Source organism: Hevea brasiliensis, chromosome 10, assembly GCF_030052815.1.
Source record: "Hevea brasiliensis isolate MT/VB/25A 57/8 chromosome 10, ASM3005281v1, whole genome shotgun sequence".
NCBI classification, from domain to species: domain Eukaryota; kingdom Viridiplantae; phylum Streptophyta; class Magnoliopsida; order Malpighiales; family Euphorbiaceae; genus Hevea; species Hevea brasiliensis.
In genome coordinates this window covers 387072-459160 of record NC_079502.1, presented here as the reverse complement: position 1 = coordinate 459160, position 72089 = coordinate 387072, and the positions used below count along the sequence as shown (strand labels likewise).

At 34.1% G+C, this 72089-nt stretch overlaps 1 protein-coding gene and 2 non-coding genes across 3 annotated transcripts; all 3 read right to left on the bottom strand.

Annotated features, from left to right (window-relative positions):
• Positions 1-16128: 16128 nt before the first annotated feature.
• LOC131169921 (small nucleolar RNA R71) lies at positions 16129-16235 on the bottom strand. The gene has a single exon (XR_009140867.1). It is a non-coding gene; the product is annotated as a small nucleolar RNA R71 (small nucleolar RNA).
• A 23401-nt stretch (positions 16236-39636) lies between these two features.
• On the bottom strand, positions 39637-39744 carry LOC131169960 (small nucleolar RNA R71). The gene has a single exon (XR_009140904.1). It is a non-coding gene; the product is annotated as a small nucleolar RNA R71 (small nucleolar RNA).
• Positions 39745-55933: 16189 nt separating this feature from the next.
• Positions 55934-59001, bottom strand: LOC131169621 (protein SIEVE ELEMENT OCCLUSION B-like). The gene is made up of 7 exons (XM_058128799.1): positions 58706-59001; positions 58569-58625; positions 57998-58440; positions 57813-57919; positions 57601-57722; positions 57031-57501; positions 55934-56824 (listed from the first exon to the last, which is right to left on the bottom strand). Exons 1-7 carry the CDS (start codon positions 58937-58939, stop codon positions 56189-56191), a joined length of 2070 nt encoding a protein of 689 aa, XP_057984782.1. The 5' UTR covers positions 58940-59001; the 3' UTR covers positions 55934-56188.
• Positions 59002-72089: the final 13088 nt, after the last annotated feature.

Below are 72089 nucleotides of genomic sequence, written 5' to 3'. Positions count from 1 at the left end.
GGGTTTAACTGTTATGAGTATGTCGCTATTTTTAGCCATGAATTATTCTTGGTTTGTTTCTATATTTTAGTGGTTTAGTTGAGTCTTGTTAGTGAAGTCATGGAGTTTGTTAGAGAAATCATGTTAACGTGTCTTTCTTTGTAAGCCTATATAAAATTTCATTCGATCAAATAAAGTAACTTCCTTTTGAAAATAAATTGAGTTGTGAGCTTTTCATTACTGAGTGCATTCTTATTCCTCTTGAGATTATTAAAAACTTGTGTTCTGTGTTCAACAATTCTGGTATCAGAGCCAGGTTGGTAGTGAGATAGTCAGTACCATCAATTGGTGGAAGTTGATCTATCTTGACAAGATGGTGATCTTTAAGTTGTTAGAGGGATTAAAAAGCGCAACAACGAATTACAATACATGGGCAACATGTATGATGTCCTACATGCAAGGCCAAGATGCGTGGGAGGTAGTTAGCGGAAATGAAGTTACACGGAGGCGAGAGGATGCAAGTGGTACCTTGTGAAAGTGGAAGATAAGCGGGCAAAGCTATGTTTGCTCTGAAGATTATAATAGAAGAAGACATATTGGAGCACATCAGATTCTAAAACACCAAAATAACCTTGGGACACGCTGGCTACACTTTTCTCAAAGAAGAATGACACGCATTTGCGCTATTAGAAAGTGATATGTTGTCGGTAGCACAATGTGATATGATAGTGGCCTGAAGTATTTTCACAAGGTGAAGTCGATATCTTAGTGAAATTTGATTGGATCCATGGCTCAATTGGAGAAACCAGGATGAAAAGAATAATCATTCATGGTTTTAGACTTGAATTTAGAGGCTTCATTCTTTGCGATCTGAGGATGGCCAAATCAACCACCACTTATTGAGTTTGAAAATTTGCTTCTGGTCAGAGGCCATGGCTAAGCAAATGGGAGGAGTCTCGTTGAAGGGTGAAGAGGAAGCACTCTACACGAAAAGCGAGAGGGACCTACAAGTAGCATGTCATTATTGGATCTAAAAGGAATGATGATAAGGTGAAAAATCATCAAGGAGAGGGGAGCTCTTGTCCAGGAGGAGCTTCAAAGAATCATGGCTTGATAAAAGGTTTGAAGGAAGTATTACAATTGTGGAAAGAAGGGTCACATGGCAAAGCTTATTGGTGCAAGAAAAGGTATGTGGAGAGCAACACTGCTACTTCCAATACAAAGGAGAAAAGCGAAGATGACTGGGATGCTAAAGCATTCTTTGCTGCTTATGACAATGACTGGATCATTGACTCAGGCTGCTCAAATCATATGATAGGCGACAAAGAAAAGCTGCAGGACTTATCAGAATACAAAGGAAGCAGTGTGGTGGTGACTGCCAACAATTCTAAGTTACCAATAGCTCACATTGGTAAGACGGTTGTTTCTACCCAATATAGTTCTAACTAGGTGTCACTTCAACATGTCTACCATGTCCCAGGAATGAAGAAAAATCTACTTTCGGTAGCACAATTAACATCATTAGGTCATTTTGTTTTGTTTGGCCCGCAAGATGTGAAGTTGTATCGTGATCTCAAGATTTCAGAAAAGCCAATGATGAAGGGACGAAGGTTAGAATCAGTCTATGTGATGTCGTGAGTGCGTATGTAGACAAGACCGGGAGGAATGAAACAACAGAATTATGGCACATGCGATTGAGTCACGTTAGCTACTCCAAGCTAAGTGTGATGATGAGCAAGTCGATGCTTAAGGGACTTCCCCAACTTGAAGTAAGAAAAGACAAAATTTGTGCAGGGTGTCAGTACGGTAAAGCACATCAATTGCCATATGAGGAGTCCAAGTTTAAAGCAAAGAAACCACTAGAGTTAATACACTATGATGTGTTTGGACCGGCTAAGCAGCCATCAATTGGTGGGATGAAGTATATGGTGATCTTTATTGATGACTTTTCTAGGTATGTGTGGGTTTTCTTTTTAAAAGAAAAATCTGAGACATTTTCAAAGTTTAAAGAGTTTAAAGAAATAGCTGAAGCAAAAGTTGATAAGGAAATTCTTTACTTGTGCACTGACAATGGGGGAGAGTATAGCTCAGACAAGTTTTCCCAGTATCTATGGGAATGTCAAATACGTCACCAATTCACATGTGCCAACACACCACAACAAAACGGTGTAGCGGAGAGAAAGAACAAACATCTTGCTGAAATTTGTTAAAGTATGCTCCATGCAAAGAACGTACCAGGACGTTTTTGGGCAGAAGCAATGAGGACTGCAATCTTTGTGATCAATAGACTTCCTCAACAAAGGTTATGCTTTCTTTCACCTTTTGAGAAATTGTGGAACATGAAACCTCTGATTAGTTATTTTCGAGTATTCGGATGTGTGTGCTATGTATTTGTACCTAATCATTTATGTGGCAAGATTGACAAGAAAGCTGTTAGATGTATTTTTGTGGGATATGATAGCCAAAGAAAAGGGTGGAAATGTTGTGATCCTACAACTACAAGGTGCTACACATCCCGAAATGTGGTGTTCGATGAACCATCTTCATGGTGGTCCTCAAAAAAAGGAGATATTACCAGACTCTGATAGTTTTAAAGATAAGTTAAAATCTACCCAAATCCAGTTGAGTTTAGATGAAATTAAAGATTCAAATGATAACAATGATGTTGAATAAGGTATGACTCAAAATTCATGGCAAACTGGTGTGTATCAACAACCAAGTGAAGAAGGTGAGACTGGTAAAGTAGAAGTACCAACTGAACAATCACAACCCAGAAGGTTAACAAGAATTCGAAAGCCAAATCTCAAATATGCTAATGCTGCCATAACAGAAGAAGTTGCAAAAGAACCTGAGACATTTGAGGAAACATCTCAGGATTCTATGTGGATTGAAGCTATGGAAGAAGAAATTGTTGCATTAGAACGAAATCGAACTTGGGAGCTTGTGCCAAAGCCAAAAGATGTGAAACTTATTTCTTGCAAATGGGTTTACAAAATAAAGCAACGCACAAATGGATCAATTGAAAGGTTTAAAGCTCGTTTGGTGGCTCGAGGGTTCAGTCAATAATATGGACTAGACTATGATGAAATGTTTAGTCTAGTTGCAAAGCTTACAACTGTGCGAATCTTACTTGCATTTGTAGCTAACAAAGACTGGAACCTATGGCAGATGGATGTGAAGAATGCGTTCCTGCATAGGGAATTGGATCGGGAGATCTACATGATTCAACCGATGGGTATTCAAGATCAAGGTCACCCTGAATATGTATGTAAGCTGTGAAAGGCACTGTATGGATTAAAACAAGCACCAAGGGCTTGGTATGGTAAGATTGCTGAATTTCTGACTCGAAGTGGCTATTCGTTGACACCTGCAGACTCTAGTTTGTTTGTTAAAATCAACAAAGGGAAGCTAGCTATTGTCTTTGGTGTATGTAGATGACTTAATCATGACAAGTGATTGGGAAGAAGAAATTCTCCAAACAAAGGAGAATTTATCATTTCGTTTTGGATGAAAGAACTTGGGCTGACTCAAGCACTTTCTTGGTCTAGAGGTTGATCGTACTCAAGAGGAATAATTCTTCATCGACAAAAGTATTCCAAAGATCATTAAAGAAGTTTGGAATGCTTGGGTTCAAGACAATTTCGACACCAATAGAACCAAATGCCAAAATATGTGCACATGAAGGAAAAGATTTGGAAGATGCAATGATGTACAGATAGTTGGTAGGTAGTTTAATCTATCTAACTTTAACTCGACCTGATATCTCTTATGCAGTTGGTGTGATGAGTCGGTATACTCAAAATCTAAAGAAACCTCATATGGATGCTATTAAATGAATGCTAAGATATGTAAAAACACGATTGACTATGGTATCTTGTACAAGAAAGGTGGAGATTGCAAGCTAGTTGGTTATTGTGAAGGCGATTATGCGGGAGATCACGATACTCATTGCTCAACTCTGGGTATGTATTTATGCTTGGAGCAGGAGCAATCTCTTGGTGCGATGAGGCAACCTCTTTGTGTCTTTGTTAACAGCAGTAAGTAGAAGCGTAGCAATGGCGGCTCAAGAGAGTACTTGGCTCATATGACTTATGAAGAATTTACATCATCCGTAAAATATGCAATTCCCTTGTCTTTGTGACAACCAATTAGTATCGTTTGGCGGAGAATCTAGTTTTCATGCAAGAACTAAACATGTGAAAGTGCATTATCATTTTCTCGGGGAAAAAGTTACGCAGGAGAAATTGAGTTGCGTGATTAAGACAGAGGACCAAGTAGCGAGCTGTTCACAAAGGCTTGAGCACCAATAAGTTTGAAAGCTTTTGTCATCGACTGGCATAGTGGAGAGAATGAGAGCTGGTATTGAGGGGGTGTTAAAGCTTGCAACACTAACGATAGTTTTTAGAAGGTTGATTTGACCAAGTTAGTCCAGAATTAGTTTTAATTGTTAATGCTATGTTAATGGGTTTAACTGTTATGAGTATGTTGCTATTTTTTAGCCATGAATTATTACTGGTTTGTTTCTATATTTTATTGGTTTAGTTGAGTCTTTTTAGTGAAGTCATGGACTTTGTTGGAGAAATCATGTTAACGTGTCTTTCTTTGTAAGCCTATATGAGGCTCTTGTTGGATCAAATAAAGTAACTTCCTTTTGAAAACAAATTGAGTTGTGAGCTTTTCATTACTGAGTGCATTCTTATTCCTCTTGAGATTATTAAAAGCTTGTGTTCTGTGTGCAATAGATGCCATAAACTCTCAACTAGATTAACCTCTTAGAAGCGGTTAGACAAGTTTCCCACGGCTTTGTGTCAGACAACCATTGATTTAATCAAGAGGGGTCTTCCATGAAGCTATCCATGATTTCTTTATTATCAAAGGTAAGAAACGCCAAGTTGCCACCCAAATGAGCGATATTAATAGAGAAAACTCCATCTGCCATAATGTAATCCTGAAGGTAGACAGTAGAATGATTATTGTTAAGGGAGGCCACTGCTGAACATTTAAGCCAAGCTTTGTTAGTCTCCATGACCTTAGTAGGAACAACATATTGACCACTTATTAACTATTATGAGAAAGGAAAGGAATGAGACCGTCCTAGACAGATATCAAAAACCAAAGGTGCAAGTGATGTCATTTTTTGTTCACTCATAGCCATATGAACACTTTTCCTTTTAGGTTCCTAGTGAACCTTCCTCCCTTTAGGATCATTAGAACCTTTTGAGACATTTCCTCTACCACCATGCCTCCCTCGAACGTCATTTTGATTGTCTCTCTAACTTGTAGACGATCATTTTCTATTGAACCTATACTGAAAAGCTCTAATCTTGTAAGTTCCAATCCGGCATGTATTAAGACCATGTAGAAGAGAACGAAGATGATACATAGATGAGACTCTTACAAACAATCCTGCTACCTCTGTGAGACAATTTATGAGGCACAAAGAGGTTTAAGATTTCTCCGTATTTGGAGAAGGCATTCCAAAGCAAATCCTTATCGCACCCAAAAGGGAAATTCTCAAAATAGATCCCAGGAAGGTTGTCTAGGAGATTTATTAGGTCGGAGATGGGTTTGGGTAAGGGGAAGATGGTGAGTGCAGGGTCTGTATATATTTATTTATTTATTTGGTTTTTGCCTTCTGCAGCTGATTACTATTCACTCTAGTGCTTACTGTTCCTTACACCCTCAACGTGGTGAAGTTAGGAAAAATTTTGAGATATTGACCGTATCAGGGCACTGCACCAAATTATTTACGGAAAAAGTTTTCTGTTTAAGTTAATTACCAAAATGGGTGAACATTGCTGAGTTGGTAAGAGGAGGAGCAAGCTGCACCAAAACGCTAGAATGACTAGCGTATCGACGTCAAGACGAGAGTCAAAATAGCATGCGAGTCAATATGCTAATATTACTAGCATCCCAAGTGCATAGCGCAGCCACTTGCCGTCCTTACAGTCGCAGCTCTTCAAGACACTAATATAATTAGTGTTTGTAGGTTTGGGAAAGCTATTCATAACAGCGTCCCGCTGATTTGAATTTTTTTTTAATGCTCATTTATTTTTTTAATACCCATATATTTGAATTTGTAAAAATATGTATTTGAATTTGAATTTGTAAAAATATGCATTTGAATTTTAATGTCTGTTTATTTTTTTTAATATTCATTTATTTTTTAAGTAGTAATATAATATTTGTGAAATGTAATTGTGTTTATGCATTGTAAAAAAAAAAAAGATTTACACATTTAAACAAAAACTTATGTTAAAAAGATTAATGGCTTATTAATGTATTGGAAAAAATACCATTTTTTTAAATGCACGTTTATTTTTTTTTAATACCCACATTTTTAAATTTGTAAAAATATGCATTTGAATTTGAATTTAATATATGTATACTATTTTTTTTTAATATCCATTTATTTTTTAAGTAGTAATATAATATTTGTAAAATGTAATTGTGTTTATGCATTGTTAAAAAAAATAGATTTACAAATTTAAAAAAAAATTATGTTAAAAAGATTACATTATAAAAAAATTGTGTTTATAATTTTTTTTTTTAAATCTGTAAATCTATTTTTTTACAATGTATAAATATAATTACATTTCATAAATATTATATTACTACTTAAAAAATAAATGAATATTAAAAAAAATAAATAGATATACATATATTAAAATTCAAATTAAAAAATGCATATTTTTACAAATTTAAATTCAAATACATATTTTTACAAATTCAAATATATAGGTGTTAAACAAAAAAATAAACGTGCATTAAAAAAAGGGTATTTTTTCCAATTCATTAATAAGCCATTAATCTTTTTAACATAATTTTTTTTAAATCTATAAATCTTTTTTTTACAATATATAAACACAATTATATTTCACAAATATTATATTACTACTTAAAAAATAAATAGATATTAAAAAAATAAACATATATTAAAATTCAAATTCAAATGTATATTTTTACAAATTCAAATTCAAATACATATTTTTGCAAATTCAATATATGGATATTTAAAAAAATAAACAAGCATTAAAAAAAAAATTTTAAATCAGCGGGACGCTATTATGATTAGCGTTCCAAACCTACGAATGCTAATTATATTAGCATCTTGAAGAGCCACGACGGCGAGGATGACGGGTGGCTGCATGGGACACTAGCAAAACTAGCGTCTTGACCCGCACACTATTTTGATCTACGTCTTGATGTTGGGACGCTAGTCATACTTGCATTTTGGTGCAGCTTGCTCCTTCTCCTTTCCACCTCAGCAATATTCACCCCATTTTGATAATTAACTCAAACAAAACACTTTTTCGATAAATAGCTTTGGTATAGTGCCCTGATATGGTCAATATCTCAAAAAATTTGGCATCATTCTACTTGTTTCAGCGTTAGGAATCCAACTATGGGTCAAAACAACGATACAAAGTTTTTTGCTCTCTCCAGGTGAGGCGATTTTCAGCGATGGGAAGGGATATTTATAAGTTCAAAGTGTGGTAGAAATGTTATGAAGTCAACTATGGGTTTGTCCAAATCCAGCTGAAAATATCGAAATTTATGGTCAAAAGTCGACCGAAATTATAAGAGTCACCGACAGAGCCGTGGCTCCAGAAGTTTTAATCACGTTTACACACTTAAATCTACAAGAACTTACAGTGAAGGTCAATATCGACGCTCCCCATTTTTCAATATATTTTCCTAAATTTTAAAATTTACAAAATATTTTACAAAACTTATCCTAAAAATTTTCAAAATTATTAATTTTATTTTTAAATAAAATTTTTAGTCTCTCAAATATGAACTAGAGACGGAAAATCATTTATTAGCAAAGGAAAATTCTAATGGTAAACTATAATTTTCTTGTAATGATATGTATAAGAGAATGTTTCAAAAATATTAAAATCCTTATAACATACAAGTTTTGTTTAATTTTGCATCCCAGTTATTTTAAGATAGAGATATTATTTGATAAGACAAAAAGGATACCTCCCTTATCTATAAAATTGAGTGCTAGATGTTAAAGAAGGTGCATATTTATGAAATTTATACATAATTTTGAAATGTGATAAATTGGAGTGGTGTAAGGACAGAAAAGGATATATGTGTGTGCAGTGTAAGAGAAAATTTATATAATGAAACTAATATATGTATAATTGTTTTATTATAATTGTTGATTGTGATGGATTTCATGTGAGTCCCATAATAATTAATAATTATAATTAAATAATTGTATGTACAACGACTGCAATAAATAAAAATTTAGTGCAAGGATAGAAAAGGATATATATGTGTGAGAGAGAAATCTAAAGAGTTACATTCATCAAGATCAATTGAAAGAGATGGTAAACTCCAGGTGTAAGCAAATTAATTAATGTACAGGACCATGAAAATGATATATTCATTGTTTGTGTTGGAAAGGGAAAGAGACAAGGAGAGAAAGTAAATAAAATATTATTCGCACATATATAAAGAAACTTGACACAGCCTTCAAGCTTTATTATAGCAGTTGCTTGAAAGCATATTTAAAATAAAATAGCAAAAAAATTCATATAAAGATTGGCTCAACTACCATTGAGGGAGATTAATTGTCTAGACATTAACATTTGATAATGTAGGATCGAGCGCTTACTACCATGCTAAAAGCTTAAGTTGTTAGCATAGGTGCAACTCCAACTCCTTATAGCATAGCAGCCAAAGCACCATGAGCTGAAGGAATCTTAGCAAGATGCTATCCCACTAGGTTATCCCCACCTAGTACCAACAATCCCCCCTAGCACTTGCCAGGGATTAGAACTCATGACCTTGGCTCTGATACCAATTTGTTGTCCTAAAGAAAGTGACCAAAAGGGAGGGGAGGAGGGGGTTGAATTGGACACTTTAGATAATTTTTTAGTTCTTACTCAAGACTTAGTGAAAAATTATGGCTAAGCACTTATAAATATGTGTATAACTCTGTTTTCAAAGTATAATCTAAGTGACCTAACAAGTTATGCACAAATAGTAGCTGAATCACAAGATAATAACTTAATATCAAGTATTTCATTTCACATATAGTTCAAAATATGCAAGTCTGATTGTTTAAGCTCAATATTAACTCAATAAAACCAATTCTCAACACATTCAATATATAATAGAGTAATAAAGTGCTAGAAATTAAAGAGTTAAGGGAAGAAGATTATCAAACATAATATTTATAGTGGTTCAGCTTTCTTGTTGCCATCATCTCCTTTCTCCTCTTCTTGACTAGAACCATTTATGCTTCCACTTTTTCCATTCGCATTGTTGCTGTTGCTTTTAGTATGAGATGAGGAAGTTTCATTTAATTTTTCCTTATCAGATTCTTTTTGTTCTTCTGATTTTTCTTCTGTAGTAACTCCATTCTCATCATTTTTCTCTTTTTCTTCAACCTCAGCTGGCTTACTTTTTTCCTTTCCCTTCTCATTAGTCTCTACATTCTCTCTCTTTCCTCTTTTATTTCAGAAATTTTTACTCCACTTGAACCAGCCTCCTTTGCATTACTAATACCAGTAGTACCATGTGGGTAGCTTCCAAAGTTTCCAAACTTTTGAAAAGATTCACCAAATAACTTTTGGGCAATTTTCTTCATGAACCATTCCTGCGTATCCATTCTATTAATCAACATATCCATCTTGGCATTTTGCTTAGCCATAATTACTTATTGTAATTCATGAGATTTGTCCAAAATAATCAAACTCAATCCACTGATTTCCTTGATTTCCTTCATCATATCCAGATTTGCCTTAGCCATTTTCATAAATTCTGACATTTTCAACTTCTTTTTCTTTTCCTTCTAGAACTCTTCCCTTCATTTATCTTAGAACCTCCTTCTTTCAACTTACTTACTAGAATATCAGATTCTGTTTCAGAGTTTGATTTTAATTTAGATTCAACTTCAATCTCAATTTTTTCATCTTACTTTTTCCCTCCTTTCTTCTTTTCCTACCATCATCAGCCTTAAAGATCTCCTTAATATGAATAGGGTTGCTATACTTCTTTTCTTTGCTTAAATCAACTACCATAGCTTGAAATACTAGAGTTAAAGGCATACCATATGGCAATCTTCGATACTGACTAGACTTGGCAATCACTTTGAAAATCAAATATGGCAAATTAAACTTGATTTTGCTAACCAAATGCCATATAATGCATAAATAAAGGCTATTTGCATTTGAATGGCTACCACTTCTAGGATTAAGCAAACATCTAATGAAGGATTGCAAAATCCTAAAATTTTGAGGGACTAGACTAATATTAGTCATGTCATTTTCAGGTGTACCCTTTGGAAATATAGACAATTAAAAGTTCCAATCCTATTTCCATCATTAGGAAGGTTTAAAGCGGAGGCTATAAAATCAACATCAATAACCTTACTCTTCTTCTTAACCTTCACACTAAAACTTTCTCTTTTAATAACTTCTTTCATACTTCCGTAAAATTCTTGAATCAAATAAGGGCCATAAAATTCATTCAACTAAGAAAATTCCATCTAGCCTTGAAAAGTAAATAGATCCTCAAATTCATAAGGTAAACCATAGAAAGAATCCCATTTGATATACCATGGTTTAAAAATGTTCTGTTGCAGAAAGGGTTTTGGAGTAGGGGCCTTCTCAACTTTCTTCTTTTTCTTGGAAGGTTCAAACCCAGTAATACCTTTCCTTTCCTCTTTCTCACTAGTTCTGCCATTGTCTCTGTTTCTTCATCACTATCCTCAACTTTAGTCTCTTCTTCTCTTTCTTTTTTGAATATGCCAGCAGCTTTCATAGCATCACCCAAGAATTTTTGAGGTTTATGAGCCACTTGCTTTTATGGGTGAGCATTCGGTTCAAACCGAACCGAACCAAATTAAATTACCAAAATCAAATTAATATATTTTAGAACTGAACTGGACCGAAATAAATGAAAAACAGAATAGAACCGAACCACTTTATTTTGGTTCAGTTCGGTTCAAATCGATCAGTTCCGAATTTTGCTTATTTTTTAATTTAGACTTGATTTTCAAGTTATTTGGTGTGATTTTAACCTTAGTTTGAGCCTAATAACCATTAATTAATGAAATTAAGCAATTTATATATATATATATATATAATTACATATAATTTATAAATTTCTCATAAAAATAAATTAATTCAAAAATAAAAAATACTATTCAGTTTGGTTTGATTCAAACTAATTTTTTTCTCTAAAACCGAACCGAACCGAAATAACAGAAATTTTTAATATACAAAATCGAACGGAACCGAATCGAATTATATCAAAAAGCGAACCGAATTATCTAATTAAGGCGATTTAGTTCGATTTTTCGGTTTAAACCGAATAGTGCTCACCCCTACTTGCTTTACCCTTGCCATTGATTTTTGAAGGATTTTAGAGAAAGGTAATGGTTTGAGCAAGAATTGGTTTTTAGTGTTTAGGGATTTTGAAGAAAAAAATTGGGGATTTTTGGTTTTGAGAAAAAATTGGGTATCTAAGGTAATAGAGAATCAATTTGCAGTAAAAAAAAATAAGGAAACTTTAAGGGATTGATTGAAAAGATGGATAGCAGTTACCAAAAATGTGAATAAGATTGAAATTTTGAAAATGAAAACTGATTTTCACGGAGAACCGGAAAATTACATTCTGCTAAAAGCCATTTTTACCCTTTAAAGATATAAAAGACACTTCACTTTACTTAGGGATATATTTGTCAAAGGAAAATATAAAGAGAGCAAAAATACTCATTAAAAAGAAACCGATTTTAAAATAGGCGTGTTCGCAAATATATACAAAAGCAAAATTTGTTAACTAATTTTGAAATCTAGATGGCTAAATTTTGTACAGGTAAAAAACTAAACAACTGCAGTGAGAAAACTAGTTAACTAAAAACACATATACTCATAATGTAACACTAAACACATATTCAACCAAATTAAGCAACAAATTCATATCAAATGCAGCATATAAAATTCAATAGCTTCACTTATGTCAAGTTCTCTTCTAATCCTACAAAAATTTTCCTCATTGAATGGTTTTGTAAAAATGTCTGCAAGTTATTGTTATGTAAGAATAAACTCCAACTCAATGTCACCATTTTGAATATGATCTCTAAGAAAGTGATGTCTAACCTATATGTGCTTTGATCTAGAGTGCTAAATTGGATTTTTGGTTAGGTTGATGGCACTAGTGTAATCACACCTTATAAGAACATGATCAACCTTTATACTAAAATCTTCTAATTGTTGCTTCATCCATAGGATTTGGGCAACACAACTTTCTGCAGCAATGTATTCTGCTTTAGCATTGGAAAGAGCTATAGAAGTTTGTTTCTTGCTATGCCAAGACACTAAAGCATGACCTAGGAATTGGCAAGTACCCGAAGTACTCTTTTTATCTAATCTACTTTCAGCAAAGTCAGAATCACTATAACAAACTAGATCAAATGTGTCACACTTAGGACACCATAAACCAATTGAGTGCATGCTAATGAGGTATTTGAAAAATCCTTTTAACAACAATTAGATGAGATTCCTTAGGACATGATTGAAACTAAGCACACAAACAAACAATAAAATGAATGTCAGGCCTAGATGAAGTTAAATACAAAAGTGAGCCAATCATACCTCTATATAGCTTTTGATCAACATCTTTGCTTTTTTCATCCTTCTCTAACTTGATGGTGGAGCTCATAGAAGTTCCAATACTCTTCAAATCATCGATCTTGAATTTCTTTAGCATATCTTTAATGTACTTGGATTGATTAATGAAGATACCATCACTGTGTTGCTTAATTTGTAATCCAAAGAAAAAGGAGAGTTCACCCATCATTGTCACAACCAATCCACCTATTTCAAATTATATAACTAACATGGAAAATATATTTAATTTATATTACAATAGCTTAACTCTCTTAAAATACATAAATAACTAACATGTTAAATTCATAAATATTATTCCAAATCAAAATTTTAAAGAAATAGAAAGGAAACTTTGAAAATAAAGAAAATTAAAATTAACCTACTTTGGATCGCATCCGAAGGGTGCCTACGTACCTCCATTACAAAATGGAGGATAAGATCCATGTAGCTCTCAATTCTCTACTAATGTGCATCGTTAACGACTTTAAAATGTAGTGTTATTGGAGCTTGAGCTCAATTCTAATTCTAGAAAATCATTTACAAATTTTTTTATTTTTATTACTTTTATTTTTATTTTTTTTTCCAGTATTTTACATTATTTCTCATAGAAATTTTGTGGTTCTCCAATAGAGAAATAACTTTTTTAAAAAAAAAAAATTGCATTAATCCATTCTATTCTCAAGCCTCTGATAAATATGTTGCCTCTCTAGTATCCTTCTATTTTATTGTAGTATTCTCCTTGATCCTGGGTGAAGAAGATTGCTGTTAAATTTTCTATTTCTAATTTCTAATGTGAAATATATACCTATATATTAAAGTATAAAAATTAATTATATTTATTGTTATAGTAACTAAATAATGAATAATATACATATTATTATCACAACACTCATTTCATTTGTGGGAACTTGTCCCCACCATTTACCCTTTGATTTATTAATTCAAGTGTGCATGGTCTGATTTATATCTCATTTTATTAGTGAAGACATTGCCCATTAGCACGTGAATTGTCGAACAATTCATCACTTTTCTATCAGCACCCATGTTCAGGCACCAAGTAACAAGTTCTATGTCCTGTCCCCTTCTCCAAATTCACGGTCAAACCAAATTAAGATCTTTCCAAAGGAAAATATGTCTTCTAGCGGCTGCAAGTTACATAGCCCTTGAGTTTGATGCATACATTTTGCATAGTCATTTAGGTCTAATTTCATAGTCATTTTATTTTATTATTAGTTATTTTTAGCTAATTTCATTAGTTATTTAGTTAGTTTTTCATAATTGTCGATTTTAGATTAATTTGTAATTTTTACTTTGTTTTGAAGGAAAAATGGTGTTTTTGAAGGACTGAAGAGAAATTTTGCCATTGAGGAGTGACTTCTACAGCCATAGATGTCAAAAACAAGTTTTCAAGCTGAAATATGCATTGACCAAATTATGCATAACTTGCTGCATAAGCTATGCAGATCTGCATAAGGAGAAAAATCAACATTCCAATACCTTGAAATGTGCATAAGGAGACGCATAGCTTATGCACATTCACGCCTCCCTTATGCACTCTCACGGAATTGTGCATAACCTATGCACCAAGTCATGCGATTCGCATAAGTGAACGAGAACAGTAAAAGCGCATAAGGGACGCATAACTTATGCATCCACTTATCTGATCCCATAAAGGTTTCATTAATGGGCGAGAGTCGCGTAAGATTCCCTCAGATAATTCCTCCTAGAACACACCATTTTAGGGCTCCATGTCAGAAAAATGCTATAAATAGTCTCATTTCCCATTTTAGAAGGGGGGACAAGGAGCAGAAAAGGAAAGGAAGAGGAGAGGCAGAATTTGAAGAGTCACTTTCACCTTCCACACCATTTTCAACCAAGATTTGCAGATTTCTTTCTTTCCTTACATTTTTCCTACATTTCTAGTGTTTAGTTTCTTGTTTCTTAGCTTAGATTAAAGCTTTATTTCCATATAAACTTAGAATTTCTTGCAAACATTATGGATAGTGAGTAGTTTTATTTTGATTCTGGAGTAAGGGTTGTAATATTTGAGATATTTTGTGGATTTTGATTGGGTAATCCATATTTTGTGGTCTTAATGAGTTTTATTCATTTCTTGTGTACTTAATGACATGCTTAGTGTAGGATCCCATTAAGTAATGTTCTTAATCCATGGTTGAAGCACCGAAAGGAGAAGGCCTTGTGATAGATAATCAAGGAATTGGACTTAATTAACTTAGATCTAGAAATAGACTAAGGATTAAGAGGATTCACAGATTAATTAAAGAACTTAATGGGTCTTAATTAATTCTAACTCTACGAAAGTAGGATTAGTTTGATTAAGGCACTCTTTGTCTCACTCGAAAGGGTATTCAAAGGATTTAAGAATTAATCTCCTTAAAACCATAAGTTTCACAAAATTGGATAACCGATTTAAAATCCCAAAATAGCTCAAATATGAAATCCCAAACTCCGGAATCGCCTTTTTATCATTACTAATTTTCAATTGAATTTAATTGCTTGCCATTTTAGAATCTTGCCATATTTGAACTTGCTTATTTCAATTTGATGCAATTTTAGTTTAATTAATACATTGATGAATAGAATATTAATTTTGCACATATAGATTTCACATTCTCAATACCCATCAATTCATTACTTTAATTTCAAAAAATACTTCGATTTAGTCAACTTTTATATCAAAAATTCAATCATTAACTCAACTCCTCGTGGGAACGATATCTTTACTGTATTACTTGTACGACCCGTGCACTTGCGATTGGGCCACATCAAGTTTTTGGCGCCGTTGCCGGGGAGTTGTTTGTTTAAGATTGAATTCTTGATTATTTTAGTTGTTTATAGTTTTATTTTTATCTTTTCATTTTGTGTTTGTTTGTTCTTTTTCAGGTACTTTTAATCTTTTATGAGAAGAGCAAGAAGCACAAGTGACACATCCTTATTGTTTAATCCTAAAATTGAGAAATTTTGTAAAGCCAACAAGAAAGAAACCAAAAAAAGAAAAGAAGCATTGAGAGAAACTGAATTAGAAGCAGACATGGCTGATGAAAGAATTAGAATTGGTGGTAATGCTGGAAATGATCGAAACAATGAAAATGCAGCCCATGGTGAAGAGGTTGTAAATGCTAATGTGCCTAGGGGAAGTATGATGGATCATGCTTTTTCTCGTTTTGATGACTTAAGAGAGAGCATAGCAAGACCAAGGATTGATGCAAATAGTTACAAGATGGATTTTCGAGTTCTCCAGATGATTCAAAATTCTCAATTTGGGGGACATCCTTCTGAAAATCCACACACACATCTGAAGAAGTTTGCTATGATCTGTGACATGCAAAAACAACCTGGAGTGTCTGATGATGCAGCAAGATTGAAGCTATTCCCATTCTCTTTGAAAGATAGAGCATTGGATTGGCTTGATTCTTTACCTCACAACTCCATCACAAATTGGGAGCAACTCACTGATGCATTTCTTGCACAATATTTTCCACCTGGAAAAACTCAAGAATTGAGGAATCAAATGACAGCTTTCAGACCAAGAGAAGATGAAACTCTTTATGAATCATGGATGAGATGGAAGGAATTGGAGAGACAATGCCCACATCATGCCATTCCGAAATGGATGATAAACCAAAATTTTTACACAAATGTCACTCCTGCAATTAGAGGGATTATTGATGCTCAAACAGGAGGAGAATTTATTATGAAGCATGAAGATGAAGCTTATGAGTTACTGGAGAAAATTGCAAAGAATACTCATCTTTGGAGTAGTCCAAGAGGACCAGCTCCAACTCAAAAGAGGCAAGCTGCTGGAATGTATGATCTTGATCCATTCAATATGATCAATGCAAAGTTTGATGCACTTACAAATGTCTTGGCTAAGAAGATGGAAGATTTGAGTATGTTGGTTAGTTCATCATCATAATCTGGAAGTTCACAACAAGTGGCTTATGCAGAGGGAACTACCAGCTGTGGAGTAGATTAAGGAGAGCAAGCAGCATATGTTGGTAATTATGGAAACAAACAAATGGGGAATTCTTATTCTCAAACTTATCATCCAAATTGGAGGAATCATCCCAACTTTTCATGGGGAAATCAACAAAGTCAAGTTCCAAATCAGAATTTTCAACCACAACAGCAACAAGGAGTTCCATATCAGCAAAATAGGCAACCATTGCCTAATTTTCAGCAGAAAAATATGAATCCTCCTCCAAAACAACAAGAACAAAATTCCACCACTGAAGCTTTATTGCAACAGATTCTTGCTAACCAAAATAAGCATGATGAGGAGATGAGAGAGATGAAAGCAAGGCTGGAACAGATGCAAACACATAACAGAATGCTGGAAAATCAGATTGCACAACAAGCATCTTCCTCAGGTGCCAAGTCTTTTGGAAAGCTTCCAAGTCAACCAGAAAACCCAAGAGAGCAGTGTCAAGCTATTACTTTAAGAAGTGGGAAAGTTGTAAATGATGAGAAGAGTGAAAACAGTGAGAAGAGAGAAAAAGAGAAAGAAACTGATGAGAGTGAAAAACAAGAGAATGCAGAAAAATGTAAAGAGAAAATTGAAGAGAAGGAAGAGAAGTATATACCTCCTGAGCCCTACAAGCCACAGCTTCCCTTTCCACAAAGATTTCAAAAAGCCAAGCTTGATAAGCAATTTGGGAAGTTCTTAGAGGTTTTGAAGAAACTTTACATAAATGTGCCGTTTGTTGATGCTCTTTCACAAATGCCCTCTTATGCCAAATTCTTGAAAGAAATTCTCTCAAACAAGAGAAAACTTGAAGACAATGAGACTGTAGCTTTGACAGAAGAATGTAGTGCTATCCTCCAAAGGAAACTTCCTCCAAAGCTCAAGGATCCAGGGAGTTTTTCAATTCCATTCCACATTGGGGAATCATATTCTATAAAAGCCTTATGTGATTTAGGGGCTAGTGTTAGCCTTATGCCCCTCTCCATTTATGAAAAGCTCAAAATGGGAGATCTTAAGCCAACCCACATTTCTCTTCAGTTAGCTGACATATCAATTAAGTATCCTGAAGGGATTTTGGAGAATGTGCCTTTGAAGGTTGGAAAGTTCTATATACCTGTTGACTTTGTCATCTTGGACATGGAGGAAGATTCTAATATTCCAATTATCTTGGGAAGACCCTTTCTAGCTACAGCAGGAGCATTGATTGATGTTAAGGGAGAAAAATTGACTCTTAGAGTTGGTGAAGAGCAATTGGTTTTCAATATTAATAACACTATGAAGAAGCATCATTCTAAAGCTGATACTTGCTTGAGAGTTGATATTATTGATGAGCTAGTTGAAGAACATTTCAGAAAGAAATATCCAGAAGATCCACTTGAAAATTGTTTGGTTCATGGAGGAGGCATAGACTATGACAACCCTCACGTGGCTGCATATGCTCAACACTTAGAGGGTAGTCCACCGTTCATTTCTGCTCCAGTTTTTCAACTCACACAAAAGGAAAAAGTCAAATTTAAGCAACCATCATTCAAGGAAGAAGATGCACCTAAGGTAGAACTTAAGCAACTTCCTTCTCAGCTCAGGTATGAATTTCTTGGCACTAATAACACTTATCCAGTAATTGTAAATGCAAACTTGAGTACCTTAGAGGCTGATAAGTTGTTAAGAGTGTTGAGGCAATTTAGGAAAGTTTTAGGGTACACCATAGATGACATTAAGGGAATAAGCCCACACTTTTGCATGCATAGAATCAATTTGGAAGAAAATTGTAAACCATCTATTGAACATCAAAGGAGGTTGAACCCAAATATGAAAGAAGTTGTTAAAAAGGAAATTTTGAAATTGCTTGATGCAGGGATCATATATCCTATCTCAGATAGTACTTGGGTGAGCCCAGTACATGTTGTTCCAAAAAAGGGTGGAATGACAGTGGTCAAAAATGAAAATAATGAATTAATTCCCACCAGAACAGTGACTAGTTGGCGAATGTGCATAGATTACAGAAAATTAAACGTTGCCACTAGAAAAGATCATTTTCCACTTCCCTTCATTGATCAGATGTTAGAAAGATTGGCTAGGCATTCTTACTTTTGCTATTTAGATGGATATTCAGGTTTTTTTCAAATCCCTATCCATCCAAATGATCAAGAGAAAACCACTTTTACTTGTCCATATGGAACCTTTGCTTATAGGAGGATGCCATTTGGGTTGTGTAATGCACTAGCCACTTTTCAAAGGTGCATGATGGCAATCTTCTCGGATTTCATTGAAGACATAATGGAGGTTTTTATGGACGATTTTTCTATTTATAGATCTTCATTTGACATATGCTTGGCTAACCTTTCTAAAGTTTTGCAGCGATGTGCAGATACTGACCTTGTGTTAAACTGGGAAAAGTGTCATTTCATGGTTCAGGAAGGGATAGTGCTTGGACATTTGGTGTCTAACAGAGGAATAGAGATTGATAAAGCCAAGGTTGAAGTGATAGAGAAGATGGCTCCTCCTACCAATGTCAAAGGAATTCGATGTTTCCTAGGACATGCCGGGTTCTACAGACGCTTTATCAAGGATTTTTCTAAAATAGCTAAACCTTTGTCTAATTTGTTAAGTCATGACATACCATTTGTATTTGACCAAGAGTGTTTGGATGCCTTTTGCAGGTTGAAGCAAGCTCTTATCACTGCACCAATCATGCAACCACCTGATTGGAGCCTACCTTTTGAAATTATGTGTGATGCTAGCAACTATGCAATTGGGGCTGTTCTTGGTCAAAGAAAGGACAAAAAGGCTTATGCTATTTATTATGCTAGTAGAACACTAGATGAGGCTCAAACAAATTATGCAACAACTGAAAAAGAATTCTTGGCAATTGTCTTTGCATTGGAAAAGTTCAGACCTTACATTATAAACTCAAAGGTGGTTATATTTTCAGATCATGCAGCCATCAGGTATTTGCTCCGTAAAAAGGAAGCTAAACCTAGGCTCATTAGGTGGATTCTGATGTTACAAGAGTTTGATTTGGAGATTAAAGATAAGAAGGGAGCTGAAAATGTAGTTGCTGATAATCTTAGTAGGTTGAAATTGGATGATGAAGAATTGGATGAAATCCCTATTGATGAGTTTTTCTTGGATGAACAACTTTTCTCTATTGTTGCTAAATTACCTTGGTATGCAGACCTTGTGAATTATTTATCTTGTGGAGTTTTACCTCTAGGTATGACATGGCAACAAAAGAAAAAGTTTTTGCATGAGGTGAAGTTTTATAGATGGGATGACCCTTTACTCTTTAGGAGATGCTGTGATGGTTTAATAAGGAGATGTATTCCTGATGAAGAGTATTATGCATCATTGCCATGCTTCTGATTATGGAGGACATTTTAGAATCTCTAAAACAGCTAGTAAAATTTTGCAAGCTGGTTTCTTTTGGCCAAATCTTTTTAAGGATGTGAGGAAATTTGTGTTGGAATGTGATAAATGTCAAAGGAGTGGAAATTTGTCAAAAAGAGATCAAATGCCCCTAAATGATATTCTTGAAGTGGAATTATTCAATGTTTGGGGAATAGATTTTATGGGGTCCTTTCCTCCTTCATATGGTAATAGATACATCTTAGTTGGGGTTAACTATGTGTCAAAGTGGGTGGAAGCTATTGCAACTCCAACTAATGATGCTAAGGTTGTAGTGAAATTCTTGAAGAAATTTGTCTTGAGTAGATTTGGAGCTCCTAGGGCTGTAATTAGTGATGGGGGTTCCCATTTTTGCAATAAGCAATTTGAGAGCTTAATGAGGAAGTATGGTGTAGTGCACAAGATAGCTACCCCATACCACCCTCAAACTTCAGGACAAGTTGAAATTTCTAACAGAGAGCTCAAGCATATTTTGGAGAAAACAGTGAACAATTCTCGAAAAGATTGGTCTATCAAACTAGATGATGCTTTATGGGCATATAGGACTGCTTACAAAACCCCTATAGGAACTACTCCCTTTAGGTTGGTGTATGGTAAGTCTTGTCATTTACCTGTGGAGCTAGAACATAGAGCATATTAGGCCATTCAGACCTTGAATTTTGATCTTAAGCAAGGTGGTGAAAAGAGACTATTATGCATCATTGAGCTTGAAGAACTAAGGATGGATGCTTATGAAAGTGCCCGTATTTACAAAGAAAGAACCAAAGTTTGGCATGATAAGCACCTTAGGAAAAAGGAATTCAAAGAAGGTGATTCAGTTTTATTGTTCAACTCAAGATTGAAATTGTTCCCTGGAAAACTTAAGTCAAGGTGGACTGGTCCATATAGAGTTTCTAAGGTTTTCCCTTATGGAGCAATTGAAATTTGGAGTGAAAAATCTGGGAATTTTAAGGTCAATGGGCATAGATTGAAACATTACATAACTGGAGACCCGATAAAGGGAGCAAGCTGTTACAAGCTCTCCAACCCCTCACCTCTTTTCAGTGAAATTCATGAAGAGTCCAGCTAAGGACTATAAATTAGCCCTCTTGGGAGGCATCCCAAGTCCTTTTATTTTTATTTTGCTGATTTACTTTCATTTTCATTGCTTTTGTTTTTATCTTGAATCTCCCCAAATTCAATTTTTGACATTGTTGAATCTTGTCCCTTGTAGATGTATTTCAATGAAGAAAGGCTGGTGAACTGCTGGGGAGTGATTCTTAACTTGAAAATTTTGTCCTTCAAACTCTCCCAAAAACTGATTGGTTCTTACTGCATAACCTGTGCAGGAGCTGTTATCTGGTTTATGCAGAGGAAAAATGAAATCTGCAGCAAAAAGGGTGTCTGCAGCAGATGGCTTGTGTTTTTGGTGAGGTTGGGTGTGTAACTTTTAAGTATATGTGCTTTTAATGTTAATATGGTGGTAAGTTGGTCATCTTTGTAGTTTTGAGATTATTTGGGTTGTGGAATTCAAGGTGGACAATATTGCATTCTCTTGGCATAACTTGGAGAGTTCATTTCATCATTTGTAGATAAATGCAACTTTATGCAGATTTTATTGAGTTTTAATGTGCTAAATGTTGATTTGCAGAATTTGAGTAAAAATGGCATGGTTCTCAAAGGTCTTTTATGTAGGATCCATTTCTACATGCTTGTGTGATGCATTTTTGATGAACTTTGTATTATTTTGATGTGTTTTTGGTGAAAATTTCTCATGGTTTATGCTTCATAGAATTATATTTCTTCATTCTAGGGCATTTTTCACACTTGCAAATCATTTTCAGTTGTAATCTCATTCTTGTAGAATTGTGCATAAGTAACTGCATAGCTTATGCAATCCTGCATAACCACAATTCTTGCCATTTTCATTCATATTGCAAAGTGCATGAGAAGAGTGCATAGCTTATGCAACTCTGCATAGCCTAATTTTGTCAAATTTCATATCTTTAGAAACCTGCATAAGCAGAGTGCATGACTTATGCACATTTGCATAACTTCAAATTCCTCATTTTCTCTCTCTGCCAAAGTCTGCATAAGGAGGATGCATGACTTATGCACTTCTGCATAACCAGAAACTCCAAAAATCCAAACTTGCCGAGGGGTGCATAAGCAGAGTGCATGACTTATGCACTACCGCATGACCAAAAACTCTGAATCTCCAAACTTGCCGAGGGGTGCATAAGCAGAGTGCATGACTTATGCACTTCTGCATAACCAGAAACCCAAAAATTCCAAACTCACTGAGAGGTGCATAAGCAGAGTGCATAACTTATGCACTACTGCATGAGCTATTTCTCTAAAGTCCAAAACCCACCGAGAGGTGCATAAGGAGAGTGCATGACTTATGCATAACTGCATGACCACCAACTCCAAACACCAAAATCTGTCGAGACCTGCATGAGCACAGTGCATGACCTATGCACTTCTGCATAACCACCTTCCACAAAAATCAAAACCCACCGAAACATGCATAAGCAGAGTGCATGACTTATGCACAACTGCATGACCACCAACCCAAGATTTCAAAACTTGCCGAACAGTGCATAAGGACAGTGCATGACTTATGCACTTGTGCATGAGCTATTTCTCTGAAGTTCAAATCATACCGAAACATGTATAAAAGAGTGCACAGGTTATGCACAACTCACTTTTCACTTATGTAGTTTCTACACAAACCCGATTCAAATCAAATTTCTTTTCGGCAATTTTCTTTTCCCACCTCCACCTCCCGATATCCCTGCTCACCCCTTTTCCCCCACGACCTCAATTCCGGCATACCCTTTTTCTCCACTCGCATTTTCGTCGGATAAACCCTAACTTCTCCCTGCATTCTCATTTCCGCCCTCATCCCTCCATCCTCACTATCAAGAACCATGGAGTCGCCTCCTCATTCCCCTCCAGCTTCTCCTCTCGAGGTCTCGCCATTATCAACGCTACCTCCCAATCCCGATTTCCCTCCACAAGCGACACCCCACCACCCTCCACAACCACGTATAAACGAAAAATCAGGTCGAAATCCACTAGGCCCATGTCCTCTGCACCTCCTCTATCCAAACGCAAGGAACCACCCACCCCATTTTCAGAACCACCACCCAAAAACCCCAAAACCTCAGCCTCCACACAAGCCAAATCACCCTCTTCCAGCAAAAAGCAAATGTCAGCAGTCTCATTGGTGTCAAAACTACCTTGGCCTCTTCCTGATGCAGTTCAAAAGGCAGCCTTTAAGAGACTTAAGGAAAGGAAGGTGCAGCCCACTAGGTATATTTCTGTAGATTCTCTACAGTCACTTGATTTATTTGATAATGTGGTTGCCTATCTTGATGGTATGGGTTGGATGGAATTTGTGCACAAGCAAGAAATTGTTTACCCAGCCTTAGTATTGGAATTTATTTCCTCATTCTCTGCCAACCTGAAATTGCATGATGTAGATTTTAAGCCAACTATGAAATTTAGATGTTTGGGGCAAAATAGAGAGTTATCATTGGATCAATTTCATAGCATTCTTGGTTTTGCAATTGATGGGCTATTTAGAGTGCCATATACAGGGGTAGAGGTAGCAAACAAGGGTATTTGGAATGCTGCACAATTCTGGAGAATCATCACAAACCAACCTCAGACTTTTTCTGCTGGCATATCAAAAACCTCTCAAATACTTGACCCTGCACTTAGATTTATTCATAGACTGATTGCTAGCACTATTTTGGGCAGAGAGACTAGTTACAGTCTGTGGGAAATCGAATTATTCATGTTATGGTGTGCTTTTCACAAGGTCAAGGTTTCTCCTGGTTATTTCCTTTGTGAGCATGTGTTGCATATTGCCACCAAATCCATAGGTGACATTATCCTGGGTGGGCTCATAACAGTTATAGCCAAGCATTTTGGTTTTAATCCTGAAGAGCACCCAATACCAGCACTTGTGGACACCTTATATTTTGATACTGCACACCTATCCAAAACAGGGTTCAGTTTGCCACATTCTGACATTGCACAACCTGCAGCAGAAACTGAGCCCATTGCACAACCAGAAGCCCAACCTTTCCCATCGGTCCCACGGCCTCTCACGAACCTACCCCACCCCCTCCATCTGCACAGGAGACCCCAGTAGCTTCTGCTCAGCCCACACCTCCTACAGCTGAACCTTCCTCATCCACAGCCCCTCCTGCATTCAACACTAAAGCCTTATTCACCTCTCTTGACAGGCTTAGTGATGATATATACTTTGTGGATAGGAAGCTTGACACTGGTCTTGATACAGTCAAAGATCGTCATGATCAACTATTTGACCTTGTCATGGAAACCAGGGATAAGCAGAAAGAATTGAAGGAGATGGTGAAGCAACTCATGATCTTTCTGGGAATGCCACCTCCACCTCCATCACCTCCTCCAGCACCATCGTTTCGTGACAAAGAACTGACAAAACCCCTTAGCAACATCTTTGGATAAAGGCAAAACAATAGAACTAGATTAGTTTTTGTTTTACTTTTGTTCAAACTTGTAGGACTTTTCCTTTGTAAATATGTTCAAACATTTATAGTTTGTTTTGAATTATGTTTGTTTGTTTTGAATTAGTTTGTTTTAAATTCTGTTTTTCTTGAAGTTTTCTTGGATAGTTATTATATTAGTTTTCTTTGATTTCCATCGCACTTATTGCCCTTTTGTACATATTTGTCCATACTCTGTATATATTTCCATGCTTCTACTGCTGGTTGTACATTTCCCCTTGCTCATCATCATGGAGCAACTTTGAATATACTGCACAGGCTGTAATTCCCTTATGCAATTGTCCTGCATAGCCTGTGCAGCCCTTATTGCCACTCATGCAGAACCGCACAGCTTATGCAACCTACTTATGCACATGTTCTGGACAGCACTTAACTCTGCATAACCTGTGCAGCTTCTTATGCATCCCTTTATATATTGAATTCTCATCTGCTCCATACCAGGTAACTCTTTCTTTTTGCTCTTAACTTTCACAATTCCTGGTAATTATTACTTGCTTTGAGTTTTGGTAATATACTGCTTGAGACATTGAGGACAATGTTTAATTTTGAGTTTGGGGGTGCACATTTTGATTTTTGCTTCATTTTTGTGCACATTTTGATTTTGGCCTCATTTTTCACATTTTGAGTTTAGGAACATCCCATCCCATTCCATTTACATATATTGTAAATATTTTACATATACATCCTTACATACATATACATAACACATTTACACACACATTATACATCATTTACATACACATTATACATCACTTAGAAATTGTACATATTGCATACAAATAGATTTCCTCCATTTAGTTATTGCATTACTCATTTTTAGGAATCATGCATCATGAATTAAAATCTTTTGCCAAATCCCTTGAGTATTGAAAATCTGCCTATGAGAGTGATTTGACCTACCTTTAGTTGGGTTTGTGGATTGAAAGTTTCCTAAGAGGTGCAAGGCTTTGAAGTGTCTATCCCTTGCCTATATCTTCTTAGCCAAAAAGCCACCCAACTAGTCCTTTGGAGATTGGAATGCTTAGAGGGAGTTATTGGATATAAGGTAGTCAAATGATGTCTCACCAATCCTAGAACAAATTTTCTAAACCTTTCACGGCGAAATACCAGCTTGTACTTGAAAAGAGAGATGATTAGGCATTCTTTGATTTAAACCTTCTTATTTTAAACCTTTGGCCCTTTTCCTAATTAAAATTGACCCTTGCAAACCCCTTTGAGGCTTTTTTATTCCTGATTTTCCTTGAAACCCTTGTTGCTACCTAGCCAATGAACCAAATACTCCAACCCTTTTCATGAGGATAATTGAATATTAGGTACACTTTATAAAAAAAAAAAAAAAGAGAAAAAAAATGTACAATAAAAGGGAGAAGAAATGCTTGTCATCTTGTAAAAATGCTAGTATATGTGCTTTTCATTATTGTCATTCAAATTGAAAGAAATCCACCCAAAGTATTAAAAGAAATGAGTTTGGGGGTGGCAATTTTAGGGACAATCATCAAAAGAAAATGCATAATTCAAGTCAAAGTATCGAATTGTCCCTCCATCTTTATGAGTTTTGTAAAATATGCTAGCACTTGACAACTCTCATTGTGTATTTCTCTCCTCTATAAATATATATATATATATATATATATATATATATATATATATATATATATATATATATATATATAAAATAAAAAAAAAGAAAAAAAAAATAAGAAATGGGCCTTATGTTGTCAAGATTAGAAATATTCTCATGCTTTAAATCCTTTTTACCCATTTTTCTTCTTAGCCTCATCTTGAACCCCATGGCCCCATTACATCCCTAAAAAGACCTTTGATCTCTTGATAGTATTTGCTACATTAGTGGAGATAGGAGTAGGGAATTTGCGTATGGGATTGAAAAATTATCCATTCATTCATTTAATTCCATCATTCTATATAGAGACACTTTGGCTATTGATTGTCTTAGAATTCCTTTTGAGCATGACTCTCTATTTTGATTGGTTGGTTTGGGGATTTTGAAAGATAATTGACTTGATGGCTAAGCGGTGAAAGCTTGGATAAGCATTAAATTCTTTGCATTTTGAAGGATGGGTATATGGATTGCTGGTATGGCTAAAGGGGTGTTAAGTTACTTTAATAGGTGATTTTCATAGCTCTTTGGATAAGGCACCCCTAAAAATTTTGCATCACATTCTAAAGTTTGCTTGAGGACAAGCAAAAGCTTAAGTTTGGGGGTATTTGATGCATACATTTTGCATAGTCATTTAGGTCTAATTTCATAGTCATTTTATTTTATTATTAGTTATTTTTAGCTAATTTCATTAGTTATTTAGTTAGTTTTTCATAATTGTCGATTTTAGATTAATTTGTAATTTTTACTTTATTTTGAAGGAAAAATGGTGTTTTTAAAGGACTGAAGAGAAATTTTGCCATTGAGGAGTGACTTCTACAGCCATAGATGTCAAAAACAAGTTTTCAAGCTGAAATATGCATTGACCAAATTATGCATAACTTGCCGCATAAGCTATGCAGATCTGCATAAGGAGAAAAATCACTGTTCCAATACCTGCCGAAATGTGCATAAGGAGACTGCATAGCTTATGCACATTCACGCCTCCCTTATGCACTCTCACGGAATTGTGCATAACCTATGCACCAAGTCATGCAGTTTCACATAAGTGAACCAGAACCAGCCAAAAACTGCATAAGGGACTGCATAACTTATGCAGTCCACTTATGCAGTCCCATAAAGGTTTCATTAATGAGCTGGCAGAAGATTCCCTCAGATAATTCCTCCTAGAACACACCATTTTAGGGCTCCATGTCAGAAAAATGCTATAAATAGTCTCATTTCCCATTTTAGAAGGGGGGACAAGGAGCAGAAAAGGAGAGGAAGAGGAGAGGCAGAATTTGAAGAGTCACTTTCACCTTCCACACCATTTTCTACTAAGATTTGCAGATTTCTTTCTTTCCTTACATTTTTCCTACATTTCTAGTGTTTAGTTTCTTGTTTCTTAGCTTAGATTAAAGCTTTATTTCCATATAAACTTAGAATTTCTTGCAAACATTATGGATAGTGAGTAGTTTTATTTTGATTCTGGAGTAAGGGTTGTAATATTTGAGATATTTTGTGGATTTTGATTGGTTAATCCATATTTTGTGGTCTTAATGAGTTTTATTCATTTCTTGTGTACTTAATGACATGCTTAGTGTAGGATCCCATTAAGTAATATTCTTAATCCATGGTTGAAGCACCGAAAGGAGAAGGCCTTGTGATAGATAATCAAGGAATTGGACTTAATTAACTTAGATCTAGAAATAGACTAAGGATTAAGAGGATTCACAGATTAATTAAAGAACTTAATGGGTCTTAATTAATTCTAACTCCACGAAAGTAGGATTAGTTTGATTAAGACACTCTTTGTCTCACTCGAAAGGGTATTCAAAGGATTTAAGAATTAATCTCCTTAAAACCATAAGTTTCACAAAATTGGATAACCGATTTAAAATCCCAAAATAGCTCGAATATGAAATCCCGAACTCCGGAATCGCCTTTTTATCATTGCTAACTTTCAATTGAATTTAATTGCTTGCCATTTTAGAATCTTGCCATATTTGAACTTGCTTATTTCAATTTGATGCAATTTTAGTTTAATTAATACATTGATGAATAGAATATTAATTTTGCACATATAGATTTCACATTCTCAATACCCATCAATTTATTACTTTAATTTCAAAAAATACTTCGATTTAGTCAACTTTTATATCAAAAATTCAATCATTAACTCAACTCCTCGTGGGAACGATATCTTTACTGTATTACTTGTACGACCCATGCACTTGCGGTTGGGCCACATCAGAGTTACCCGCACAACTACCCATAATTATCAAATGAGATGCTCTAAAACCCACACATTATTATTTTTATTGGCACATATTTGTAATTAATATTTTTTTTCCTAACCTTATAAACCATAAAAATAAATTAAATTGATTTAACCTATCAATATCATACCCAATTTAAGGCTATTAGGATCTCTAAAATATCACTTATATACAGAGTATTTTAAAGATACCCTAACTTTTACCTTTCTAAAATATCACATATTTGTACCATTTACAGCATGTATTCAATCTACTTCCAAACCTCAATGTAGCTAATTTAATCAAGGCTTTTACTGTTAAAACCAATTATATGATGTTGGTTATCTATCCTTCTTCCCTGATCCGAAATGTAATTGCTCTCCATAACTTGATCAACAACAAGATTCTTAACATGGAACATGAAGCGAGAAAATTCAAGGCAGTTGTTGTCCCATTTACGGTGGTTGCTAGAGATGGAGATGATATTGGCAAGTAGCCTCAATTTTCCCTGTGGTTACATACTCTCTCTGATTCGACTATGTTTCTCTCTCTTTTCAGTCCTTCCAGCCTTGGAGACTCTTGTATTCTCTTAAAAAGACAAGCGGAAGGAGTTGTAGGATGAGGATTTAGTTTTAAACATTTTTCCAAATGCAATTTGTGTCTGTTGTGATTAATTAAAGTGTAAAAATATTCTCATTTCAGATTTATTATGTGTATCAAAACCTAACTATGCTAGGTTAATATCCCCAATGCTATATTGAGAGAGAAAATTAAAGTTTGGGTACTCACCTTTCTTAAGAAAAACCTAATATCTCATGGAGAAGTGCTGAAACACTTTTTCTCTTATTTTGTTTGCCATATCTTCCATCTAGGACAACACAAGTATGGCACCATTCTCCTTAAATTTTTTTTTTTTTTGTTCTTATTGGAAAGGTAGCTGTTAGCTGCTACTTATTTTGCATTTATTTAGGGCATTTGTTTAGGAATTTTTGTGTGCATATCTGTTCTTACCTTTTGTTGTATGATTCTGATACAATTTTGGTAGTTTAGCTTGATTAGGAACCTATTTGTTAGCTGTAATTTTTTATATATATCTTTGATTCTAGGGCAATAAAGATCAGAATTCTTATTCCAAAATTTCTTAGTTCTTTTACATGGTATCAGAGCCATGGCTGATGAAAAGAAAAATGAGAGTTCTGGATCAGGGAAGAAAACTTCTAGTTCTTACACACTGAATTCGAATGACAACCCAGGTAACTTGATTACCCAAGTTCAGTTGAAGGGCGAGAATTATGAAGAATGGGCGCGAGCTATGCGAACTGCATTGCGGGCCAAAAAGAAATACGGTTTTATTAATGGATCTGTCAAGAAACCAGCAGATGACTCACTGAAACTCGAAGATTGGTGGACAGTTAACTCTATGCTGGTTTCTTGGGTGTTTAACACCATTGAACCGATGCTTCGCTCGACCATCTCTCACATGGAGAACGTAAAGGATCTGTGGGAGGATATTAAACAGAGGTTCTTGATTGGCAATGGTCCACGAATGCAACAACTGAGATCGGATCTAGTGAATTATAGGCAGGAAGGTCAACTGATCGTGTCCTCTTTCGGAAGACTCAAAACATTATGGGATGAAATAAACAACTATGATTAGATACCAGTGTGTATCTGTGCAGGCTACAGATGCAATCTTACCACTGAATTAGAAAGAAAGTGTAACACCCTAGGCAAATCCCACATCGGCAAAACACGGGAGAGATGCTGGGTTTATAAGTTGGTGGTTCATAACCCCTAGTGACGCATTTTAAAACCGTGAGGGCTTCGGCCCAGAGCGGACAATATCACTAGTGGGCTGGCCCATTACATTTGTGGTATCAGAGTCGCTCCGCGTGCAACCTTGAACGATGGTGGGGCAAACCTCGTGAGGCGCCGAGTCCCATAAGAGGTGGATTGTAACACCCTAGGCAAATCCCACATCGGCAAAACACGGGAGAGATGCTGGGTTCATAAGTTGGTGGTTCGTAACCCCTAGTGACGCGTTTTAAAATCGTGAGGGCTTCGGCCTAAAGCGGACAATATCACTAGTGGGCCGGGCCATTACATTGTTTCAAATGTAATGGCCCGGCCCACATTGTTTCAAATGTAATGGCCCGGCCCACTAGTGATATTGTCCGCTTTAGGCCGAAGCCCTCACGATTTTAAAATGCGTCACTAGGGGTTACGAACCACCAACTTATGAACCCAGCATCTCTCCCGTGTTTTGCCGATGTGGGATTTGCCTAGGGTGTTACAATCCACCCCCCTTATGGGACTCAGCGTCCTCGCTGAGGTTTGCCCCACCATCGTTCAAGGTTGCACGCGGAGCGGCTCTGATACCACAAATGTAATGGGCCAGCCCACTAGTGATATTGTCCGCTCTGGGCCGAAGCCCTCACGATTTTAAAATGCATCACTAGGGGTTACGAACTATCAACTTATGAACCCAGCATCTCTCCCGTGTTTTGCCGATGTGGGATTTGCCTAGGGTGTTACAGAAAGCGTGAAGAAGAGAGAGTTCATCAGTTTTTGATGGGCTTGGATGAAGAAGGATACGGAACAGTGCACTCTAATATTTTGAGCACTAAACCCTTGCTCAATTTGAATCGTGCCTATGCTATGGTTGTTCAGCAAGAGCGGGTGCAAACTATGACACGAACCAAGGAAGAAAGAGGCAATCCTATGAGTTTTGCAATTCGAGCAGGTAGTCAAAATTCAGGGGGGGATAAAGACAAATCCTCAATTTTTTCTAATTGTAACCAAGAGGGACATGATGCTGAAAGTTGTTTCCAGCTGATAGGTTATATAGAATGGTGTGGTAATAGACCATTGCTGGACGAGGAGGTGGTCAAAAGCGTGGCAATGGAGCAGGACATGACAAGGGAGGAGTGGCTCGTGCCAATGCCACACAAGCAACTGGAGTTAATGGTGGGCATGGAATTGTGACAGATTCAGATCGAAAGGGTCTTAGTGGATTAAATGAAGAGCAGTGGACTGCTTTGCTGGGCATGTTAAATTCTTGTCAGAATGGTGGCAATGAGAGGCTGACAGGTACGCAGAGGATATTTCCTTGGATTATTGACACAAGAGCTTCCCATCATATGACAGGAACGTTGGCATTTTTTAGTGAATTGCGTGACATTGTGCCATGCTCAGTCGAGTTACCTAATGGAGAAAAGACCTTGGCGGTGAAAGAAGGAACTGTGTTGCTTGGAGGAGACTTGAAATTGCAACGAGTCCTTTATGTGCCAAATTTGAATTACAATCTGATCTTTGTATCACAACTACTTAATGATTCAAATTTGGTTATTCAACTCACTAACAAAATTTGTGCTATACAGGGCCTAAATTCGAGGAACCTGATTGGATTGGGTGAGCAACGCGAGGGGCTGTACTTTCTCAAGGGAGTGACATCGGTACATGCTTGCAAGGTAGCTGATGTGGGGTCTTTTGAGCTTTGGCATAAGAGAATGGGTCATCCTTCTTATAAAGTGGTAGAGTTAATTCCAAAAGCTGGTAGCATAGTTAGGAAAACTAATAAAACTTGTGAAGTTTGTTTTAGAGCAAAGCAAATAAGAGAGATTTTCTTTTCTAGTGACAATAAAGCTGATGGTTGTTTTGAATTGATACATTGTGATTTGTGGGGACCTTATAGAGTCCCAACTTCTTATGGAGCAATTTACTTCTTAACAATTTTTTATGATTACTCTCGTGCTATTTAGATATATTTGCTGAATGGAAAACAAGAAGTAGCTTGTGTTCTTAAGAAATTTATTGTGATGGTTAAACGCCAATTTGAAAAAAATGTGAAAATTGTCGGAAGTGAATTTATGTGCTTGAAAGAATATTTTGATGAACAAGGGATGTTGCATCAGACTTCCTGTGTAGGAACACCTCAACGAAATGGCCGAGTGGAAAGAAAACATCACCATATTCTTAATGTGGCAAGACCCTTGCGTTTCCAAGCAAATTTACCCATAGAATTTTGGGGAAAGGAGAATGTGTACTTGCAGCCTGGTATTTGATTAATAGGACTCCATCTTTGTTATTAAATGGTAAAACCCCATATGAGATGCTCTTTGGGAAATTACCTTCTTACAAACACGTTTGGGTTTTCGGTTGTTTGTGCTATGCGTATAATCTGAATCGGGATAAAGATAAATTTAGTAGTAGAAGTCGTAGGTGTGCTTTTGTTGGGTATCCATTTGAAAAGAAGGGATGGAGATTGTATGATTTGGAAACTAAAGAATACTTTGTATCAAGAGACGTGGTATTCGCTGAAACAGAATTTCCATATGCAAATGAGAAAACAATGGGTGATGAACTCATTAAAAATGGAGTTGAGGAGTTGGGTGATGAAGTTGATGGTTTAGAGAACAACTTAGGAAAGGAGCACGATGAAAGTGTGGGTAGAGAAAGTGAGGTGAATCCTGAAACGGAAGAATTGATCCATGAAAACAGTGAGGGAGTGGATAGAGGTGAAGTTGTTGAAGAGCAACTAGGTAGGGGATAAAGGGCCAAGCAACCTAGTGTTCGTTTGAAGGATTATGTGACAAACGCCATCAAAACAAGCCCCTCGGTATGCTCACCTTCCCAATCTGATTCCTCAGGTACGCCTTACTCTATAGCACATTATGTGGGTTATGATAAATTCTCTGCATAACACCGATGTTTTTTGGCAGCCATTACTACAGCACATGAACCAAGCTCTTATGCAGAAGTAGTTAAGGATGAACGGTGGAGAGCGGCTATGAGAAAAGAAATATAGGCTTTGGAGGATAATGGTACATGGACAGTTGAAAATCTACCATTTGGGAAGAAAGCAATAGGAAGTAAGTGGGTATACAAAATTAAATACAATTATGATGGAAGTGTTGAACGATACAAGGCACGGTTAGTGATATTGGGAAATAATCAAGTTGAAGGCATTGATTATTAGGAGACTTCTGCTCCTACAGCAAAAATGGTTACTGTGCGCACCTTTCTTACCATTGCGGCTGCAAAGAATTGGGAACTCCATCAGATGGATGTCCAAAATGCTTTCTTACACGGTGATTTGGAGGAAGAGGTTTACATGAAGATGTCGCCAGATTTGCTTCTCAATCACCAGGGAAGGTTTGTAAACTCCGGAAATCTCTATACGGTTTGCGGTAAGCACCTAGATGTTGGTTTGCGAAATTGGCTGCATCTCTGAAAGCTTATGGATTCCAGCAATCATATTCAAATTACTCTTTGTTCACTTTTCGAGCTGGGACTGTTCAATTGAATGTGTTTGTTTATGTGGATGACCTTATTATCTCCAGCAATGATGTTTCCGCTGTACAAAAATTCAAGAACTATTTGAGTCATTGCTTTCATATGAAAGACTTGGGAAAGCTGAAATTTTTCTTAGGGATTGAAGTAGCTAGAAACTCAAATGGTATTTTCTTGTGTCAATGTAAGTATGCATTGGATGTAATTTCAGAAGTTGGATTACTGGGTTGCAAGCCGGCTAAAACTCCTCTTGAACAAAATCACAAGTTGGCCCTTACCGAGAGTGATGATGTGGATGACCCTGCTCAGTATAGGCGTCTGGTGGGACGGCTTATTTATCTAACAATAACTCGGCCCAAGTTGTCTTATTGTGTGCATATTCTTGCTCAGTTCATGCAACAACCGAAGCAAGCTCATTGGGAGGTAGCTGTTAGAGTTGTGCATTATTTGAAAGGAAATCCAGTCGAGGTATATTCGCATGCCAATTGTAATCTCAAATTGTGCACTTCTTGTGATTACGATTGGGCTAGTTGTCCTTTGTGACCTGTATTTGACTGGTTATTTTGTTCTTTTGGGTGAATCCCCTATCTCGTGGAAGACTAAAAAGCAACAGACAGTGTCTCGCTCATCCGCGGAAGCTGAATATCGGTCTATGAGTACTACAACTTGTGAACTTAAATGATTGAAAGGATTATTGAATTCTCTTGGTGTGGCGCATACTGAACCTATGAATTTGTATTGTGATAGTCAGGCAGCTCTGCATATAGCTGCTAATCCTGTCTATCATGAATGTACCAAGCATATTGAAGTGGACTGTCATTTTATCCGTGATGAGATATTGAATGGTAACATTTGAACAGATTATGTATGTAGTTCAATGCAACCTGTGGATATCTTCACAAAGGCGTTGGGAAAGGATCAATTTGACTTTCTTCTTCGCAAGTTGGGCATTCAAGATCTCCATGCTCCAACTTAAGGGGGGGGTATTGGAAAGGCAGCTGTTAGCTGCCACTTATTTTGCATTTATTTAGGGCATTTGTTTAAGAATTTTTGTGTGTATATCTGTTCTTACCTTTTGTTGTATGATTCTGATACAATTTTGGTAGTTTAGCTTGATTAGGAACCTATTTGTTAGCTGTAATTTTTTATATATATCTTTGATTTCTAGGGCAATAAAGATCAGAATTCTTATTCCAAAATTTCTTAGTTCTTTTACAGTTCTTTAATCTCTTAAAAGTGATGGAGTTAAACTTTAACATGGATGAATCCATGGAAGAAAAGAATGAAATTTGAAAGAAAAGAGCTATGGTTCTTTAGATGAGAGTAATGGAGATGGAACTTCTTAGAAAAAGAATGGCAGAAAGGATTTTTTTTTTTTTTTTTGAAATGAGAAGAAAAATATCTTCCTCCCTCTCTCTTCGACTTTATCTACAATTTACTATTATTGTTTTTTTTTTTCCTTCCAAATAGATTGTGCCACTTATCCCACTGGTATGGTGGAGGAACACAATTCTAGAAAATCATTTATTATTATTATTATTGTTTTAAATAATTCCCTTTCGGTCCTTAAACTTTTCCAAGATTTTCTTTTTCACCCAAACTTCTAAAATTCCACTTTTAAGTCTAATTAAAAAGTAAAATTTTCTCCCTAAATCTTTTATAAATTAGTCTTTATTATTATTTCTAAAATTGGGGTGTTACAATCACACTCATCTCAAATTCATTTTGCATCATCTTAGGGAACCTTTTGCATAAAGAAGCATTAGTAGTACCAAAAATAATGTCACCAACATAAATTTGAACAATAAGCATATCATATTTGTGTATCTTTGTGAAAAGTGTGTTAATTTTTCTCTTTGAAAACCATTTTCTAAAAGAAACTTACTAAGCCTCTCATACAAAACTCTAGGGCCTTGTTTCAATCTATATAAGGCCTTAGTGAGTTTATAAACATGATCAGGAAATTCATAGCTTTCAAAACCCGGTGGTTGTTCAACATAAACTTCTTCATCAATACAACAATTCAAGAATGAACTCTTAACATCCATTTATTATAACATAAAATTCTTATAACATTCAAATGCACATAATATCCTAATAGCTTTAATTCTAGCAACCGAAGCAAAGGTCTCATCAAAATCAATACCTTCCTCTTGAATGGATCCTTGAACTACTAGTCTAGCCTTATTTCTAATAACATGCCCTTTATCATCCATTTTGTTCCTAAAACAAATTTAGTACCAATGATAGAATGATTTCTAGACCTAGGAACAAGTTTCCATACTTTATTTCTCTCCAATTGATTGAGTTCTTCTTGCATAGCAAGAATCCAACTCTCATCACTTTGAGCTTCATCATAAGAATTTGGTTCTAATTGAGAAATAAATGTAAAATTACCAAAGTATTTTCAAAGTTGAGCTCTTGTCATCATCTTTTGTGAAGGGCTATCAATAATGTCCTCCTTTGGATGATCTCTATGACATCTCCATTCTTGAGGTAGGTCATCATGATGTGGTTCATTAATTTGGAGCTCTTCAATATTGGGCTATACTTCTTGATTACCTTTTTGATCTTTCTCATTTGCATTTTCATTGACAATTCCATTCACATTTGCACTTTGAGGCTCATTAATAGGATGACTTCGTTACTTTTGAGTCTCATCCCTTTTTGTTCCAAAAGTTCCACTTAGTTCATCATCATCACAAATAATCTTTTTTTTCAAGAAGTTGTTAGTTTTATCAAACACAACATGAATAGTTTCTTCAACTAACAAAATTCTCCTATTAAAGACTCTATAGGCTTTACTATGTATGGAATATCCAAGAAAAATACCCTCATCCAATTTCACATCAAACTTTTTGAGGTTATCCTTCTTATTATTTAAAATGTAATACTTATAACCAAATGCATGAAAGTAAGAAATGTTAGGCTTTCTATCTTTCCACAACTGATAGCAGGTTTTCTTTAAAATTGGTATAACTATTGCTCTATTCAAAATATAGCAAGCAGTGTTTACGGCTTCTGCCCAAAAATATTTTAGAAGATTGTTTTCACAAAGCATTGTTCTTGCCATTTCTTATAAAGTTTTATTTTTCCTCTCTACAACTCCATTTTGTTGTAGAGTTCTAAAAGCCAAAAAGTTAGGGAAAATACCATTGTTTGAACAAAATTCATTAAAAGATTGTTTTTTAAACTCTCTCCCATGGTCATTTCTAATGGAGGAAATGATTAAGCTTCTTTCACTTTGTACTTTCTTGTAAAAGGGTGTAAATACATCAAAAGTTTCATCCTTGCATGCAAGAAAATATGTCCATGTATAGCTAGTGTAATCATCCACTATGACCAAAGCATATGCTTTACCACTAAGACTTAGAGGTGTAATAAGACCAAACAAATCAAGATGTAATAACTCAAGAGGTCTAGATGTAGAAACAACATCTTTGGTTTGAAAGAAACTTTGATTTGTTTTTCAAGAGAACTAGGCTTGCAAACATGATCTTTTTCAAAATTAATTTTTGGCAAACCTTTAGTAAGATCATATCTTAAAAGTTTTGAAATCACATGCATGCTAGCATGACTAAGTCTTTTATGCACAACTGATGCATACATTTTGCATAGTCATTTAGGTCTAATTTTATAGCCATCTTATTCTATTATTAGTTATCTTTAGCTAATTTCATTAGTAAATTAGTTAGTTTTTCATAATTGTTGATTTTGGATTAATTTGTAACTTTTACTTTGTTTTGTAGGAAAAATGGTGTTTTTGAAGGACTAAAGAGAATTTTTACCATTGAGGAGTGTCTTCTACAGCCAAAGATGTCAAAAACAAGTTTTCAAGCTGAAATATGCATTGACCAAATTATGCATAACTTGCCGCATAAGCTATGCAGATTTGCATAAGGAGAAAGATCACTATTCCAGAACCAGCCGAAGTGTGCATAAGGAGACAGCATAGCTTATGCACATTCCCGCCTCCCTTATGCACCTTCACGGAATTGTGCATAACCTATGCACCAAGTCATGCAGTTTTGCATAAGTGGCCCAAAACCAGCCGAAAACTGCATAAGGGACTGCATAACTTATGCAGTCCACTTATGCAGTCCCATAAAGAGCTCATTAATGAGCTGGCAGAAGATTCCCTTAATGTATTCCTCCTAGAACATACTATTTTAGGGCTCCATGTCAGAAAAATGCTATATATAGTCTCATTTTCCCATTTAAGGAAAGGAGCAAAAAGGAGCAAAGAAGAAAAGGAGAGGGGCTGAGCAGAATATGAAGAGTCACCTTCACCTTCCACCCCATTTTCAACCAAGATTTGCAGATTTCTTTCTTCCCTTATATTTTTCTACATTTCTAGTGTTTAATTTCTTACTTCTTAGCTTAGATTAAAGCTTTATTTCCATTTGAACTCATCATATCTTGTAAGCATTATGGATAGTGAGTAGTTTACTTTTGATTCTGGAGTAAGGGTTGTAATATTTGAGATATTTTGTAGATCTTGATTGGGTAATCCATATTTTGTGGTCTTAATGAGTTTTATTCATTTCTTGTATGCTTAATGACATGCTTAGTGTAGGATCCCATTAAGTGATGTTCTTAATCCATGGTTGAAGCACCGAAAGGAGAAGGCCTTGTGATAGATAATCAAGAAATTGGACTTAATTAACTTAGACCTAGAAATAGGCTAAGGATTAAGAGGATTCACAGATTAATTAAAGAACTTAATGGGTCTTAATTAATTCTAACTCCACGAAAGTAGGATTAGTTTGATTAAGGCACTCTTTGTCTCACTCGAAAGGGAATTCAAAGGATTTAAGAATTAATCTCCTTAAAACCCATTAGTTTCATAAGATTGGATAACCAATTTAAAATCCCAAAATAGCTCGAATATGAAATCCCGAACTCCGGAATCACCTTTTTACCATTATTAATTTTCAATTGAATTTAATTGCTTGCCATTTTCAATATTGCCATATTTGAACTCGCTTATTTCAATTTGATGCAATTTTAGTTTAACGCAATACATTGTTAAATAGAATATTGATTTTGCACATATAGATTTTACGCTCCATTACTCATCAATTCACTTCTTTAATTTCATAGATACTTTGATTTAGTCAACTTTTATATCGAAAATTCAATCATTAACACAACTCCTCATGGGATCGATATTTTTCTATACTACTTATGAATTCGTGCACTTGCGGTAGGGACGCATCAAGTTTTTGGCGCCGTTGCCGGGGAGTTATTTGTTTAAGATTGAATTCTTGATCATTTTAGTTGTTTTTAGTTTTATCTTTGTTATCTTTTCATTTTGTGTTTGTTTGTTCTTTTTCAGGTACTTTTAATCTTTTATGAGAAGAGCTAGAAGCTCAAGTGATACATCCTTATTGTTCAATCCTGAAATAGAGAAATTTTGTAAGGCCAACAAGAAAGAAACCGTAAGAAGGAAGGAAGCTTTGAGAGAGATGAATTAGAAGCGGATATGGTGATGAAAGAATTAGAATTGGTGGTGGTAATGCTGGAAATGGTAAAAACAATGAATATGAAGCCCAATGAGATGAAGTTGTTAATGCAAACGTGCCTAGGTGTAGTTTGATGGATCATGCTTTTCCTCGTTTTGATGACTTGAGGGAGAGCATAGCAAGACCAAGGATTGATGCAAATAGTTACAAGATGGATTTTGGAGTTCTTCAAATGATTCAAAATTCTCAATTTGGAGGACATCCTTCTGAAAATCCACACACACACCAAGAAGTTTGCTATGATTTGTGACATGCAAAAACAACCTGGAGTGTCTGATGATGCAGCAAGATTGAAGCTATTCCCATTCTCTTTGAAAGATAGAGCACTGGATTGTCTTGATTCTTTACCTCACAACTCCATCACAAATTGGGAGCAACTCATCGATGCATTTCTTGCACAATATTTTCCACTGAAAAACTCAAGAGCCGAGGAATCAAATGACAACTTTCAGACCAAGAGAAGATGAAACTCTTTATGAATCATGGATGAGATGGAAGGAATTAGAGAGATTATGCCCACATCATGCCATTCCAAAATGGATGATAAATCAGAATTTTTACACCAATGTCACTTCTGCAATCAGAGGGATTATTGATGCTCAAACAGAGGAGAATTTATTATTAAGCATGAAGATGAAGCTTATGAGTTGGAGAAAATTGCAAAGAACACTCATCTTTGGAGTAGTCCAAGAGGACCAGCTCAAACTCAAAAGAGGCAAGCTGCTGGAATGTATGACCTTGACCCATTCAACATGATTAATGCAAAATTTGATGCACTTACAAATGTCCTTGCTAAGAAGATGGAAGATTTGAGTATGTTGGTTAGTTCATCATCATCAGCTGGAAGTTCACAACAAGTGGCTTATGCAGAGGAAACAACCACCGTGGAGTAGATTATGGAGAACAAGCAAGATATGTTGGTAATTATGGAAACAAGCAAATGGGGAATCCTTATTCTCAAACTTACAATCCAACTTGGAGGAATCATCCCAACTTTTCATGGGGACATCAGCAAAATCAAGTTCAAAATCAGAATTTTCAACCACAACAAAGAACAAGGAGTTCCATATCAAGAAAATAGGCAACCACCGCCTAATTTTCATGAAAAATATGAACCCTCCACCAAAACAAAGAAGAACGAAATTCCACCATCAAGCTTTATTACAATGATACTTGCTAACCAAAATAAGCATGATGAGGAGATGAGAGAGGTGAAAGCAAGGTGGAACAGATGCAAACACACAATGAATCTTTGGAAAACCAGATTGCACAACAAGCATCCTCCTCAAGTGCCAAGTCTTTTGGAAAGCTTCCAAGTCAACCAGAAAATCCAAGAGAGCATGTCAAGCTATTACTTTAAGAAGTGGAAAAGTTATAAATGATGAGAAGAGTGAAACAGTGAGAAGAGAGAAAATGAAAAAGGAACCGATGGGAGTGAAAAACAAGAGAGTGCAGAAAAATGTAAAGAGGAAATTGAAGAGAAGGAAGAGAAATATATACCTCCTGAACCCTACAAGCCACAGCTTCCCTTTCCACAAAGATTTCACAAAGCCAAGCTTGATAGGCAATTTGGGAAGTTCTTAGAAGTTTTGAAGAAACTTTACATAAATGTGCCTTTTGTTGATGCTCTTTCACAAATGCCCTCTTATGCAAAATTCTTGAAAGAAATTCTCTCAAACAAGAGGAAACTTGAAGATGATGAAACTGTAGCTTTGACAGAAGAATGTAGTGCTATCCTCCAAAGGAAACTTCCTCCAAAGCTTAAGGATCCAAGGAGTTTTTCAATTCCATGCCACATTAGAGAGTCTTGTTCTACAAAAGCCTTATGTGATTTAGGGGCTAGTGTTAGCCTTATGCCCCTTTTCAATTCCAACCCACATTTCTCTTCAGTTAGCTGACAGATCAATTAAGTATCCTGAAGGGATTTTGGAGAATGTGCCTCTGAAGGTTGGGAAGTTCTACATACCTGTTGACTTTGTCATCTTGGACATGGAGGAAGATTTTAATATCCCAATCATCTTGGGAAGGCCTTTCCTGGCTACAGCAGGAGCATTGATTGATGTTAAGGGAGAAAAATTAACTCTTAGGGTTGGTGAAGAGCAATTGGTTTTCAATATTAATAATACTATGAAAAAGCATCATTCTGAAGCTGATACTTGCTTGAGAGTTGATATTATTGATGAGCTGGTTGAAGAACACTTCAGAAAGAAATATCCAGAAGATCCACTTGAAAATTGTTTGGTTCATGGAGGAGGCATAGATTATGACAACTCTCATGTAGCTGCATATGCTCAACACTTAAAGGGAAGTCCACCATTCATTTCTGCTCCAGTTTTTCAACTCACACAAAAGGAAAAAGTCGAATCTAAGCAACCATCATTCAAGGAAGAAGATGCACCTAAGGTAGAACTTAAGCAACTTCCTTCTCAGCTCAGGTATGAATTTCTTGGCACCAATAACACTTATCCAGTAATTGTAAATGCAAATTTGAGTACATTAGAGGCTGATAAGTTGTTAAGAGTGTTGAGACAATTTAGGAAAGTTTTGGGATACACCATAGATGACATTAAGGGAATAAGCCCACACTTTTGCATGCATAGAATCAGTTTGGAAGAAAATTGTAAACCATCTATTGAACATCAGAGGAGGTTGAACCCAAATATGAAAGAAGTTGTTTAAAAGTATATTTTGAAGTGGCTTGATGCAGGTATAATTTAGCCTATCTCATATAGTACTTGTGTGAGCCCAGTAGATGTTGTCCCAAAAATGGGTGGTATGACAGTTGTCAAAAATGAAAATAATGAATTAATTCCCACCGTAATGCTGACTAGTTGGCGAATGTGCATAGATTACAGAAAATTAAATGTTGCCACTAGAAAAGATCATTTTCCACTTCCCTTCATTGATCGATGTTGGAAAGACTAGCTAGGCATTCTTACTTTTGCTATTTAGATGGATATTCGTGTTTTTTCAAATCCCTATCCATCCAAATGATCAAGAGAAAACCACTTTTACTTGTCCATATGGAACCTTTGCTTATAGAAGGATGCCATTTGGGTTGTGTAATGCACCACCACTTTTCAAAGGTGCATGATGGCAATTTTCTCGATTTCATTGAAGACATAATGGAAGTTTTTATGGATGATTTCTGCTTATGGATCTTCATTTGATATATGCTTGGCTAACCTTTTTAAAATTTTGCAGATGTGCGACATCTGACCTTGTGTTAAATCGGGAAAAGTGTCATTTTATGGTCCAGAAGGGATAGTGCTTGGACATTTGGTGTCTAATAGAGGAATAGAGGTTGATAAAGCCAAAGTTGAAGTGATAGAGAAGATGGCTCCTCCTACCAATGTCAAGGGAATTGAAGTTTCCTAGGACACGCTGGTTCTACAGACGCTTTATTAAGGATTTTTCTAAAATAGCTAAACCTTTGTCTAATTTGTTAAGTAATGATACACCATTTGTATTTGACCAAGAGTGTTTGGATGCCTTTTGCAGTTGAAGCAAGCTCTTATCATCGCACCAATCATGCAACCACCGATTGGAGCCTACCTTTGAAATTATGTGTGATGCTAGCAACTATGCAATTGGGGCTGTTCTTGGTCAAAGAAAGGACAAAAAGGCTTATGCTATTTATTATGCTAGTAGAACACTGGATGAGGCTCAAACAAATTATGCAACAACTGAAAAGGAATATTTGGCAATTGTCTTTGCATTGGAAAAGTTCGACCTTACATTGTTGACTCAAAGGTGGTTATATTTTCAGATCATGCACCATCGTGTATTTGCTCAGAAAAAGGAGGCCAAACCTAGGCTCATTAGGTGGATTCGATGTTACAAGAATTTGATTTGGAGATTAGAGATAAGAAAGGAGCTGAAAATGTAGTTCTTGACAATCTTAGCAGGTTGAAACTGCATGGGGAAGAATTGGATGAAATCCCTATTTTTGAGATTTTCTTGGATGAACAACTTTTCTCTATTGTTGCTAAACTACCTTGGTATTAAGACTTTCTGAATTAACTAGCGTGTGGAGTATTACCTCTAGGTATGACATGGCAACAAAAGAAAAGTTTTTGCATGAGGTGAAGTTTTATAGATGGGATGACCCTTTACTCTTTAGGAGATGTTGTGATTGTCTATTTAGAAGATGTATTCCTGAAGAGGATGTACATAGTATTTTGCATCAGTGCCATTCTTCGGATTATGGAGGTCATTTTAGCTTCTCTAAGTCATCTAGTAAAATTTTGCTAGCTGGTTTCTTTTGGCCAAATCTTTTAAGGATGTGAGGAAATTTGTGTTGGATTGTGATAAATGTCAAAGGAGTGGAAATTTGTCAAAAAGAGATCAAATGCCCCTAAATAATATTCTTGAAGTGGAATTATTTGATGTTTGGGGAATAGATTTTATGGGGCCATTCCCTCCTTCATATGGTAATAGATACATCTTAGTTGGGGTTGACTATGTGTCAAAGTGGGTGGAAGCTATTGCAACTCCAACTAATGATGCTAGAGTGGTAGTGAAATTTTTGAAGAAATTTGTCTTGAGCAGATTTGGAGCTCCTAGGGCAATAATTAGTGATGGGGGTTCCCATTTTTGTAATAAGCAATTTGAGAGCTTAATGAGGAAGTATGGTGTAGTGCACAAGATAGCTACCCCATACCATCCTCAAACTTCAGGACAAGTTGAAATTTCTATCAGAGAGCTCAAGCATATTTTGGAGAAAACAGTGAACAATTCTAGGAAGATTGGTCTATTAAACTAGATGATGCTTTATGGGCATATAGGACTGCCTACAAAACCCCTATAGGAACTACTCCCTTTAGGTTGGTGTATGGTAAGTCTTGTCATTTACCTGTGGAGCTAGAACATAGAGCATATTGGGCCATTTAGACCTTGAATTTTGATCTTAAGCAAGCTGGTGAAAAAAGGTTGTTACAACTTAATGAGCTTGAGGAATTGAGGATGGATGCTTATGAAAGTGCCCGTATTTACAAAGAAAGAACTAAAGTTTGGCATGATAAGCATCTGAGGAAAAAGGAATTCAAAGAAGGTGATTCAGTTTTGTTGTTCAACTCAAGATTGAAATTGTTCCCTGGAAAACTCAAGTCAAGGTGGACTGGTCCATATAGAATTTCTAAGGTTTTCCCTTATGGAGCAATTGAAATTTGGAGTGAAAAATCTGGGAATTTTAAGGTCAATGGGCATAGATTGAAGCATTACATAACTGGAGACCCAATAAAGGGAGCAAACTGTTACAAGCTCTCCAATCCCTCACCTCTTTTCAGTGAAATTCATGAAGAGTCCAGCTAAGGACTATAAAATAGCCCTCTTGGGAGGCATCCCAAGTCCTTTTATTTTGCTTTTGTTGATTTACTTTCATTTTCATTAATTTTGTTTTTATCTTAAATCTCCCCAAATTAAATTTTTGACATTGTTAAATCTTGTCCCTTGTAGATGTAATTCAATGAAGAAAGGCTGGTAAACTGATGGGGAAGTGATTCTTAACTTGAAAATTTTGTCCTTCAAATTTTCCCAAAAACTGATTGGTTTTTGCTGCATAACCTGTGCTGAAAGCTGCAATCTGGTTATTGCAGAGGAAAACTAAGTACATTCTGCAGCAAAAAGAGTGTCTGCAGCTAATGACTTGTGCTTTTGGTGAGGTTGGGTGTATAACTTTTTAATACTTGTGCTTATAATGTTAATATGGTGGTAAGTGAGTTATTTTTGCAGTTTTGAGCTTCTTTGGGTTATAGGATGCAAGGCAGAAATGCTGCATTTTCTTGGCAAATCTTGGAGAGTTCATTTGTGGTTAGATGCAACTTTATGCAGATTTTTTATGGAGTTTTATGTGCTGAATGTTGATTTGCAGAATTTGAGTCAAAATGGCATAGCTCTCAAAGGTCTTTTATGTAAGATCAATGTCTACATGCCTGTGTGATGCATTTTTGATGAACTTTGTATATATTGATGTGTTTTTGGTGAAAAATTCTCATGGTTTATGCTTCATGGAATTATATTTCCTCATTCTAGGGTATTTTTCACACTTGCAATCCATGTTCTATTGCATTCTTGATCTTGTTAAATTGTGCATAAGCAACTGCATAGCTTATGCAATCCTGCATAACCACAATTCTTGCCATTTTTCACCTTTATTGCAAGTGCATAAGGAAAGTGCATAGCTTATGCAACTCTGCATAGCCTAATTTTGTCAAATTTCACATCTCCAGAAACTTGCATAAGCAGAGTGCATGACCTATGCACATTTGCATAACCTCAAATTCTTCATTTTCTCTCTCTGCCAAAGCTTGCATAAGGAAAATGCATAAGTTATGCACTTCTGTATAACCAAAACTCTGAATTTCCAAACTTTGCCGAGGGGTGCATAAGCAGAGTGCATAACCTATGCACTTCTGCATGACCAGAAACCCAGAAAAATCAAACTTGCCGAGGGGTGCATAAGGAAGGTGCATAAGTTATGCACTTCTGCATAACCAAGAACTCCAAAAATACAACTTTGCCGAGGGGTGCATAAGCAGAGTGCATAACCTATGCACTTCTGCATAACCAGAAATCAGAAAATTCCAAAAGTTGCCGAGACCTGCATAAGCAATGTGCATAGCCTATGCACTTCTGCATAACCAAAGATTCTGAATTTCAAAACCCACCGCAGAGTGCATAAGCAGAGTGCATAGCTTATGCACATCTGCATGACCACCAACCAAAATTCCAAAAATTGCCGAACAGTGCATGAGCAGAGTGCATGACCTATGCACTTCTGCATGACCCAATTTTCTGAAAAACCACTTCTGCCGAGAGATGCATAAGGGGAGTGCATAACTTATGCACTCCCGCATGACTTCGCTCCTCAACATTTCAAGGGTCACCGAAACATGCATAAGGACAGTGCATGACCTATGCACTTGTGCATAAGCCATTTCTCTGAAGTTTAAATCATTCTGAAACATGTACAAAAGAGTGCACAGGTTATGCATAAATCATTTTCCCCTTATGCAGTCTCTTACAAACCCGATTCAAATTCATTTTCGGCAAACAAAACTTCCCACCTCCACTTCCCGACTCTTCACCCCACGACCGCCCTTCAACCTCCATTCCTTCCGGCATTCTCGCCGTCTCTCTCCCATCTTCTCCACTAGCACTCTCATCACGAAAACCCTAAATTCCCCCTTACATTTTCATTTCCCCCTATCTCTTCTCCATCGGCAATGGATTCCCCTCCACATTCCCGCCCCGCCTCTCCTCTCGAAGTCTCTCCATTGTCATCGATACACCCCACTTCCAATCCTCCACCACAAACGACACCCCCACCACCTCCCCCAACCACATACAAACGCAAAATCCGGTCCAAATCTGTGCGACCAATGTCCTCTGCTCCCCCTCTGTCCAAACGCAAAGACCCACCCACCCCATTGTCGGAACCGCCTCCCAAAAAGCCAAAAGCTCCAGCCTCTACACCCTCTTCCAGCAAAAAGACAATTTCGGCAACCTCATTTGTATCAAAGCTACCCTGGCCTCTCCCTGATACAATTCAAAAAGCAGCTTTTAAGCGCCTTAAGGATAGGAAGGTACAACCCACTAGGTATATATCTGCTGATGCTTTACAATCTCTTGGCTTATTTGACAATGTAGTTACATTTCTTGATGGTATGGGTTGGATAGAATTTGTGCATAAGCAAGAGGTAGTTTATCCAATTCTAGTTTTGGAGTTTATTTCTTCATTCTCTGCTACCCTCAATTTGCATGATGTAGACCATAAGCCAATTATGAAATTTAGATGCTTGGGGCAAAATAGAGAACTGTCATTAGACCAATTTCATAGCATTTTTGGTTTTGCAATTGATGGGTTATTTAGAGTACCACATACTGGAGTAGAGGTAGCCAACAAGGGCATTTGGAATCCTGCCCAATTTTGGAGAATCATAACAAACCAACCTCAAACTTTCTCTGCTGGAAGATCCAAAACATCCCAAATCCTTGACCCTGCACTTAGGTTTATTCATAGGCTGATGGCTAGCACCATATTGGGCAGAGGGACTAGTTCGTGTCGTGGGAAAATCTGAACTATTTATGTTATGGTGTGCATTTCACAAAGTTAAGGTATCTCCTGGTTACTTCTTTTGTGAACATGTGCTGCATATTGCCACCAAATCCATAGGTGACATTGTTTTGGGTGGGCTTATCACTGTCATAGCCAAGCATTTTGGTTTTAATCCTGCAGAGCACTCAATACCAGCACTCGAGGACACTTCATATTTTGATACTGCACACTTAACCAAAACAGGGTTCAATCTGTCATGTTTTGATACTGTCCACCCTGCAGCAGAAACTGAGCCTATTGCACAACCAGAAACCCAACCTTTCACACCAGTCCCACAGCACCCTACTACACCTACCCCACCCCCTCAGCCTACACAGGACATCCCAGCAGCCTCTGATCAGCCCATACCTCCTACAGCTGAACCTTCCTCATCCACAGCACCTCCTGCATTCAACACTAAAGCCTTATTCACCTATCTTGAAAGGCTTAGTGATGATATATTCTTTGTGGATAGGAAGCTTGACACTGGTCTTGATACACTCAAGGATCGTCATGATCAACTATTTGACCTTGTCATGGAAACCAGGGACAAACAGAAAGAACTGAAGGAGATGGTGAAGCAACTCATGATCTTTTTGGGCATGCCACCCCCACCTCCATCACCTCCTCCAGCACCATCTTTTCGACAGCCGGCAGCAGCCACAAGCCCCTTAGCAACATCCTTGGACAAGGGCAAGACAATAGAACTAGATTAGTGTTTGTTTTACTTTTGTTCCAACTTGTAGGACTTTTCCTTTGTACATATGTTCAAACATTTATAGTTTGTTTTGGATTATGTTTGTTAGTTCTGAATTAGTTTGTTTTACATTCTGTTTTTCTTGAAGTTTTATTGGATAGCTATTACATTAGTCTTCTTTGATTTTTTTTTTATTGCACTTAATGCCCTTTTGTACATATTTGACCATATTCTGTATATATATTTCAATACTTCTACTGCTGGTTGTACATTTCCCTTGCCAATTCCCATGCAACAGCTTTTGTATACACTGCACAGGCTATGAATTTCCTCATGCAATTGTTTTGCCCAGCCTGTGCAACTCTTTCTGCTACTTCAGAATCGCATGTGTTGTATTCCCCTTATGCAACTGTCCTGCATAGCCTATGCAACATATATTGCCTCTTATGTAGCACCGCATGGCTTATGCACCTTACCTATGCACATACTCTGGACAGCACTTAACTCTGCATGACCTATGCAGTTTCTTATGCATCCCTTTATCTTGAATTCTCATCTGCTACATACCAGGTAACACTTTCTTATTGCTCTTAATCTTTCAAATTCCTGGTAATTACTATTTGCTTTGACTTTTGCTAATACATTGCATGAGACATTGAGGACAATGTCTAATTTTGAGTTTGGGGGTGCACATTCATTTTGATTTTTGCTTCATTTTTTTTTACATTTTGAGTATAGGAACATCTCATCCCATTTCATTTACATATATTGTAAATATTTTACATATACATCCATACATACATATACATAACACATTTACACACACATTATACATCACTTAGAAATTATACACTTTGCACACAAATAGATTTCTTCCATTTAGTTAATGCATTGCTAATTTTTAGGAATCATGCATCATGCATTAAAATCTTTTGCCAAATCCCTTGAGTATTGAAAAGTTGCCTATGAGAGTGATTTGACTCACCCTTTAGTCGGGTTTGTGGATTGAAAGTTCCTAAAAGGTGCAAGGTTTTGAAGTGTCTATCCCTTGCCTATATCTTCTTAGCCAAAAAGCCACCCAACTAGTCATTTGGAGATGGAAGTGTTTAGAGGGAGTTATTGGATATAAGGTAGTCAAATGATGTCTCACCAATCCTAGAACAAATTTTCTAAACCTTTCAAGGCGAAATACCAGCTTGTACTTGAAAAGAGAGATGATTAGGCATTCTTTGATTTAAACCTTCTCATTTTAAACCTTTGGCCCTTTTTCCTAATTAAAATTGACCCTTGCAAACCCCTTTTGAGCCTTTTTTATCCCTAATTTTTCTTGAATCCCTTATTGCTACCTAGCCAATGAACCAAACACTACAACCCTTTTCATGAGAATAATTATTTACAATATTAGGTACATAAAAAAAAAGAAAAAAAGAAAAGAAAAGAAAAGAAAAAAAAATATATCCAATAAAAGGGAGAAGAAATGCTTGTCACCTTGTAAAAGTGCTAGTATATGTGCTTTTCACCATTGTCATTCAAAATGAAAGAAATCCACCCAAAGTATTAAAAGAAATGAGTTTGGGGGTGGCAATGTTAGGGACAATCATCAAAAGAAAATGCAAAATACAAGTTAAAGTATCAAAAATGTCCCTCCATTTTTATGTGTTTTGTAAACTATGCTAGCACTTGACAATCCTCATTGTGTATTTCTCTCTCCCATATAAAAAAAAAGAGAAAAAGAAAAAAATATATAATAAAGTGTACCTTATGTTTCAAAATTGCAACATATTCTCATGCTTTGAATACTTTTTACCCATTTTTTCTTCTTAGCCTCTTTTTGAATCCCATGGCCCCATTACATCCATAAAAAGACCTTTGATCTCTTGAAAGTATTTGCTACATTAGTGGAGATAGGAGTGGGGAATTTGCCTATGGGATTGGAGAACTATTCATTCATTCATTCAATTCCATCATTCCATATAGAGACACTTTGACTATTGATTGTTCTAGAATTCCTTTTGAGCATGACCCTCTCTTTTGATTGGTTGGTTTGGAGATTTTGAATGATAATTGACTTGATGGCTAAGCGGTGAAAACTTGGATAAGCATTAAATTCTTTGCATTTTGAAGGATGGGTATATGGATTGCTGGTATGGCTGAAGGTGTGTTAAGTTACTTCAATTGGTAATTTTCATAACTCTTTGGATAAGGCACCCCTAAAAACTTTGCACCACATTTTAAAGTTTGCTTGAGGACAAGCAAAAGCTTGAGTTTGGGGGTATTTGATGCATACATTTTGCATAGTCATTTAGGTCTAATTTTATAGCCATCTTATTCTATTATTAGTTATCTTTAGCTAATTTCATTAGTAAATTAGTTAGTTTTTCATAATTGTTGATTTTGGATTAATTTGTAACTTTTACTTTGTTTTGTAGGAAAAATGGTGTTTTTGAAGGACTGAAGAGAATTTTTACCATTGAGGAGTGTCTTCTACAGCCAAAGATGTCAAAAACAAGTTTTCAAGCTGAAATATGCATTGACCAAATTGTGCATAACTTGCCGCATAAGCTATGCAGATTTGCATAAGGAGAAAGATCACTGTTCCAGAACCAGCCGAAGTGTGCATAAGGAGACAGCATAGCTTATGCACATTCCCACCTCCCTTATGCACCTTCACGGAATTGTGCATAACCTATGCACCAAGTCATGCAGTTTTGCATAAGTGGCCTGAATCAGGAAAGCGCATAAGGGACTGCATAACTTATGCATCCACTTATCTGATCCATAAAGAGCTCATTAATGAGCTGGCAGAAGATTCCCTTAATGTATTCCTCCTAGAACATACTATTTTAGGGCTCCATGTCAGAAAAATGCTATATATAGTCTCATTTTCCCATTTAAGGAAAGGAGCAAAAAGGAGCAAAGAAGAAAAGGAGAGGGGCTGAGCAGAATTTGAAGAGTCACCTTCACCTTCCACACCATTTTCAACCAAGATTTGCAGATTTCTTTCTTCCCTTATATTTTTCTACATTTCTAGTGTTTAATTTCTTACTTCTTAGCTTAGATTAAAGCTTTATTTCCATTTGAACTCATCATATCTTGTAAGCATTATGGATAGTGAGTAGTTTACTTTTGATTCTGGAGTAAGGGTTGTAATATTTGAGATATTTTGTAGATCTTGATTGGGTAATCCATATTTTGTGGTCTTAATGAGTTTTATTCATTTCTTGTATGCTTAATGACATGCTTAGTGTAGGATCCCATTAAGTGATGTTCTTAATCCATGGTTGAAGCACCGAAAGGAGAAGGCCTTGTGATAGATAATCAAGAAATTGGACTTAATTAACTTAGACCTAGAAATAGGCTAAGGATTAAGAGGATTCACAGATTAATTAAAGAACTTAATGGGTCTTAATTAATTCTAACTCCACGAAAGTAGGATTAGTTTGATTAAGGCACTCTTTGTCTCACTCGAAAGGGAATTCAAAGGATTTAAGAATTAATCTCCTTAAAACCCATTAGTTTCATAAGATTGGATAACCAATTTAAAATCCCAAAATAGCTCGAATATGAAATCCCGAACTCCGGAATCACCTTTTTACCATTATTAATTTTCAATTGAATTTAATTGCTTGCCATTTTCAATATTGCCATATTTGAACTCGCTTATTTCAATTTGATGCAATTTTAGTTTAACGCAATACATTGTTAAATAGAATATTGATTTTGCACATATAGATTTTACGCTCCATTACTCATCAATTCACTTCTTTAATTTCATAGATACTTCGATTTAGTCAACTTTTATATCGAAAATTCAATCATTAACACAACTCCTCGTGGGATCGATATTTTTCTATACTACTTGTACGACCCGTGCACTTGCGGTAGGGACGCATCAACAACCAACTGTCTTCTTTAAAAGACACAAGACACTTTTCATTTCCATTTTGAATATCATTCAAACCAAGCAAATATACATTTTCACTTCTAGGTGCAATGAATAATGTATAATCATCATCTAAACTCCTAATCTCATAATGTGAAGAATTAAAAATAACTTCGTAACCTTTATCACATAGTTGACTTACACTAAGAAGATTGAATTTCAAACCTTCAACTAGTGCAACATCCTTTATGCTTGGATTCTTCCTAATGGAGCCACTTCCAATGATGTACGCTTTGCCTTTGTTATCAAATCTCACATGTCTACCACTTTCCATGGTAAGGTTTGAGAATTTTTCTTTGTCTCCAGCCGTGTGCCTTAAGTAAGCACTATCAACATACCACTGTTGATATTCTTACCTACTTTGAAGGCATACCTGAAATTAGTTGACTATTTCTTAGGTACCCAAGCAAATTTGGGTCCTTAGAGACATTAGAAACTGTTCCTTTAGGTACCCATATCTTTTTCACCTTTAAGGAACCTTTCCTTATGGGACAATGACTAACCATATGACCATTTTGATTATAATAGAAGCAAATAATATTTGGTAACGAAGAAGATGAAGCTTTCACAAAGAAATTTTTGTATTTGCCATAATGCATGAATCCATCATAATTAAGACCATATTTTTAATTTGATAATCTTTGAGAACCAAGTAAAGTATTAAGAATTTTTGTGCCATTGGTGAATTTAGCTAAATCATTTATCAAAGATTCCACCTTGGCTTTAAAAACCTTGTTTTTCTCAATGAGTTTTTCATAAGTAGTTTTTGAATCTTTTATCTCCTTTTTCAACTCATCAAACAAAAGTATTTGATTTTTATAACACTTGTTTTCTTGTATAGCAATACTCATAAAAATATTTTCTGATATTAAAGAAGCAATTTCTTTGTTTAAAGAAGAACATATTTTTTTATAAACTTTGCATTCTTCAAACACATTAGTAGTGCATCTTCATATTCTTCAATACTAAGAGATTTAGAATTATTTATCTCATTGTTGCTTTCTCTTTGGTGAGAACTTTCTAGTTTATTCTCTTATAGAGCCATGAGACAAATGTGTGCAACCTCCTTATCAATTAAGTTATCACTTAAAGAGTCATCGCTATCCTTCCAGCCAGCAACTAATGCTCACTTGCTCTTGTCCTTTGAATTCTTCTTTTTTAGTTTAGGACAATTTGGTTTGTTGTGGCCAGGTTTGTTGCATTCGAAGCATTTGATCTCACTTTGATCCTTGCTTGTTTCACCTTTGGGAGAATACTTCTCTAGAAATTTCTTATATTTTGAACCTCCCTTTTTGAATGCTTTCTTGAATCTTCTTGCAATCATAGCAATATCATCTTCATCACTTAAACTATTGGAGTTATCACTTGAGGCAGCCTTAAAAGCTATAGTTTTCCTTATCTCATCCTCTTTGTTTGATTTCAAGGCAATTCCTTTGTTATAATAAGCACGCAAATCTAAAGCACACACACAAATCGCATAATCACATAGTATTGAAAAGAGAAGAAGAATAACATAGGATTTAACGTGGTTCAACTGCAAGGTCTATGTCCACAGGCAAGACAAGAGAAAAAGTTTCACTATGATGAAAAGAGCAAGACACAATCAATTAGAACTCTCAAACTCTAACCCTAGTGTGTTTCCCGAATATCTCACAACTCTACCGTAAAGGGTAGAATATTACAATATTTACACTGGTCCATACAGCGGGGGCATTGCCCCCGCACCCCCAACGAGATTAATGGTGGGCTTCGGGCCTGGGCCTATCAGCCCATGCCCTCTGCTACCACCATAGATCTCGCTTTTTTCCCGAATCGGGTCGCAAAAACATGAAACTTTCAGGTCATATCTCAATTCGGACCCATGAAAAACATATCCAAAAATTTCAAGCCATAAAAAATAACATCCTTTCTTTTTCTTTTCATCATCTACATTACTCTTATTCTTGTCATAAAGCATTTCATGAGCAATAAGAGAACAAATCAGCTCATCATAAGTGAATTTGGAGAAGACTTTGGTGTCAAAGATCACTATTACTTTTGTTTCCCATGATTTAGGTAGTGACCTCAAGACTTTCTTAACTAATTCTTCTTTAGTGAATTTCTTTTCAAGTGGTTTGAGGACATTATCCAAATCAGTAAATCTTGTGCTCATTCCTAAAATGGTTTCTCCAGGTTTCATCTCAAATAGCTCGTACTCTCAAACAAGTCTATTGGCTTTTAATTCCTTTATGAGGGATAAGTGACTTTAAGTTTATCCCACACTTCTTTTGGAGATGTGCAACTTGAAATACAGTTATATTCAGTTGCATCAAGTGCACTATGAAGAATATTTAAAGCTTTAGCATTTGAAGAAAATTTCTTCCAATCAAGTTCATTATATTCCTCTTCAAGTTTTTCTCTATAACCATCAGCATGTAATTCTAATGGAATTTTAGGACCTTTAACAATTCTTTGCCATGCTTCAATATCAACAGATTGTATAGAGTTTCTCATCCTAACTTTTCAAAAAGAATAATTAGAACTATTAAACAAAGGTGGTCTAGTGATAGAGTGTCCTTCAACTAAAGGTGCAAGGATACTAGCTGTGTTAAATGTGCCAGCCATTATAGGATCTCTTTAAGGTGTTCAAACCTCAAGCAAGGGAGACAAGCTTTGATGCCAATTTTAAGATCAAGCGCTTATCACTGTGCCAAAAGCTTAAGCTGTTAGTAGAGGCGCAACTCCAACTCTTTATAGAGTAGTAGCCCAAGCACCATGAACTGAAGAGATCTGGGCAGGATGCTGGCCCACTGGGTTATCCCCACCCAGTGCCAACAGATATGATTCTTAATTGTGAAGGAAACGAAAAGAAATTGAATAGAAAAAATAAAAGAAAAAAAAATCAAATTTCTTTTATATATGATGTTTAAATAAATTATTAGAATATAAGAGGAATATAATTTCTACCCTATATAAAAGGAGGGAGAATACTTATTATACCCTCATTTATCTTCTTATATCTAAGTTAATTACTCAAATATAAGTATAATGATTGTTTTTCTTTCTTTCAAAAACAAAATAATAATTTTGCCTTTGAGGTTTAATATTATTTTTGTCAATATCATTATACATTCATTGGCCAATATTCTAAAGATATAGTTAATTATTGATTAATTGATCACTTTATAGCATACAATTATGCAAATTGCTTGAATCAAATTTATTTTTAATTAACAATTTGTTGTGTGATATAATTAGATACAATTTGCTGAATATAAGTTAGACAACTTTCAGTCTCTGTTGGATCATAAACTGTGACCGGCAGTAAGACAAGTGAGTCTATTTACTAACCAAGGATCAATGCAGCTTGCAAATTGGGAAGCTCCTGCATCTTTCCCTTCTCTGAAAACAATCCAACCACATAGATGAACATCATCTAAAAGCTAAAAGTTCACAAAAGTGACCATGAACAGCTGAGAGAAGAGCAGAAATGATGGGGGAGATGTAGAAGGCTAATGAGATAATTTCCAATTTCCCTCCATTCTCCTCCAAATTGGAGGGGAAATCTTTTGGGTAAGATGCAATGAATTGAAAAAATGCATTTTTTTCCTCAATTCTCCTCTGGAGGAACCAAGGATATCAAGTTTTATTTATTTTTTTCTCTCTCTTTTTTTCAAAGGTCTGTTTGGTTTAATTACTGGATATAGCTAAAACATATAATATCCTCTGAAATTCTTTATTTCATTTGAAATATGCAATTTCAAAAGCTGCAAATTCTTGAAGTCAGATGCAACTTTAAATTCCATTACAATAGTTCTTTGTGGATGAAATGAGCAACTGAATTTCAGAAGAAGAAAAGTAAATAAAATATTGAGTCCTTACCCCCTTAATTAGCAATTACGTAGAACAAAGAGACACATATATTGTTAGAGGCTTAATACAGCCTTCAAGTTTTATTATAACAGTTCCTTGAAAGCACACCAAACTGGGGAGGTGTTTGCACTGAAAGCATTCAAGGTTTTTTGCACAACATACACAAGCACATACTTAGCTCGTATAGAGCTAGACTTAACATACACACAAGCACATACTTATGTGGAGACTGGTTAATCGTCCAGTCTAGACATTAACCACTAAAACACAGAATATCCTAAATTGCAATGCAAGAAAATTCTCGCATTAATTATTTATTTATTCTTTCAACGAAACACCAGATGGCCGGTGATCATCTCCACCATAACAAGCCAAGCTTGGTCACTACTCGCAGCAACGGTACATCAGGTACTTGCCCATTTTACGATCACAAATTGCGCATATCATCATCTCATCTGGGACCCTTGGAACAGTGGTGGGGAGAACAATGTGATAACAATGGTGTTTTTGGACCTTAAGATGTTGTTCGATCTGTTGGTTGAGTGCTAGCATAAAAGAATCAACGTTCGTGCCAGCTTTCCACCAGTTATTTATCCTTAACACATCCAGAACGACTTCTCCTGTGGCTTTCACCACTTTATGAGATGATCCTAATTGACCAAACACAGCCCATCCCTTGTAGCTGCCATTGAAGCTTAGCAAAGACATGACATCTCTCATGGTATCGTTTATTTTAGCATTCTTGCCATCTCTTATCCCCCAAGAAAAGATGCTTTCCAATCGGGTCCAAAAGTGCCAACTGTGTGTTTCATCAGCTTTCCAGTATCCACCAACCTTCTTTGCCGTGATGAAATCGAAAATGGCATTGTTGTAATGATCGATGGCATTGCTCTTGCTCACATAAACCAAATCTATGCTTATCTTTGTGGAATTCTTAACCCGATTTATCATAGTGGTGAAGTCCTCGATCCACTTGATGTCTTCTCCTCCGTAAAGGCATAAGATTGAAGCTGGTTTCGACTGATATATACACACTCATATTTTAATTAGTCTACTAAAAATACTTAAAAGCTAAATTAAATTTGATCAATGATATCTTGACTCAGTTTTGATAAAAAAAAAAAAGTTTTGAGAGTTCAAACTCCAATTGAAGTCTAATTAAAAAATAAAATTTATTATCTTATAAAAAAAAACTATTAATATAAATTATAGGAATGTAAAATTACCGAATCTTCTGGATAAATTCCTCCGAGAAGTAGATCCAGGGTTATCTGCAGATTCTGATGCCACAGTGATTTCTTTTGATCGTGAACAGAGAATAGGCTGAGCAAATCTCCTGATATCCACAGCGGGTCAAGAGTACGAGGGGTAAGGGATTTTGAATGTCCTTTTGGAAGCAGTGGCACCAGAATTGTCTCATTTGTGAATTTCCATACCTCCCTGATGTACCTAATGGCCACTGGTTTTATGATTTTAGGATTTCGCACTGTGTACCAAGGCATCAGGGATTGCAATGACGAAAACTCGCGTTCATTGAACTCGTCCACAATTGGAAGCCACACTATATGATACCTATTCTGCTCCTTGGTTTGCAGTTTTAGGTACAATTTAGTAAGAGTCTTCATTTCTGCATGACAGGCATCAGGACCAGATATGAGCAGCCACACGTTGGAGCCCTTTAGCGAATTAATATCGACCTGCATTTGTTTCGAAAAGAATTTTAAAACTAAAACTTGTAATACTTAACAAGTGGGATGCTGGGAAGTGTCAGAGTTGAAATTGGGTAAATTGCGAACCTCTTTCTTGTTGTCATGGCCTACCACAAGGGCTGTCTTCCCACCCTCGACGTCAAATAAGTCGCTGAGGATGGTATGGTCTTGGTATGTGTTGAAACGATTGATGAGCCACTTGTAAGTTTCTGCAATATCCCAATGGTGATCTTTATTCAGTAATTCCGAGAAGGGGTTGTTAAGGTCAAGTTAGAATGGCCAATAAAGGGCTTAATTACCAATTTCATGTTTGCGATGAGAAAATTTAACTTGCAGGACTTTCTGCATGCTACTAACTTTAGAAGCCAGCGTTTTCAGTTGCGATGTCATTTCTGCCATGGTGTTCCTGAAATACAGTAAATTGGTTACTGTTTTATTTACTTGGAAATAAAAAAATGGATTAAGGAAGCATTCCAAGACTTACTGATTTCTCAACCCAACAAGTTTAGCAATATAAGAGCCGCAGGTCACAACACTATAAATCGTCCAGTAGGTAGCTCTGGCTATTTCAGTCGGGGCAGATGGTTGTTCTTCAGCTTCAAAATACTTAGGATCTAGAACACTGAACTGGAGAACACATTTTATTACAGTCATTATGGCGTGGATAAGCTCATTAATTGCTCCAGAGAGATTTTGGGATGCACTGCCAATTTCCTTGATGAATTGCAGCTGCTTAAGGAAAGCCATATTCTTGGCAACTGGATCTGGAGTGTCAAGCTGAGTAAGCAGATAAAATTCACCATAATTCACTGCAAAAGCAGCTGCCACAATAACCAGCTTTTCATCCCACAGATAGTTTTGAAGTTCTTTTTCGAGAATCGTCATAGTTGTTTCTTCCGCATCTCTATCCGTGCAATTGCATGCTAGCTGTAGATTACAAACATGTTCAAAGATTCGTCAGTGACTCCAAAATCAGTAACTAAACTTTAATGTAATTATATGAATGAAGGAAGAATTTAATGCAATCATATATCATCATCGGTTATCAAGAAAACCTTGCAGCAGATTTTGTTTATGAGGGAAGCCGGTACTTCATGCACTACTGATTTTTCCTGCAAAAGAATAATTACTTTCATGTCAGTATTTCATAATTTTTAACTAATAAGAATGGAGAAGAGAAATTTGAACATACATTTGGAACATCATGATCGCTTTTGGGATTGTCATGAAGCAAGATTTTGCCAATGATACTGAATAAACCGTCAAGGTTATCAACTTGGCGACCCTGAGGTTTATGGGTTTCTTGAACTTTCTTAAATATTGCATCATCATCGGACTCCAATAGTTTCGTAGCCGAGAGGAGACCTTGAGTCACTTGAGCAGTCACTTGCTGCTTCAGCGAGGAAACGTTGGATAACCAAGACATGTTTGCAAGATTAGGGTGTGGATATGTGGAAGGAGGGTTATTATATGGAAAATTTACGGAGAGAGTCGGAGACGGAAGACCAAGTCTGGGACTTTGGGAGTCTTCAAATTAGCTAGCTCCTTGCAAAATGAGTTCCTCCACACCCTTTAAATAGGCATCAAGAGAAAAATTTTTGCCCAAACCGGATCTATCATAAATTTAAGACACAAATATTTAAGACTCATGTATTTAATTTGTAGATTTCACCATATATCTTATATCTTGGATCATAGTGAATCGAGTCTAGTTAAAAAAAAAATCCACATCAATAATAATGTGCCTCATAAGTAAGAATTATTGAAGCAACTATCCTATGTATAATTAGCTGTGATAGACGGATCAAATTTAATGAATTTTCAGATCATCTTAAGTTATATATCATTTTTCATTTATTTTATTCTACTCATTGAATTATTACATATAAAAGTTTTGAGTTAATTTACGAGTCAAGTAATCTTTCAAGCTAAATTATTATTTAAGCGAGCAAATTTAATGGATTGAATCAACTCAAATGATTAAATTTGAATTGATTCATGCTGATCACCATGTTAACTTTTGAATTCTCAATTTTCAGTGTCATTTTGATTTTGGAACAAGTCCAAATATGCCATATACTTTTTCTTGATGTCCAAATAAATTAATTTTTAACTTTATAGCCAAATTAGTCCACAAAATGTTAAATAAATCCAATTCTTGGCCAAAAAATAAAATATTTTTTTTTAATTTTAATAATTAAATATTAACTCAAAATAATTTTTACCTACACCAAAGTGTATACATCTAACCAATCAATAATTATCATTTTAATTAAAATAATGGTAGATCTCACTTAAAAATACATTTAAATAATTTTCTATTAAGATCTTGGTGCAGATAAAAAATTTCCATTTAACTCATATCCTAAACCAATCCATTTCTTATTGTTGCTAAAGAGCACAATAAGTGCCACAAAAACGAGCATTGAGTTTTGTCTTTCGTGAATTTGTGTTTGTTTTGTCCTTCATATGTCTGGATTCATAATATCATGAATTTTCTTGGTAATTTCTGAGTAAGAATTGTAGCACGGTCATTGGTGATGATTTCCGGTTCTTCGTGTTCGATTTGAAATGAATATTCTTGATTATTTTTCAATTAAATGTTTAGAGCTAAGTTTATTTTTTCAATTGTTAATTTAATTAGAAATAATAAATAAGTTTTAAAATTTAAAATTAGAGAAAACAATATTTTATTATTAACCATAATATTTTACCAAAATCAGGATTAATTTAAACTTAATTAAAAGTTTAAAGATTAATTTGAAAAAAAAAGTTCAAATGGGCTTATTTCAACCTCTCTAAAAAGCTCAAAGGCAATCACCATTATTAATTGTCATAATGTATTTGTTATACACACACACATATACAATAAGAGTAATTTTAGCATATTTAGCACCATGATCACTATAATTAGTTAAAAGTTTTAATTTCAACATTAGTTTCCTATTTTAACAAGCTATTAAACTAAATAAATCTTACTATAATTACATTTCAAGTTTAAATATAGTATTAATTTATCTAAATAACGATTGAATTATTTATCTTATTAAATTATTCAATTTTATTTGTTTATTATAAATTTTTAAATATAGTTTCTTTAATTTTTAACTCCTTCATAATTAAGCATCAAAATTGAATGCTCTTTAATTTGTTTGATTACAGTATTCGGCTTATAATTAGGATTTCCAGTCAATGGATATATTATCATCAAATATCTTATTAACCGAGCCGATTAAATTACAAGAACAATAACAAGAGATATCTTCCGTTAAAAATACAACTCTTTTTTTCTATTTTTATATGTCATATTTTGCATTGTAATTAAAAAATTAATTAAATAATTTTATTTTTACAAAAGTATATCGATAAATTGACTAAATTATCTTTTATCTCACTTAAAAAATTATATAAATATTTATTATAGTATTTAGAAGGTATTTGGCTTAACTTATAAATATTAACTTATAAGTTATAAGCATTAAAAAATTTAAACAGCTACATATTTTATTAAAATACTTATAAATGACTAATAAGTAGTTGATATATTTATTAAAAAATAGCTTATAAATATATTTATTAATAAAATTATTGAAAATAATATTAAATGGGATACGCTATGGAATTTTAAAATTAAACAAAAGTACTATAGTAATATATTTGATCAAACTAACTTATAAATATGATGCTTATAAACACTAAAATAAAAAGTTAGTCTCTCAATTTATTTTTTTTTATCTTATAAGTTTAAAAGTTTAAAAAATATAATAAATAAATTAAGGTAAATACTTACATAATAGAAATAATGGATAAAATTTAAAAAAAAAATTATATGTAGTTAATACTATAAAAGGTGCAGTAATAAGTTTCAAACCGCTATCAATATATTAATATTAAGAATTAATTTAATTGATAAATAGATGTACATATTTTACCACATTTAATAATGGATGACCTGAGGAGGGTGATATCATCACATTAAATATGAATAACATTACTCATGTTTTTATCATGTGAGAAATTGAAACGCTGCAGCGGGCAAGCTGTAAAGCGTGTCAGTAGTAAATAAATATATTTAATAAATTTTAATAAATGCAACCGTGTTGTCAGCTCACCTCCGATTGGGAGAGATCTAAGGTATGTGATGTATTAAAAAATAATATATTTATTATTTTTAAAAATTAATTATTTTTTAAATTTAAAAATACAGAATCAACATCATTTGAATGAAAATAACCATACACTAAAAGTATTTAATAATTAGTTGAGACCACAAGTCACAGATGACAGCTGGAGGCTATAAAGACTGAATAAATAAAATTTTATTACTTTTAATTAAATTATTTAAATCATAGCTCATTTAATTAAAAGAGAAGCAATGAGATAAAATTTTAAAAAATTATAAAAGTAATTATTATACTTAATAATAATAATAATAATAATAATAAATAAAATTAAAAAAATAATTGATCTTTTAAAATGATAAATAATTTTAAATAAAATAATTATTAAGAAGTGATAAATAAAAATAGACGGAGGGATCATTAGAGGCACATACTTCTATTTAGGGCTATGCATGGTTCTTGAGGGAATCGAGCCGAATCGAACTGAATAATCATACCGAACTAATAAGAACCATACTGAACTGAATTTATTTTGATACTTTAGTTTGATTTTGATTCTTCATTAATAACTAAACAAGAACCGTACCAAAATCGTACCGAATCGAAATTGAACCAAGAATTAAATTTATATATTTTTTTATGTTTTTTTTAAAGATGTATTATATACTTTTAATATAATTATATATACTTATATATGTATATATAATTATGAATAAAATATAAATTAATATTATATTTCATTTTTCTATATTTTGTTAATAATTTTAATTATAAATATATTAAATGACCTTATTATTCTTAATTATAAATATACTATAATATTCTTACTTAACTGTAAAATTTTTAAAATATTTTTTTAACACTTCATAATTACTTTTCACAGTTAAACCATTAATACTTTGTTTATAGTTTCTATATTTATTGTTTACTAATTTTTGTGAAACAATATTTTTAAAACATTTTAATTTTTCTAGAATATATTTTTTTACTCTTATAGTATAATATGCATGCATCATTTTATTATTTACTATTTTATAAGTATGTATGTATAAAGTTTTTAATTTCAATATTGACTATGAAAACAAATATTCTAAAAAATTAAAAAAAAATTGTATCTTTGTATAGATTGTATTTATTTTTCAATTTTTTATTTATTTGCAAAGTCATTTTTCTTTAATTGTGAAAAAAATTTTATACTTGTCAAATATTTTAATTATAACTATTTCATAAAAAAAAAATTTTATACACTTTAATTATTTTTGCACATATCTTAATATAAATATTTAATTTAATAATTATTAAATTTATTTTCATATAAATTTAAATTTATATTAGATGCAGTCAATATATATATAATTGTGCGTGAACTGAACCCTGGACATGTTATAATTTTCCATTGGTATTTAGGTGTAAAAAATTAATGTATTGGTTGCATGTGAACTGAACTCTGAAAACGTAATAATTGACCATAGGAGATCGATTGGAAAGATGGTTGGTACCAACCATAAGCAAATGAATTAACGTCAAGCATGAAAACTACTAAATTATTTGCTGACCATTAGTATTCCATAGAGTAATGCGTACGCAAGATTTAATATTGAAAAGAATTAAAATTTAAATATTCATATAATTATAATAGATTGATTATGTTTTATTCATCATAAACTTATTATATATTATGAAAAAATAATCACTTAATTTTTTTTTATAGCAATTCATCACTTATAAGTTGAAGCACATAAAAGTATAATTCTAGATGAAAATAAGAAAAAAAAAGATTTAAAAAATAATTTGATACTAAAATAATAACAATTGAACACTTAAAATTATAAAATATTTGTATTCCAGTTAAATGATGGAATTCTTTTCTAGCAAACTATTTAAAATTACAAACCCTAATTTATAAGCTGAAGTTGAAAACTATCAAAATTGTGATATGAAAATTGAGTTAATAAACAAATCAAGTAAAAAGAGACCAAGAATATATATATATCTTAATCAGTAAATAATTTAACTTTTTAGCTATGCCAAAACGAATGATGAAAATAAAAGAGTTCAGAAATCTGCGTGGAATTTAAAAAATGTGCCATTTTAACATCATATCTAATGTTTGGATCATAAATAAGTCAATCAGTTTATGACACATTAAAAATATAGATTTAATCAAATTGATCCATTTAACTCGATTAAAGGTGTAATAACACATTTATTTAAATAGGTTAAAATTTTTATTTTTATTTTTATTTATTTAAATTTTTTATGACCTACTTATGTATATTGCTTAACAGCATCATTTTATTACACACATTTAAAAATGTATTTTGATATTTTTTTTAATGTGTCTTACCTTATTAAATAAGTTAAATATGTCAAATGGATTAAATGTGTTAGTGTCATGTGATTTTTATAGTAACCCATTTATTTAAAGGGTTATACGTACGAGTCATATCGTATAACCTATGTTATAAATATATCCGTGTTAGGGTTGAGTATTTTGACACGATTAATTAAATGCGCTGTGTTTGGGTTAGCCATTTTCGTGTTATACATGTAGGTACACGACACATTTTTTATCTACGAACATGAATATTCAACCCTATTCTAGAGTTAAGATAATATATATATATATATATATATATATATATATATATATATATATATATATATATATATATATATCAAGGAAAGAAAAATAATATATTAAAGGAGTAATGTCCAAAAAAATCTTAAACTTTGAGGTTTTCAATAATTTTACCCCAAACCTTTTTTTTAATAAAAAAAAACTTTATATAATTGTACTTTGCTGTCTATTAAAGATAATGGATTTTGCCAAACTATTTTTTTTTTAATAAATATACCCTAAACTTTGAACTTTACTACAATTAAACCCTATTGTTAATTGCCCATTTAAATACTAAAAGAGGTGTCATTCACCACTTTCAATCCCTAAACTGATACTAATTAAACCCAATTTATAACAAAAGAAAAAGAAACAAAAAATTCATTTATAACAAAATTGAGACCACTTCTACTATTTCATCATCTCGACAAGTCATTACCTTTGTGACGCTCACCTCTGCTCAACCCAACTCTGTCCTTATGAAGAATTAACCTCACTTCCCATCAACATTCCCTCTCAACAATTCAATTAGACCCACCTTACAGCTCCAAAATAAGACTAATTAATTCATCAATTATAAATTATTTTATTATAAATTAGATTTAAATAGTTTTAATTTGGGGATTAGAAGTACTAATCTAGAACTTTTGTTAGTATTTAATGGGACAGCTGACGATGGGGTTCAAATATAGTAAATTTCAAAGTTTATAGTATATTTGTTAAAAAAATAGTTTAAGGTACAATTGTTAAAAAATGTAAAATTCAAAGTTTTTTTTGGATAATTTTTACTGTTAAAATTAATGTGGAGTAAACAACAGGTACAATTATTAAAAAGTTTAAAATTTAAGGTATTTTTGTTAAAAATCATTTAAGATAAAATTATTAAAAACATGAAAGTTTAGGATTTTTTTTTAACACTATCCTATATTAAATTTAGGCTTAGTCCTTCAAGTAGATGGGGGATGTGAGGAGGATGTTAGTCAAAGGATTAAAGCCGGATGGTTGAAGTGGAGACGTGCCACGGGAGTCTTATGTGATCGTAAGATTCTCAAAAAATTGAAAGGAAAATTTTACCGTACAGCCATACGACCGGCTATGTTATATGGTAGTGAGTGTTGGGTACTAAAAGAGTAATATGCATCTAAGATAAGAGTTGCAGAGATGAGAATGTTAAGGTGGATGAGTGGTCATACTAGACTAGATAAAGTCCGTAATGAGAGTATTAGAGAAAAGGTAGGAGTGGTGCCAATTGAAGATAAGTTGAGAGAAGGGAGATTAAGGTGGTTTGGTCATGTGAAGCGTAGACATACGGAGGCTCCAGTTAGACAAGTAGAGCACATTAGGTTAGAGGATAGAAAGAAAAAAAGGGGTAGACCTAAATTGACTTGGAGGAGAGTAGTACAACATGACCTAGAAGCATTACACATTTCTGAGGATTTAACCCAAAATCGTTCAGAGTGGAGAAAGCGAATCCATATAGCCGACCCCAAATTTTTGGGATAAAGGCTTAGTTGAGTTGAGTTGAGTTGTATCCTATATTAAATTTCAAATCCACTATACTACGTCCCTATTAGAGAGGAAGCAAATATTTATTAATTTACATAATAACATAAAAATGGCCCAGATGATGGATCACATAAGGTCATCTGTCCTAACCCCTTTGCCAACGACAAATGTAAAAAAATAAAAAAATAAAAAAAATAAATAATTTTTTTTTTCATGATTAATATATGAATCAATCGACTTTTTATTAGTAAAAATACAAATAGTCCAGTCATATATATATATATATATATATATATATATATATATATATATATATATATATATATATATATATATATCTTTCAATGTAGTAAATACACCACTGCCCTCTGTTGTGAATTGGACACCAACAAGAGAATTAGGATTTTGAATACGGATATAATTAACAAAAAGGTACCAATAACTTGATGAGAATTTGAAAAAGCAATTACAAAGAGGAGGTAAAATACGTATAAAAGAAAAACTAATAAGTTACAAATATAATAAAATTCAAGAAAAGCAAAAATTAAAAGAAGAAAATTGCCTTGAGCATGAGTTGGTTGCAAATATTAGAAATCTCATTATAGGATTTAGAGAACAATGCGTCTGTGAGAGCCATGGCTATTAGTTTTCGCCTATTGATTTCTGTACAAAGAGGGGAGGAGGAGTTGAGAAAAAGTGAATTGTTGCATTGATTGGAGGGCCAGTGGAAGCATGAGGGTGGGCAAGGGCAGAGAAAGCGAAAGGGGAAAGAGGAGGGAGAGAAAGAAAAAGGACAATAGAAGACGGTGAAAGTGTTTACACTACAATTTAATTTTTAATATTTTTAGGCCTCAGTTAATTAATGAGTCTGAAATATTAAATTAAAATTGTCATGTGATCGCGCTCATTGCTCAAGGTAGTAGAAGACTTACAGTTATAGTGGATATTAATTATATAGAGCCAAACCAATTAATTAATTACTCATAAAAGTGGACGTTACCTATTGGACATACAAATATTCAGTGTCTAAAAAATATCTTCTGAAAGATGAGCATGAACTAGAGTTATGGGAAAGTGGTGAATTGGTGTGAGTGGGTGGTTATAAAGATAATAGGTGGCTTTTAGGTGGTAATGCGAGGTTACAGAAAGTGGGCTAGTGGAGAGAAAAAGGTGGTAAGTGGTGGAAATGGTAACCACTATACATGGTCACCAAGCAGAAGATCAACAGCAACAACTTTGCCTATAAATTGACGTGTTGGGCTTCAGTCAGAAGATCAACAACAACAACAACTAATCAATCAACACCTAACAGAAATAATATCTTAACTCAAATTTTCTCAAGTTTAGCAATCTCCTTACATTTTTAAGAGATCTTTTACTTTTCAATCTAGCATCAAATTAAACTCCAGTCTTTACTTTTCAATTTAAGCAAGCAATTTACTTTTCTTCTGCAAATATTTCCATTCTTGTAATAAATTCAATTCCAATCTTTACAATTTCCTATTCATATTATAGTTTATGCAAAGCAACTTTTAATTTTTTAGCAAGCCAGTTTATAATTTTCAGCAAATGTTTAAATTTTTAAACAAATTAATCTTTCAATTTCTCAAGATTCTGATTTATACTTTTTGCACATATTTACATTTTATCAACAAGCAATTTAATCTTTTAATGAAGTACAAATTGTCTTTTCTGCACATATTTACTTTTTGAAGCAATCAACCATGAACAACGTTTATTTTTCAAGCACAATATTTACTCTTATATGCACAAGTGATCTTTTAATTCCTCAATAATCAATTCCAGTTCTCACATCTTTCAAGTTAATTAAGTAGAGATCTTAATGAAGTGTACCCTAGTAGAGTCAAGGAACCCAACGAAAAATTCGGTCCTTTATTTCCCATTAATAGCTCTAATTAGAAGTCAAATAGGCACAAATGCGTCTATAAATGGGATCATATACGTCCCTGACACGCCCGCAATCCAACTCTCACGTGCGAAAAAGGCCATATCTGCTTTTGACACTTGTAAATTGAGTAAACTCAATTTAATGCAGAAACATAAAGATAAAAAAATTTTAATTAAGTAAAGATAAAAAAAATTTAATTAAGGACAGAAATTAGCTCAGTTTACAAAAATTTAAATATTTGAAATAGATTGCTAAAACACAAAAAAAAAATGACTTATTTTTGTAATTAAGTCAAAGATTTTTTGTTACAGTTAATAGATTGTGATACAATGTAATACAATGAAATTTTATATTAAATTTTAATAAAAATTTGAATGCAGTCGGTATACCAAACATAGGATGTCCACATTTGAAGGTGGCAATTTGAAGCAAATTCAGGTTCTACCGATTGATGACTTTATGGATTTGGTTATCTTTTCTTGTTTATTTTATTAATTAGAGTGGTCCGTCTTTTAAATGTTTTAAGTGGGTGTAAAAAATTAATGAATTGCATGTGAACTCAATTATTAGATCATGTTAATGAACCACTCAATCTAATAATTTAAGTTTGTAAATGAGAATTACATGAATAATTATGCATTTTTCTGTTATAGCCTGGCACGTGAAAGCTTAATGGACTTGAGTTTAAGCATAAATAAGCATATTTTTACTTTGCCTTATATTAAAATATTCAGCTAATAAATGGGGATAGTTAGATTTAAACTTTAATTATTGGTAGCCAATAGTAAGGGTTGTACTTGCAAAGGTATTTAAAATTGTCCATACAAAATTTTTTTCTGTTAAAAAAAATTACAAGAAAATGTCAAATAACCTACAGAAATTACCAATGGATTATTTATGGTCTTGAGCTGGGCATTTGATTCCATAATTCTCTTGCTACTTCCTTGAACCCGATAAACAGAAAATATAATTAGCTACATAATTACTTACAGAATTCAAATCTGTTTATAATTTTTTTTTTTACTAACGGATGAAAATCCGTCGATAATTTACTGATGGAATTTTTTCCATCGATAATTTTGTTTTGTAGTAAAAAAGATTGTTTAAATGGTCCTTCAAATATCTCTGATTTGAATTACAACTAAATTATTTATGTGGAAATTTATGTAGAAATTTCTTTGACAATAAAATTAAATTTTATTTAAAATAAATATACAGACAGTTAAAAATATTTAGATAATACTTAGCAAAGACTCTTCTAAATACAGATTTTATTAAATACAACTTCAAAACTTGTTAATCAAATCAAGGAAGGAAAAATAAAAACAACAAAATGAGTTCCAATGAATAGACATTGGTACTTATAGGTTTTATATTTATAAGTTAATTTGAACTTATATGTATTTAAAATTTTAAACAATTATGTATTTAGTTAAAGTTTTTATAAGTTACTAATAAATAATTAATGTATTTGATAAAAGATAGTTTACAAGCATATTTATTATTGAAATGATTTTAAATGAGATTTATGACAAAATTTTAAAAATTAAATGAGAATAATATAGTAAAATACTTGATCAACCTAGTTTATAAGTATAGACCTTATAAGTACCAAAATGAAAAACTGATTTCTCTCAATTTTTTTTTTAGCTTATAAGTTTAATTTATAAGTTCAAAAATAATTATAAATAAATATATCAATCTATTTTCAAAGTTTATAAATCGGTTTAATTAGCTTATAAAGATAAACACATTCTGGCGATTCGAAATTAATTACCGCTTTCACTACTCAATTTATAATTATTTTGCACACGATAGGGAAATCTAAATTCACATCACAAACGATTCCATTTAATTAATTGCACAACTATCTTTGGACTGATTTCACAACAAAAGCCAGTTTTAAGGAATATTCCAAGGGTCGAGAAACAATAATAACAATATTCAAAAATAAAAATTTTACAAAATAGAAAAGTAAATTAAAGCCTTTTAAAAATAATTATTTCAAATATAATCAGCTAGAGTATCCTTAGTGCAATTAGCCACAATCAATTATTTCTGAGTACTTTGACAGAAAAAAAATCATATATATATATATATATATATATATATATAATAATATTTTTTATAAAAAATATCTTTAGCATTTAGGGCACAAAGAAAATAGGTTAATAGCAAATATTTTTCTGCTCAAAAGTAAAATTAAGCCTTTTTAAGGTAAACGACTTCTTTCTTTAAAAAAAGTCATTCTTTGGATTTTGATAATTTTATTTAAATGACCAAACACTTGTAAATATATCCATAATATAAACATATATTATTAGTTTAACGTTGTAATTAAATAATAGAAATATTTTCATAAAAAATATTTTCTTAGAAAATAATATTCATTAAAAATATTTTTTTCATATAAATTATTTTCTACAAAATAAATGAAACTTATTTAGATAATTAATTCAATCTTAAAACTTAGTTCACCGTGAATTTAAGAAATAAATATGTGAGACTCATATATTCAATAAGTGAATCCCATCATATATCTATTTCTTGAGTTCATGGTGAATTGAGTATAGCTAAGAAAAATTTACATAAAAAAATGTGTTTCTACATATGACAACACGGATTCCACTATAAAATATGATTAGTTTTGTGATCGATTTTTACAACCGACTAAAATCGGTTACTTCATAGCCAATTTGTCATTTGAGGCTCTTTTTAGTAAACTAGTTAATTTTTAAAAATTTGGCAATCAATTTATAATTAGTTGCTAATCGATATTAGAAAAATCTTAAACATATGAATATCGATTGATTTAAAAATTGAGTGTTAGATGCTAAAGAAGGTGCATATTTATGAAATTTATACATAATTTTGAAATGTGATAAATTGGAGTGCTGTAAGGACAGAAAAGGATATATGTTTGTGTAGTGTAAGGACAGAAAAGGATATATACATGTGTGCAGTGTAAGAGAAAAATTATATAATGAAACTAATATATGTATAATTATTTTATTATAATTGTTGATTGTGATGGATCTCATGTGAATCCCATAATAATTAATAATTATAATTAAATCATTGTATGTATAACGATTGCAATGAATAAAAATTTAGTGTAAGGATAGAAACGGATATATGTGTGTGAGAGAGAAATCTAAAGAGTTACATTCACCAAGATCAATTGAAAGAGATGGGAAACTCAGTGTAAGCAAATTAATTAATGTCTTTGGACCATGAAAATGATATACTCATTGTTTGTGTGAGGAAAGGGAAAGAGACAAGGAGAGAAAGTAAATAAAATATTATTCACACATATATAAAGAAATTTGACACAGTCTTCAAGCTTTAATATAGCAGTTCCTTGAAAGCATATTTAAAATAAAATAGCAAAAAAATTCATATAAAGATTGGCTCAACTACCATTGAGGGAGATTAATTGTCTAGACATTAATATTTAATAATGTAGGATCGAGCATTTACCACCATACTAAAAGCTTAAGTTGTTAGCATAGGCGCAACTCCAACTCCTTATAACATAGCAGCCTAAGCGCTATGGGCTAAAGGAATCTAGGCAGGATGCTGGCCCACTGGGTTATCCCCACCTAGTGCCAATAATCCCCCGTAGCACTTGCCAGGGATTCAAACTCATGACCTTGGCTTTGATATCAATTTGTTGTCCTAAAGAAAGTGACAAGGGGGGGGGGGGGGGTGAATTGGACACTTTAGGCAATTTTTCAATCCTTACTCAAGACTGAGTAAAAAATTATGGCTAAGCACTTACAAATATGTGTATAACTCTATTTTCAAAGTATAATCTAAGTGACCTAACAAGTTATACACACAAAGTAGCTGAATCATAAGATAATAACTTAATATCAAGTATTTCTTTCACATATAGTTCAAAATATGCAGGTTTGATTGTTTAAGCTCAATATTAACTCAATAAAACCAATTCTCAACACATTCAATATATAATAGAGTAATAAAGTGCTAGAAATTAAAGAGTTAAGGGAAGAAGACTATCAAACACAATATTTATAGTGGTTCGGCTTTCTTGTTGCCATCATCTCCTTTCTCCTCTTCTTGACTAGAACCATTTATGTTTCCACTTTTTCCATTCTCATTACTACTGTTGCTTTTAGTGTGAGATGAGGAAGTTTCATTTAATTTTTCCTTATCAGATTCTTTTTCTTCTTCTAATTTTTTTTCTGCAGTAACTCCATTCTCATCATTTTTTTCTTTTTCTTCATCCTCAGCTGGCTTACTTTTTTCCTTTCCCTTCTCATTAGTCTTTACATTCTCTCTCCTTCCTCTTTTTATTTTAGAAATTTTTAGTCCACTTGAACCAACTGTCTTTGCATTACTAATACCAGTAGTACCATGTGGGTAGCTTCCAAAGTCTCCAAACTTTAGAAAAGAT

Bases quoted from the DNA above. Each gene is read 5' to 3' on its own strand.
- LOC131169621 (XM_058128799.1), bottom strand. From the start codon at position 58,939: ATGTCTTGGTTATCCAACGTTTCCTCGCTGAAGCAGCAAGTGACTGCT. The intron at 57,920-57,997 runs GTAAGTCTTGGA...ACTGTATTTCAG, and splicing joins CTTGTTGGGTTGAGAAATCA to GAACACCATGGCAGAAATGA. The intron at 57,723-57,812 runs GTAATTAAGCCC...GGGATATTGCAG, and splicing joins TCATCGCAAACATGAAATTG to AAACTTACAAGTGGCTCATC.